Genomic DNA, 68,207 nt, shown 5'->3' with positions numbered 1-68,207 from the left:
TCGTGCTTCTGTTTCTGACCGCCTTGCCCGAGAGCACAGAAGGGAATGCTTCCTTCAGGTGCTGCACGGCCGGCCCCATGGTTTGCTGCAGGCAGAGCGGAGCAGCCCCTTGCTGGCTGAGTGCCCTCTCCTCTCGTGCACAGGAGAGCAATGGCTTTCATCCAGACTGAGTTGGTGGAACATCCCGAAAGGGCAGCTTAGGGCAACCTGTTCGCAGGGCTGCTCAGTCTCTCGTGTCAGGGCACTGAAAACAAGCTCACATGTGCCTCCCAGCCAGGCCAGGGATGCTAGTTTCTGTGCTGGCCTTTTTGTTTTGTGAGTGTTGCATCATTCTTGTTCTGCAGGGGCAAGGCCCGTGAGGGTCTTGGTCCTCACTCGAACACTTTGTCTGCACTGCAAAGCCAGGCACCGTTTGTGGAGTTGCCTGGGGCTGCTGAGTTGTGGCAGAGTCTTTGTGGGGAAGGGGAGTTGGAAGAACATCTGCGGGTGTGCTCTCCAAAACACTGCCACTGACCCCGCCACCAAAGCATAGGAACGGCGACCAACCCCAGGCCGCTCAGGCCATCAGCTCACGGACACCAATGTGGTGGACGGCAAATGGCGTTTCTTGGCGAGTAACACGGCGTTATATAGCCTGGGTTTACAACGTCACGTCCGTCTGCTTACGACCTAGGCTAGGCCCTATTGGCTACTCGGAGGGGGGTCTTATCTTTCCGTACAGTGCGACATCTTCCGACCGCCAGACCCTAACTACCTACATTTCCCCCCTCCCTATGTTTAATTAAATAGGCTAATGTAAAAAGTAAAAAAGTAGAAAAGTAGAAAAGGGTACACATATACATATAAAAAATGTTACAGCATGAGGCACTTCAGGTTAGTGGTTAATGGCTTCGGGTAAGTGGTTAGTGAGGGGTAATTAAGGGGACGGGTTGTAAGTTGGGGCAAGTTGGGATAAGTGGCGGTAATACTGAGTAGATACATTCTTAAAGTAGTTGGTGGCTTTCTACAAACATGATGTTAACCTGTTCTAGCCGGCTGTTCACAAATGACACAAAGCGATTCAATATACAGGGTCCAAAGAGTAATACCAGCACGATCATTCTACTTGCCCTATAGTAACAAACCCCAAAATCAAAATCAGACAAAGGCATCGTAGCCCCCTCCCTTGGGGGCTATTTCGCTGTTGCCCAGGGTCCGCTGGTGTGGAGCTCCTGGGTACAGCCGCAATGGTTAGTGACTTGTCGCCCTCTCTTGTCACCAGGGCGTACGAGTTACGAGGGCTCTCGGTGATCTAATCCTGTGAACAGAAACTCACAATTTTCATTAGTTTTATTCTGGAGGTCTGGTTTAATGGATTTAAGTGGGCACCACCTAACTCTGCCGTTTTTTCTAACAGCGGCATACCCTCGCCCTGTAAGGGCTAGCCTCTATCGTTGTTCCCATCCCCACCTCCATTCCCGTTTTATATCGAACGGGAGCATATCGTCTCTTCCGAAAACACCATCTGTGAGGGTGAAGACCATGGCAGAATTAAGCCCTTTATCTGCAATTGCCTTAACAATTGCTTGTACATCCTTAGGGTTTATTGGCGAGCGCACCCTCTGTCCCCCCGTCTGTCACCCGACCGGGAATGCTAGTTTGACTGATGGGGCCCAGTCGGCACACGAAATCTTTATTTCCTTCCAGTCCGTGAGAGGGACTTCTTCCCCTCGCCGTTCCTCTTTAGTCCCGATGGGAATACTTTGGCTCTTGACTTTGTTTACCACCATTTCCTCCTCCTCTGAGTTTGAATCGGTTGCGAGCCACTCGCCCCAGGCAGTGTCTGACTCACAGTCGGAAGCCGACTGACCGGTTACTTCAGGTTTCCCGCGCCTTTTCGCTGGGCTCCGGCCCCGCCCGCTTTTCTTGTGGGCGGGCCGTTCCCTCCCTCTGGGCTCTCCCCGCCCTCCTGGTTCGCCCCGCCCCCTGCTCCCCGGGGTGCTTGCCCTACAATGGCATTTCTCCAGACGGCCGCTCTGATTGGCTTTCCGCCCCTCGCTCGCGCGCCCCTCCCCCTTTCGGTTCTCCTTCTCATTCTCCTCCCTCCCCCCCCCCCCTTACGCGCACTTGTCAGTTCTAGCACTTCCCCCCTGTTCCCGCCGGGAGCATCTTCGCCCCGCCTCCTTCTCTCCGCTCGGCTCCATTTTGGGGCGCACAGGGCGGCGGGCTAACCCCAACTGCCTCGGACTCCTCCGCGGCGCCCCTGGCCTCCTCGACCAACCCACCCCAAAAGGATTTTGCTCGTTCCTGTCCCTCCGTAGGCGGGTCGGGATTCAGGGACTGGGGAGGCGTGTCGCCTTTCTGCGTATCTTTAGGCTCAGTAGCGCCGTCACCGTCTGGGGGGTGCAGAGTTTGTGTAGCTGCCCCGACTCCCAGTTTCGGGGTAGCCCACAAACAGTTCTTTGCTGCCTTCCAGGTCTCCTGCTCTTGCATGGCCTTGCACAGGGCCTGTACGACTTTCCCCCACAACTTAAGGTATTTCCCACAACCCGAGGACATCGTCTCCTCGGCTAACACTTCAGTGCATTTATCCCACACCTCAGGGTGGAGAATATCCACTGGCTGGTCAATGACCCCAGTTTGTAAAAGCCTCGCGACTGCGAGAGTAAAATCTTTGGGCTTACAATCAATACCCCACTGCTTATGTAACTGAGATACGACCTTCACAAGGGTTTCCATCCTCCTTGTTGGTCCGGGAGCGTCCTCCCCGCCGAGCTGGTCCAGCCGCTCCGGCCGCCGTTCACCTGTCCATACGATTCCCGGGTTTCAGCACCACTTGTTGCCTTCGTTGGCGTGGCGACCTGGTTCAGGAACGGCACGGCGACCAACCCCAGGCCGCTCGGGCCATCAGCTCACGGACACCAATGTGGTGGATGGCAAATGGCGTTTCTTGGCGAGTAACACGGCGTTATATAGCCTGGGTTTACAACGTCACGTCCGTCTGCTTACGACCTAGGCTAGGCCCTATTGGCTACTCGGAGGGGGGTCTTATCTTTTCGTACAGTGCGACATCTTCCGATCGCCAGACCCCAACTACCTACAGGAAGAGAAAAACAAACGATGGCCAAACATCACCTGGGGGCAATGTGGAGGCAGTGTTCTCACAGGAGAAGGGATAATTGGTACATAAATCCTGAAAGATACAGCAAGGCCATGAGAGGCCCAAGGAAGCCCAAACAAGCAAGATAAGAAGAAGCTGGAATTAACAAAGTTAAAGAGAACTGTGGTCTGTTGGCAAGCTTTCGAGGTCAAGTTCTCACACCTGTGCTTACCTGATTATATGGTAGTCACTAAGGGTCTTCAAGACATGTATCCAATCATAATATGCCAAACCACTGTAAGTGCATGTAAGAAATAGTATAGAAGGAGTTAAGGCTTTGTAATAAATGGCTTTGGTCTGATCATATTGATCTCTGACTGAGTCCATATATTTTCTGTGGCAACATGGCATCTGCCTGGCCTGACACAGCGTGGGCCTTGGTTGCCACCCTGTCAGCACTGAACCTCAGTGCTTTCTCTTCTGCCCCAAGGTCCTTCCCTTGCGGCTGCTGTCTGACTGTGCTGGGGTGGCCCCGTTCTGGTTTAGGGCTCTTGCAGCTTCTGCCAGCCCTGAGGGCTGTCTAGAAAGCACGACTACTCCCTGGGGGTGTCTGTGGAGCTCCTGAGCCTAAAGCTCTGCCAGTTCCTGAAGTGAAGGCGTAGGATCCGTCAGAAGAGGGTGAGCTTCCTGCCCCGCTGCATCTTGCCCCCATCTCTTCATGCCTACTCCCTCTTGGACTTCAGTCCTCCCGGCTTGGAGAAGAAGACTGCACAGAGCAGATCCCAGTATCGCAGTATCACAGTATGTTAGAGTCCAATCCCCCTGCCGGTGCAGGAACACCTAGATAAGGTTACACGGGAACGTGTCCAGGCGGGTTTTGAATGTCTCCAGAGAAGGAGACTCCACAACCTCCCTGGGCAGCCTGTTCCAGTGTTCCGTCACCCCAACTGAGAAGAATTTTCTCCTCAAGTTTAAGTGGAACCTCTTGTGTTCCAGTTTGTACCCATTGCCCCTTGTCCTATCATTGTTTGCCACTGAGAAGAGCTTGGCTCCATCCTCGTGACACTCCCCCTTTATATATTTATATACACTAATAAGGTCACCCCTCAGTCTCCTCTTCTCCAAACTATAGAGACCCAGCTCCCTCAGTCTTTCCTCATAAGGGAGATGCTCCACTCCCTTAATCATCTTAGTTGCCCCGCGCTGGACTCTCTCCAGCAGGTCCCTGCCCTTCTTGAACTGAGGGGCCCAGAACGGGACACAATATTCCAGATGAGGTCTCACCAGGGCAGAGTAGAGGGGAAGGAGGACCTCTCTCGACCTACTAACCACCCCCCTTCTAATACACCCCAGGATGCCATTGGCCTTCTTGGCCACAACGGCACAGTGTCGGCTCATGGTCACCCTGTCATCCACTAGGACCCCCAGGTCCCTCTCTCCTACACTGCTCTCTAACAGGTCGTTCCCCAACCTATACTGGAACCTGGGGTTGTTCCTGCCCAGATGCAGGACTCTACACTTTCCCGAGCGGGGCAGGGCAAGGAGCCCGGCCGCGGGGCAGCAGCTGCAGCAGCCGGGTGAGCAGCTGCCTGCGAAGGACCCGCTGCAGGACAAGGACACCACCGGCGGCTCCGAAGCTGCTGTGGCTGCCGACGTGGGGCAGCTGGTGGACAGGGTGCAAACCGACGAGAGCGGCAGCTCTGAGGTAGAGACTCTCCCCAGTCCCCTGGGTGCTCCCCCGCTGACGCGCCTCCTCCTCCAGGGGTGGCTCTTTGCCCTTGGCATCAGCTTCAGCGCTCCTGCACAGAGCTCAGCACGGGCAGGCAGGGCTGGATGCAGCCCTGCTGACATGGGTTTGTGTCATGGCTTCCACTGGGGCAGGGTGGGGACCAAGTTCCTGGTCTGTAGGGACCCTCCCGTGGGGCTCATGCCTGCCACCCTCCTCTCCTAGGACACGTCTGCCTACCAGGATGTCCTTGAGGAGATTAGCCAGACGAAGGAGGCGCAGTCTCGCATGCAAGGAGAAATCCGCATGATCCAGGAGGCGCTTGGCTTGGTGAGCTGCTGCTGCTGGAGGAAGCTGGCCTCTTGCTCCCCTCCCTGCATCACCCCGCATCTCCCTGCGGACCCTGTCCTCCGGCCTCGGCTGTCACCCAGTATCAAGGGCACTGGGAGGGAAGAGTGGGAAGGGTGCCCCGGGAGGGAAGAGTGGGAAGGGTGCATCAAAAGGGAAGCATGGGAGCTCAGCCCACCCTACCTGGAGCCCCGGGGAGGGCAGGAACGGGCAGCACTGCCTGCGGCTCAAGCTGCTGGCAGAGGTAACTGTGTGTGTCCACCCAAGTGGCGCTAAGGCGCTTCCTAACTAAACACCCATGAAAGTACCATGGGTGCTGGGAAGGAGGGTCAAGATCTACTGGTACAATACAGCAGCAGCCCCCCCGGCACAAGCCTGCCCAGCATCCATCTGTCTAGCGCCCAAGTTAATTTGCAGATGCTTCTGTCCAGTCCTGCTCCTGTGTCCTGACTGCCGTCCTTCTCCTTGCCCCACTTTAGGGGAACCTCCAGGTTGCTGCCGGCCGGCTGCCACGCCTTGGCAACCTAAGGACTCTGGCCAGTGATGTGGTATGGTTACAAGCACGCCAGATCCTGCTGCAGGACAGGAGATGGCTGCATCCCTGGGGGACCAGTGCAGGCGGTCCCTCTGCACTAGGGCATGGTCCCCAGCAGTGCTGGGTGTGAGGGTGGGCTGGGCCCACCATGCCCCAGGCTACATGGGTGGAGTAAACCCTTGATCCCTTCCTTCCCCAGCAAATGCTGAAGGAAAGACTGGGCCTGTACCCAAACCCGGAGGAGGTCAACAACATGGTGCACTGGGATGTGCTGGAGGATTGCCTGGTGGGAGGCAAAGGAGAACGAGGTAGAGATGGAGGAAGACCCAGAAGAGAACAAGAAGGAGACCGCTCTGCCACCACCAAGTCTCCCACTCCAGACGTGGACACGCCACATGGAGCAAGCTCAGTGCTGGCATTTAGAGAGAGCTCAGTGGGGCTGAAGGATCCAAGGACAGCTGTAAGGGTCCCTAAGCAGCAGGCAGGCATTCCCTCAGATCAGAGGAGGGATGCTAGCACCAGAGCGATGACGCAGACAGCGTCTCAGGACGTTCAGACCACCAGCCCGGGGACACAGCAAACACACCCGGAGTCCATGGGCACCCAGACCACCAGCCCGGGGACACAGCCAACAGAGCTGGTGTCCACGGGCACGCAGACCACCAGCCTGGAGACACAGCCAACAGAGCTGGTGTCCACGGACATGCAGACCATCAGCCTGGGGACACAGCCAACAGAGCTGGAGTCCACGGACATGCAGACCATCAGCCTGGGGACACAGCCAACAGAGCTGGAGTCCATGGGCACGCAGACCACCAGGCCGGGGACACAGCCAACAGAGCTGGTGTCCACAGACAGGCAGACCACCAGCCTGGGGACACAGCCAACACAGCCGGAGACCACAGGCACCGAGACCACCAGCCTGGGGACACAGCCGGAGTGTACCGTCCCTCAGACCACCATCTCAGGGGAGCAGCTCAGCACAGAGCTTCACCGGGCTGGCCCCCTTGCAGCAGGGACTCTCTTGCTGACAGCCCAGGGATTCGAGATCCCACTCGACGCTGATCCCAGCGCCACGTCCCACGTGCAAGAGCTGGCCTTGCCCTCGGGCTCCAGCAGTGCCTACCACAATGCCTACAAGTGCTACGTGGAGACGGTGGAGGCTCTCAAGCAGATTGGGCAGCTCAGACACCTCTATGCTGCCCTGAAGGAGCAGGTGGCCCAGCTAGAAGCCACCAGGTTGGAGCGGACTGAACTGGAGAAGCTGCGCCTGCTCCTCCAGGAGGGAGGTGGGAGCTCTGGGAGCCTTGTGGGGGGCGTTTGAAATGTTGGCTCTTGAGCTGGCTGTGCTCAGAGCCTTGCCCGCAGGGTGAGACCCCTTCACTGACAGTGTGTCCCCTCGGACCGTGTTGTTGTAGGCCAGGAGAGCATTGCCAACATGCTGGGTGACCTCCAGGCCCAGGTGTCACCCCTGCAGGGCGTGGCCAGGGACCTGCAGGAGGAGAAGGGGAAGGTAAGAAGTCCCCGAGGGAGATGCAGGGATGCTGGGAGAGTTGGGCACGGAGGAGGCAGCTGAAGAGCCCCTGTGCTGGGATGGCACAGGGGCCATGCCCTGACTCTGCCCCCACTGCCGTTCCCAGATCAGGAAGCTGGAGAGTGCCCTTGGCAAACTGGAGGCGGCCAGAGCCAGCTGGCAAACAGATCTCGACGAGCAACTCAGCCTGCCATTGGGGTAAAAGGACAGGGACAGGAGGGGGTTTCGTTCCCTGTGGGGCTGCGAGGGAGCCCAGGAGGGCTGGGAGCATCCCATGCTGGGGGGGTGAGGGATGCCCCCTGAGCAACTAAGCTTGTGAAGACTAAGCCTGCCTGTGCCCCCATCTCGCTGTCCAGGTCCACACCGCAGCAGGTCAAGCGGGACATGAAGGACCTGGCAGAGCATCAGCAAATAAGCAAGGCTGCACTGGATCAGTTGGTGACCCAGATGGCCGAGGAGGGGCAGGAGCAGGTGAGGCGTGGGGGGAGCTCCCACCACCCGCTGGCTCTTCGAGGTGCTCCTGGTGGGATTCCCAGCCACATCCTGTGGCTGGCTGGGACCACGGAACCTCCATGGCCCCTGGGATTGTTGGCTGCATCTGTCCCGTCTCAGAGGTGATTCCTCTTCCCCTTCTGCAGCTCAAAGAGGTGAGAGTGATGGAGAACACGGGGCAGGAGGAGGCGGTATGCCCCACGTGCAGCAGCGACACCAGCATGCGTTTGGGGAAGCTTCTGCGGTGCTATGAGAAGCTGCAGGGGCTGGTGGACTCCCTCATGTCGACGAAGGAGACGGGCAAGGTGATGCGGCAGCTGCCAGGGAAGAGCCAGGTCGGGAGATGGCAGCATGGGGGACCTGGGAGGGGGCTGCCAGAGCCATGCCCGGCTGTTTGTGCTTCGGTCTGATGTGGGGGAGGTCCTTGCTGCCCCCCGTATTGTCTTGTGAAGTCTGCAGCATAGAGGGAGATTCAAACCGTGCTGCAAATGTCCTGCCGGCACTGGGAGCCTATGGCCACTGGCCCAGTAAGCCAGGTCTGTCCCCATGGGGCAGCCTCCCCACCTTGCCTGGCACTACCTTGTTATTTTCCTCCCTGGAGCAGGACCAGGAGGAGCTGAAGCGCATCCAGGCTGCCGTGCTGCAGATGCAAGGGGAGTATGAAAAGCTCAACTCTGTCATGGGGAGCCTCCTGGAAGACAGTCGCCAGCAGCAGAAAGATATGGAGGTAGATGGCTGAAATCCCCATGGGTTAGAGAGCCTCCTGGAGGCAGAGCCCAGGCTGGGGACCGTAATTTGCCCTGTGGAGATGAAGAGTACCTTTCCCAGAGGCTTCTGCGTGGGGGGAGAAGCAGGGGTGCTCCTGCCACAATGTCATAGGATGCTTTCTGTGTTGGAAGGGTCTGTTGCAGTCCGTGGAGAGGCTGGAGAAGGAGAAGGCAGACAAGGACGACCTGGAGCTGGGAATGGATGAGGTACGGCCTCAAGGGGCCTAGAAGCACCAGCCAAGGGGGTCCTGGGCAGGGAGACAAACGCCCCTTCTTCCCTGGGAGCTTGGTGGGAGAGCTGGCCGGGGGGAGGGAGGATTTCTAGCCCAGCTGCAGGTCCCTCTGTCTCCCCCCATGTCCCTTGGGCTGGTGGGACCGACCCCATGGGGGTGATGGGGCGAGTGGGACCACGGAGCCGTGGGAGGAACACAGTGGTCCTGCAGGAGTGCTTTTGCCTCTGCCCCTGCAATGAGCTGACCCTGGCTGTTGCACCTCCATCCTTTCTCCACCGTTCTCCTGCCTTTCCCTGTTGCTAGAAAGCAGACAAAGACACCTTGGAAAGCAAAGTCAGCCGCGCCCAGTTTGAGGCGAGCCTGGAGCTGCTGAACGAGAGAAACCAGGAGGTGCTGAGCCGGCTGGCAGGCCAGGAGCAGGGGCTGCACGAGGTCCAGCAGCAGCTGCGGGAGGAGATGGCCTCCAAGGTGAGGGGCGGCTCATCACCGCTGCGCAAAAAATGGCACCTTCGGGGCTTGGTGGCCCAAGGTAGCATCCTCCTGAGGATTCCTGCTCCTGGCTTTTCCGTGGGGATGCAGTGTCCCATCCCGGAGCCGCTGGCTGAGGGAGTGTGTCTGTCTGCAGCTGGATCGCCTGGAGCTGGGGCCATTCCAGCAGGAGCTGGAGGAACGCTGGAAGAGCAGCCTCGAGCAGCTCAAGGAAAGGGCACCACCAATGGAAGCTGACGATGCAGCTGGGATTAGGAAGTGAGTGCGATAGGGACAGCACTCACCTTGTTCCCGCTTTGTCCTTGCCTGCATCCCCTGTTCCCACGGTGCTCTGGGTGCCTGTGGCAGTGGTTGCCACGGCTTTGGGGGTTCTTGGGTGCTGGCTCCCCTCTGCGGATTCTCCTGTGCCTAAGACGAGGTGCAGCTTTTTCCCAGGCGGGAGCCCTCAACCAAGCGCTTTCCCTCATCCTATCTCCTTTCTTCTGTAACCAGCCAGCAGGTTGGGACCTCGTTGGTGTTGGGGGGGGTGGGGGCATAAACCAGGCTGAAACCCAGGTTTCTGAACTCACCCAGCCCTTTCTCCCCTCCCCAGGCAGCTGCTGGTGGATTTCCAGTGCCTGTCTTGTGACAGCCAACTCAGCATGCGGGTGCCTGGCTCGTGAGTACCACCCAGCACAGGCGCATCAGGAGTCTGCATGGGTGGGATGGGGGGAGATGGGTGCTGGTGGTGCTGCAGACCAGGCATGGGGTTCGGGGTGTCCGCCTGCGAGGGTGCGATTGTGCCCAGCACCCTCCACAGGCCTGCCCGTCAGTGGGAGGATTAGGACCCCTCCCTGAGGGCAGCGGGTAGGGGATGTAGTGAGGTACAAGCCTGTGGGGTTTGGAGTGCTGCCACGAGCCCGGGTGGCTCATTTGTCCCCTGTCACCCACTGATGGCTCTTTCCCTCCCCAGGCCTATCCCGCCCATCCCATCCTTTCCACCGCTGGCCCTTCACGGCACTGGACAATCCCACCCTGTTCTAAAGATGGAGCAAATCCAGAGGTAGGGGACACGGGCCCCATCCCCACCCCTGGCGTGCGTGATGGCCCTGCCCCAGCAAGGGAGAGTCCTTCCCTGCGTCGGGGTAAAGTGCTCTGCTCCCTGGGCAGGGCAGGGGAGCAGAGATGTGCCACAGAGGCTCAGCTGTGCTTGCCCCAGTCTGGGGGGTTTTATAGCCTTGCCGCTGTGCTGCCCCGTCTCTCTCTCAGGGGCACTGAAGCCACATGTGCTGAGTTGTGTGCTGGGTGCTGAGTGTTCCCATACCCTATCCTGCAGGGAGCGGATGGCTGCATGCAGGTACCCCACCGTGCCACGGCAGTGTGGGGGCCAGCGTACCCTCACACCCCCAGTGCAGCGCAGCCTGCACGTCCAGCCGGTCCAGCCCAGCGCCCCACAGACACTCCAACCATCCACCCTGCTCCCCAGCAAGGTAGGGATGAAGAAAGAAGGGATCTGGTGGGGGTGACTGAGGTTGGGAGGGTGATGCTGAGCATCTGGGGGGAATCCATGCCTCAGTTTCCCCAAGAGAGACGGGTATAGAGGGTTGCTTGGGGATGCTGAATTCAGCCCCGTGCTTTAGCCAGCCCATTCTCTCCTCTCCAGCAGGACAAGATAGAGCTGCCGGGGCAGGACATCCAGGGCTGGCCCCTGCCCCTCAGCCCCAGGCACCACTGGCCCACTGGAACACAGGTCAGCCCCATCCCAGAGCCACCTTCTCCAAGGTACACCTGCCACCCACCCCTCCTGCCCCGCAGGATGGATGCAGCAACCCGGCAGCCGGGCAGGACTGCGGTCACCGGCTGAATCCCAGTGCCCTGGCACCCCAGCAGGCGAGGAAGTAGCTCCCAGCAGCAGCAATAAATGGTGATGCTCAGCAAAGCGCCTGTGTGGCCTGAAGTGGGGGAACCCTGGCTTGGGATCTGCCCTTGGCCTTTGGCCACGTGTCACTGAAGGACCTGAAAACAGCCCCTGGCCACCCCCCTGCTCCTCATCCCCAGGGGCTGAGCAGCCTGAGCTGCTGCACTCCCCCTGGCACCTCCATGAGCCCTGTGTGGGTCCGATGGCCCCTGCTAGGGGAGCCTGTGGCCCCAGAGTGGGGCTGGGGGAGCTGAGCAGTGCAGCAGCAGCAGCAACAGGAGGAGGATGCTCGGTTGCTGCTGAAGGTGACAGCAAATTGGCACCTGGGTGGGGAAGGGTGGTGGCGGCAGCACACGGTGAGGGACAGCTCTCAACTCCCTGCTAAAAGCAGGGAATTTGCCCGTATTGTTGCCCTTGCTTTCTGATTGTGACTATTGCAGTGCTATTGGTAAAGAGCACAGCGCAGGAAGGGGCTTCAGGGCTTCATGCTGGAGTTAGCTTCCTTGGTGTTTACGTCAAGGAAGGCAACACGTGTGGCTGTACCGCTTCTGGCATCCAATTTAGATCATACCTAGCCCTTAATTCATCAATAAGCCATGACATCAGCTAGCTGGGGCCAGCCAAGACTGTGGACATTTGGTGCCTCAAATTGCATAGGAGAGCTAACTCCCACCACAGATAGGGTGTGTGGACTTCTGAGGCTAGGGTTCAAGTCCACTGGCTTCAGAAGTCTACAGAATAAAAGCTTAACACTGCCCCGTTGAAGCCAAAGGGCTGTAGTCATCCGCCCATATGTGGCTGTTAAGAGACTGTGCTGTTGACTTCACTGTCTGTGTGGACCGTGCAACCAACAGTCTTCAATCCGAGACTGTAGACCCTTGAACTGTCCTGGAAGCCCTGCTATCAAGCTTAGATGTAGAAACATACACAGCAGTTACCTATAGTTAGGTGAGAGGAATGGCAGTACAGGTGTCTATGGGACTGTAAGACGGCTGTGATGAAGTGAGCATCAAGAGATGAGACAGAGGTTTGTGCTGAATGCACCAGGCTGCGTTAACCAAATGCCACAGTGCTGGGCCAGTGGCTGTGACAGGCACAGCCTTCACGATAACCTGTAAGTGTGAGGTATATAGGAATGATTCGTGTCAGCAACTTAGGTGCTCTTGTCGTCATTGTACTTTGGGTGGAATCCAAAATCCGTGAAATCATTGCATCGTGTGTAGAATGTATAAGAATGATCAGATTATGAGATGTTCCTGTCAATACAATGATGAAAGAGAAGAAGAAACAAAGAAATAATCCTTCCTAATCAAACGCTTTGTTACTTTAAGGGGTACTTTAACTACTCGAATGTCTCAAAGTAACTGTACGAGAAATGGAATTTAGGGGGCTGAGATGGTGGTTAAGCTTGTGACAGACATCCCCCGTTAACGTATTGCCAAGGAATTCAATAACTTTTCAAGAAGTTTCTTCACCCGAAGATAAGACTTGTTGCGTTCCCGTCTGGGAGGGTTTTGACCCCAGCTGCTTGTGTCGTGAGCAGTCTGGGGGCTGTGTTTCTGGTCCATGTTAACGGAGTTGGGCTATGGGAGCGCTGAACCAGGGGCTGGCGCGTTGTTTGAGAAGGGAATCGAGACCGCTCCTTGGCGCGGGTGGGCAGCAAGAGGAGACAAACTTCGTGCTTCTGTTTCTGACCGCCTTGCCCGAGAGCACAGAAGGGAATGCTTCCTTCAGGTGCTGCACGGCCGGCCCCATGGTTTGCTGCAGGCAGAGCGGAGCAGCCCCTTGCTGGCTGAGTGCCCTCTCCTCTCGTGCACAGGAGAGCAATGGCTTTCATCCAGACTGAGTTGGTGGAACATCCCGAAAGGGCAGCTTAGGGCAACCTGTTCGCAGGGCTGCTCAGTCTCTCGTGTCAGGGCACTGAAAACAAGCTCACATGTGCCTCCCAGCCAGGCCAGGGATGCTAGTTTCTGTGCTGGCCTTTTTGTTTTGTGAGTGTTGCATCATTCTTGTTCTGCAGGGGCAAGGCCCGTGAGGGTCTTGGTCCTCACTCGAACACTTTGTCTGCACTGCAAAGCCAGGCACCGTTTGTGGAGTTGCCTGGGGCTGCTGAGTTGTGGCAGAGTCTTTGTGGGGAAGGGGAGTTGGAAGAACATCTGCGGGTGTGCTCTCCAAAACACTGCCACTGACCCCGCCACCAAAGCATAGGAACGGCGACCAACCCCAGGCCGCTCAGGCCATCAGCTCACGGACACCAATGTGGTGTACGGCAAATGGCGTTTCTTGGCGAGTAACACGGCGTTATATAGCCTGGGTTTACAACGTCACGTCCGTCTGCTTACGACCTAGGCTAGGCCCTATTGGCTACTCGGAGGGGGGTCTTATCTTTCCGTACAGTGCGACATCTTCCGACCGCCAGACCCTAACTACCTACATTTCCCCCCTCCCTATGTTTAATTAAATAGGCTAATGTAAAAAGTAAAAAAGTAGAAAAGTAGAAAAGGGTACACATATACATATAAAAAATGTTACAGCATGAGGCACTTCAGGTTAGTGGTTAATGGCTTCGGGTAAGTGGTTAGTGAGGGGTAATTAAGGGGACGGGTTGTAAGTTGGGGCAAGTTGGGATAAGTGGCGGTAATACTGAGTAGATACATTCTTAAAGTAGTTGGTGGCTTTCTACAAACATGATGTTAACCTGTTCTAGCCGGCTGTTCACAAATGACACAAAGCGATTCAATATACAGGGTCCAAAGAGTAATACCAGCACGATCATTCTACTTGCCCTATAGTAACAAACCCCAAAATCAAAATCAGACAAAGGCATCGTAGCCCCCTCCCTTGGGGGCTATTTCGCTGTTGCCCAGGGTCCGCTGGTGTGGAGCTCCTGGGTACAGCCGCAATGGTTAGTGACTTGTCGCCCTCTCTTGTCACCAGGGCGTACGAGTTACGAGGGCTCTCGGTGAGCTAATCCTGTGAACAGAAACTCACAATTTTCATTAGTTTTATTCTGGAGGTCTGGTTTAATGGATTTAAGTGGGCACCACCTAACTCTGCCGTTTTTTCTAACAGCGGCATACCCTCGCCCTGTAAGGGCTAGCCTCTATCGTTGTTCCCATCCCCACCTCCATTCCCGTTTTATATCGAACGGGAGCATATCGTCTCTTCCGAAAACACCATCTGTGAGGGTGAAGACCATGGCAGAATTAAGCCCTTTATCTGCAATTGCCTTAACAATTGCTTGTACATCCTTAGGGTTTATTGGCGAGCGCACCCTCTGTCCCCCCGTCTGTCACCCGACCGGGAATGCTAGTTTGACTGATGGGGCCCAGTCGGCACACGAAATCTTTATTTCCTTCCAGTCCGTGAGAGGGACTTCTTCCCCTCGCCGTTCCTCTTTAGTCCCGATGGGAATACTTTGGCTCTTGACTTTGTTTACCACCATTTCCTCCTCCTCTGAGTTTGAATCGGCTGCGAGCCACTCGCCCCAGGCAGTGTCTGACTCACAGTCGGAAGCCGACTGACCGGTTACTTCAGGTTTCCCGCGCCTTTTCGCTGGGCTCCGGCCCCGCCCGCTTTTCTTGTGGGCGGGCCGTTCCCTCCCTCTGGGCTCTCCCCGCCCTCCTGGTTCGCCCCGCCCCCTGCTCCCCGGGGTGTTTGCCCTACAATGGCATTTCTCCAGACGGCCGCTCTGATTGGCTTTCCGCCCCTCGCTCGCGCGCCCCTCCCCCTTTCGGTTCTCCTTCTCATTCTCCTCCCTCCCCCCCCCCTTACGCGCACTTGTCAGTTCTAGCACTTCCCCCCTGTTCCCGCCGGGAGCATCTTCGCCCCGCCTCCTTCTCTCCGCTCGGCTCCATTTTGGGGCGCACAGGGCGGCGGGCTAACCCCAACTGCCTCGGACTCCTCCGCGGCGCCCCTGGCCTCCTCGACCAACCCACCCCAAAAGGATTTTGCTGATTCCTGTCCCTCCGTAGGCGGGTCGGGATTCAGGGACTGGGGAGGCGTGTCGCCTTTCTGCGTATCTTTAGGCTCAGTAGCGCCGTCACCGTCTGGGGGGTGCAGAGTTTGTGTAGCTGCCCCGACTCCCAGTTTCGGGGTAGCCCACAAACAGTTCTTTGCTGCCTTCCAGGTCTCCTGCTCTTGCATGGCCTTGCACAGGGCCTGTACGACTTTCCCCCACAACTTAAGGTATTTCCCACAACCCGAGGACATCGTCTCCTCGGCTAACACTTCAGTGCATTTATCCCACACCTCAGGGTGGAGAATATCCACTGGCTGGTCAATGACCCCAGTTTGTAAAAGCCTCGCGACTGCGAGAGTAAAATCTTTGGGCTTACAATCAATACCCCACTGCTTATGTAACTGAGATACGACCTTCACAAGGGTTTCCATCCTCCTTGTTGGTCTGGGAGCGTCCTCCCCGCCGAGCTGGTCCAGCCGCTCCGGCCGCCGTTCACCTGTCCATACGATTCCCGGGTTTCAGCACCACTTGTTGCCTTCGTTGGCGTGGCGACCTGGTTCAGGAACGGCACGGCGACCAACCCCAGGCCGCTCGGGCCATCAGCTCACGGACACCAATGTGGTGGATGGCAAATGGCGTTTCTTGGCGAGTAACACGGCGTTATATAGCCTGGGTTTACAACGTCACGTCCGTCTGCTTACGACCTAGGCTAGGCCCTATTGGCTACTCGGAGGGGGGTCTTACCTTTTCGTACAGTGCGACATCTTCCGATCGCCAGACCCCAACTACCTACAGGAAGAGAAAAACAAACGATGGCCAAACATCACCTGGGGGCAATGTGGAGACAGTGTTCTCACAGGAGAAGGGATAATTGGTACATAAATCCTGAAAGATACAGCAAGGCCATGAGAGGCCCAAGGAAGCCCAAACAAGCAAGATAAGAAGAAGCTCTCATTAACAAAGTTAAAGAGAACTGTGGTCTGTTGGCAAGCTTTCGAGGTCAAGTTCTCACACCTGTGCTTACCTGATTATATGGTAGTCACTAAGGGTCTTCAAGACATGTATCCAATCATAATATGCCAAACCACTGTAAGTGCATGTAAGAAATAGTATAGAAGGAGTTAAGGCTTTGTAATAAATGGCTTTGGTCTGATCATATTGATCTCTGACTGAGTCCATATATTTTCTGTGGCAACATGGCATCTGCCTGGCCTGACACAGCGTGGGCCTTGGTTGCCACCCTGTCAGCACTGAACCTCAGTGCTTTCTCTTCTGCCCCAAGGTCCTTCCCTTGCGGCTGCTGTCTGACTGTGCTGGGGTGGCCCCGTTCTGGTTTAGGGCTCTTGCAGCTTCTGCCAGCCCTGAGGGCTGTCTAGAAAGCACGACTACTCCCTGGGGGTGTCTGTGGAGCTCCTGAGCCTAAAGCTCTGCCAGTTCCTGAAGTGAAGGCGTAGGATCCGTCAGAAGAGGGTGAGCTTCCTGCCCCGCTGCATCTTGCCCCCATCTCTTCATGCCTACTCCCTCTTGGACTTCAGTCCTCCCGGCTTGGAGAAGAAGACTGCACAGAGCAGATCACAGTATCGCAGTATCACAGTATGTTAGAGATTGGAAGGGACCTCAAAAGATCATCTAGTCCAATCCCCCTGCCTGAGCAGGAACACCTAGATAAGGTTACACAGGAATGTTTTGAGTGGTCCTACCGCACAAGATCCTGAATTCCACCATCTCGTGGTCGCTGCAACCAAGGCAGCCCTCAACCTTCACTGCTTCGACCAGACCCTCCTTGTTAGTGAGGATGAGATCCAGCAGCGCTCCTCTCCTGGCTGGCTCATCCACCATTTGCATGAGGAAGTTATCATCCATACACTGGAGGAACCTCCTGGGCTGCGGCTGGGTTGCTGAGCAGTCCTCCCAGGAAACATCAGGGAAGTTAAAACCCCCACAACGACTACGGCCTGTGACTGTGAGGCCGCTCTCAGCCGCCTGTAGAAGGCCTCGTCAACTTCCTCACCCTGATCCGGTGGCCTGTAACAGACCCCCACAACAGTATCGTCCCTGCCAGCCTGTCCCTTAATTCTCATCCACAGACTCTCAACTCGCTCGTCATCTGTCCCCAGACAGAACTCAACGCACTGTAGCTGCTCTCGCGCATAAAGAGCAACCCCATCACCCCGCCTTGCTGGCCTGTCTTTCCTGAAGAGGACACAGCCCTCCATGACTATATTCCAGTCATGTGAGCTGTCCCACCACGTCTCTGTAGTTGCCACCAGGTCATAATCTCCTGACTTAACACAGGTTTCTAGCTCCTCCTGCTTATTTCCCATGCTGCGCGCATTGGCGTACAGACATTTCAGGGAGCGAGCTGAGCACACCGATTTCACCCTAGGATTATAGGAGGCCTCCCAGTCTTCATCAATTCCGGAGCGCTGTCCCACTGAGGCAAGCCCAGCTACAACCCCATCCCCCTTCGAATCTAGTTTAAAGCTCTCCAAATGAGCCCTGATAATTCGTGCCCCAGCATCCTTTTGCCTCTGTGCGATAAACCTTTCCCACGTGCCATTGTCCAGACTGGTGCCCTATAAAACCAGCCGTTATCAAAGAATCCAAAGCCCTGCCTGCAGCACCAGCCTCGAAGCCAATCGTTTATGGACTGAATTTTCCCATTCAGTCCCACATCATCAATGGAAGATGGAAGGAGTGAGGAGATCATTTGAGCCCCAGACTCTTTCACCATATGCCCCAAGGCCCTGTAGTCTTTCTTCATCCCCCTCAGACTGTGGGAAGCAGCTTCCCCCTCACCTGTCTGGAAGACCAGCAGCGGGTAGTAGTCTGTTGGGTGCACCAGGCTGGGGAGTGCCCTGGTGATATCCCTGATCCGGGCTCCAGGCAGACTACACACTTCCCTATGATGAGGGTCAACTCTGTTTCTCTCAGAAGGGAATCACCTACTACAGTGACCCTTCTTTCTTTCTTTCTTACCAGAGGCAGTCTTGAGGTGCGAAGTCGACTGCCTTTTCCTATGTGGACTTGTAGGCGGGCCTTGCACCACATCCTCACCTACCTCTCCTTCAAGATCCAGGGCCTCAAACCTATTACGGGGGGTCACCTGGGGAAGCGGGGCAGGAAGGGAGGAGGGCTGCCCACAACACTGAACCAGAACTTGCTTCCAACCCTCATCATCTTTTTGGTCCCCTACCTCTGGGTGACAGCTACAGGGCAGGGACTGTCTCGGGCCATCCCCCTCTGTGTGAGAGGGCAGGGGGTCCATCCCCTTTTGGGGGGTATCTCCCTGGAACTGCTCCAACTGGTCAGCCAGGGAGTTACTCCACCAGTCGATCTCTCTTTCACACTCCCTGATGATCCTCAGCGTCTCAACCTCCTCCTTAAGTTTAGCCATCAAGCTAAGCAGATCTTCTACCTGCTCACATCTCACACAGGTGGAATGCTGTCCTCCCTCCCCCGGCAGTAGCAGGCTCTGGCTACAAGCTCCGTTACCAGAACGTGTAGCTTTCATAAGCAGAGTGATTTATGTGGAGATGTTTCTCTAGGGATTGCAATCCATCCAGCATTGACAAGAAGCAAAAGAAATGGGGTCTACTCAGTTACCAATCTTCTCTACAAGAACACAAGCATATGGAGGACAAATCAAGGACAATGGTATAGTTCCTAATACTACCATTTTCTGTCACAAGAAATTGCTGTGCAGTGTAGCTGAGAAGCCTTAATCTGCCCTTCCTTTGAAGACTGTTGCATTTGGTTCAGATGAAACCTGCCACAGACATGTGTTGTGCAGGTTTTGTGGCCAGGGGCAGGGGACAGAGTAAGCGGATTGTGGTTTTTGTGCTGCTGCTGTTGTGATACACTGGATATTTCAGACATGCTGGTGGAAAAATACGGTTTTCATGCATGGAACAAGAAGATCTCGTCAATGCTTCTGGAGTAGGCTTTAGGATGATGAAATTCTTTGTATCAATCACAGTTCACTACAATAATGCCATAATTTAGAAATTCAGGAGTTAAACTGCATACTTTAGATGACACACTGGTTTTAAGGAAGTGACTGGAAAAAGATTAATTGCCTCAGAGCCAAGATTTCAGAGTAAATGAGCGTAAGTATGTAAATGCTAAGCGGCATATCATCTCAGTATTGTTCCTGAAAAGACTGTTTTCTACTAATAAAGCCAAAAGTGACAATAATGATGATTAGAAGCCAAGAGGCATCAGCATCATTAGGAGCCTGAAACCAGAAACCGTCAGTAAGAGAGGCCTGTAATTGGTGTTTCTGAGCAGGCCAGTACAAACGCTGATTTAAATAGTTCCCTGAAATGCCTGAGGTAGTAAGCAGTATTTTGACGGCGTATGTTAGAAACGCTGCTTGAATGTAGCACCATCTACTGGCTACAGGGAGTTTCGCTGGGGTTTTTTGGTATTGTTTTTAAGAAACGTAATGTAAATTACCGCAATAATAGAATCATAGAATTATGTTTTAAGTGAGTTTAAAGGTGAATTTTATAGCAGTTATTTTAAGGTAGAACAATCTCAGAATGTATTATTAATGATAGTTCAGGTACCCAAATTACTGTTTACACAGTTCTACAAATATTTACTGTAAGAGCTGTTGCTATTCCTTGTCTTTTGTTTCCCACTCACATAATAGTTACGGCATGTAATTTTTGGAGCTGGATGTGTCTTGCTGTGAGAAGCTGGTTACGCATGCAACTCAAAGGTAAAAAAAAACAATACAGAACTGATTACCTCATTTATTAGAGCTAACCACAACACCTTAGACAAATGCTCTGATTTTCACTAAAAACGACTGGGAAAATTGTAGGGCATGGGCTGAGTTGTTGATATCCTGTCTTTCTAGAGTGTGCGTGGAAAGCTGAGGAGTTTCTTCTTTCTAATTTATTTACATGCACATTTTACCATTTATATTTTCTCTTCTACCCTAAGTGGCTGTCTTGAGAATCGAGTTACTTGGTTTATCTGTAAAATATCCTTCATTGTCTAAACTGAGCTGTGTAGTTGAGTAAAATGACCTGACATTACCATGTGAGACCTTTATACAAGAGAAACAGCATGAATATCTGCATCATTGGTAACACTTTCTATGCACCATGTTTGATTTTGTGTATGTACCCAGGTGTTATGTTTTATTGAAAATTTAAACTTCAGATTGTCCTATTTGGTCAAGTAATGAGGTGGATATAGCAAACTTTTCAAGTAGTTTAAGCTGTTACACTGATTTACATTAGGGTTTGTGCAGATTCATGGGTTTGCTTTTGGTATGAGAATGCATAATTGTGTAAACAAAAAACAGCCTTTCACACGGGGCCCACTTTTTTATTACGAGTAGGAAACTGAGGCCTTGCTAAGACCTTCTGTGTCTAACACCTATTTTCCATGGTTACGAGTCCTTCCTTCAGAAAACAGATTATACCGCTCTTTTTTAAAACCTTAAAGGTCCTTTTACAGGCAAAAGGCAATTTGCACTTGGAAGAATTTCTACTGGCGTGCAGAGCAACTTTTAGCACAATCAGGTAACAGATGGATGATGTACCTATGTACCTTCCAGCACTGTTTAGGATTTGCAGAAGTCATGCAAGAAAATTCAGTGAAGATACCTGCACCCTGTAAAAGGTGCACAGAATCACTGTAAGATCTTCTTAATGGCACAAGTTACCTTTCATTCTATGAGAGTGGAACCGTGGCAGCTCCTGCAGTATGCAGCCCCCCTCTCCAACTCTTTCAGGCCTCATTTCAGATTGCATTATGCAGTTTTAGAACAACTTTGTTAGCCTGTGGACACAAGCCCTAAATACGCTTCTACCTCTTCTTAAACTGAGCAATTCTGTTGCATTGTTGCAACGTGTTTTCTGATTACAATCAATTCAGTTTCATGTGTCCATGGACAGTCTAGTAACAAAATAATTTCAACTAACCACATAATTACTGGCCAGTTCTGAAGTGGCCAGTACATGTCTTCAGGCATGTACTCGTAATTTTTCTGCATCATGTGCTGGCTGGAAAATAGCACAGCTTAGCACTGAGAGTTTTTAACTACTGCAGCAAAACTCTGGCTGTGCTTTTGTTCACGCAGCTTGCATTTGGAAAAATATAAAAGAAATAATTTCTCCCTTTAGAACCATTCAAAATAAATGGGAAATACTAAAAATTATGATTAAACACCCCCGTTTATTCAGCCTGAAACCCTAGAAAGGCACATACACATTGGTTCAGCTTTGTGACTAGAGAGCTGCATAAGCTCATTAACCAAAGTACTATTAACAGTGTTGCTGGCAGATGTTATCTCTCTCTTTAGCATGACACCTCTCTAACTGGCACATGGAACAGGGGTTATTACAGTATGAAATTATGCCACAGTGGTGTGTTTGCATTTTAAAAACATTTTCAGAACCTTGTGTATTCAAAGCACCATCCTGAGGCATCATTTCCAAGAGCTAGTCAGGTTCTGTTCAGAGATCTTTGTGAGTTGTGTGAAAGAGAATGGTTCAGGTGGAGTAGGTTTTAAATAACAGAACAGTTCCCAGAAGATCAGGCTATCAGCCACTCGGATGCTAGATTGAAAGAAACTATGGAAACACTGAAACTTAGAATGCAAGTGGAAAATTGAAAACATTTTTAAGTACACCAGTCAGGCTTTTGGAAATCCATCAGGTACTATCCTGGAATAATGCCGAGCTCTCAAAATGCCAGCTTACTTTGCAGAATGACTTAAGAGGACTATCAAAAGGTGAGGAGAAATATAGGCAGAGAGCTGGTAACAGCTATGATTTGGCAGTCAGCATCCCACAGTGGCAATAAATGGCAAAATGAGCTCTGTGTTCTTCGCATTCAGAATTGGTGTATGTAAACTGAATATTGCTCAGAAGAACAGTAAGTTGTGATGTTTATGTCTGGTTTAAAGAAAACAAAGTAAAACAGTAGAGTTCAATGGCTTAGCTAAATGCACATTTGCATCTATTACAAGAGCTGGTTGTGGCAGGAACTGAAAATGTCTTACACAGCTGTAAGGGAAGATGATGGTGGTCCTCTGTAGGAAACACTGAGGAAAATCAGAGTTTTATTTGCTCAAAACCCACCTGGCAGCTGGTATGTTCTAACAGTTCATTCTTCTATGATGTTTTTACAAATACTTTCTGATTTGATGCATATGGATAGCACGATGGAGGAGGAATTTTCTGTACTAGTTCAGATTTTAAGATTTGGCATGGACGAAAGTGTTGTCCCAAGTTCTTTTAAGAGATTCAGAGACAAAATTACTGGAAGCCATCCCAAAACAGTTTACAAAGGCTTGCTAAAATAAATCAATCAGAATTATTTGGCATCTGGTTAACAAGACATGTGGCCTTGCCTCTGTTATTAGTAGCCTGTTCGTTCCCCTTTCTTCCTCACTAGCTGCTAGTCATTACAGCAGACTGATGCAAATATAACACACACAAAAAATATAGTTCTGCTTTTTCTTCTGTACACAGCCAATAATACGTATGTAACCACTGCTTAAAAGCAGAAGGTACCATTCACAAGTGATGATGTGCTGCCTCCCTTCCTACAGACATTTGGCAGCTGTTAGTCTTGTTCCCACAAGGACAATCTCATAGCCCCACTGACTACATCAACAAACTGAAGAATTTTGTGTTTGAATCATTCATCAAATCTGTGAGCCCAGAGAATAATCAGAGGCTTTGGGGTTTCTGCATGAGGTAGCAAAAAATTGTAGAAATACACATATGTTTTAACGACTGCGACATCGTTGTTTTGAAGCTAACCATATGAATCATCTAAAATAATGCTTCTGGATATTCATTTAAATAAATGCTGCAATTGCCTTCAACCCTTTTGCTATTTTCAAGTCTCATACATGCAGCATTGCAACTGATGATACACTTCTTTTTCTTCAACCATGATGTCTTTGTACCTTGGAGAGAAAAACAAATAAATATAAAAAGAAACTTTAATAACGCAGCACTGTTTTACGATAAAGTTTAAGAAACAATCTCAATAAATTCCTGCTTCCCTGCTATGCAAAAATACCGCATTAGGTTAAACTTGTGCATAGAGCTTGTTTATTCCTTTAAGAAATTATGCCATTTTGGTCAGTGTATGACACAGCTTTGTCTGATCAGCAGTGTATTTTCTAGGTTAAAAATGTACTAGTGCTTTGGATGATAATAAAAACTATTTCCTTTTTTTTAGGCCACATTTTGGAAATATATATTGTAAACGTTACAGTCTTCGCATTATAGGATGTGTAGTTTTATATTTTCATGACGTGTATGAACAAGTGGTACTGGCATCATATATTTGACTTGAAGTAGAAAAACAATCTGAACTCCCTGTAGACTTAATTGGGAGGAGCTGAGGCTGGGTGAAAGTTAAACCATTGCTCTCTTCCCTGTTCTACCCATTTCTCACTAAAAATGCTTGCACATTTAGCAGCCACAGTATAGGTTTTACATTACAAGACATAATGTGACAAAGTACTTAAGAGAATGAAAGATGGGAAGGATAGAATATGCTGGAGACCAAATAACTGAATTGTTTTTAAAAACAAACACAGTACAGGTTTGAATAGTGGCATAGAATTAAGGATGAATATAAAGGAACAGTGCCAGCATACAGGGCTTGTATCAAGCCAGGCTATGTCCCAGCTCCACCAAATGAATCCTGCTGGCACCAGAAAGTGTCTAAGTATGTTGAAATTAAGAGAACAGAAACATTACAGATGATTCGAGAAGAGCAGAACGCTTTCTACCCCAGACATCCAAAAGATTTAACTGTAATGAAATGTTTCATTAAATTACTTCTGTGAGTGGCTGTCAGCACTCAAGCAAAGGAATACAACAGATTACATGACAAAGCCCAGAAATGGTCATCATTCACTCTAATGCAGAAAAGTAATGCTATTCTCAAGGTTACACTTGGGGATGAGGAAAGTTTGTATAAAGCAGGGATGAACTGAGTGACATTGTAGTCAAGATCAGAGCTTGACTCAACACAAGCTAAGACAATCAGTGGTGAGATAGTCTTCCCTAGAAGGGGGCCAGATACTAGAAAAGATTATTGACTGTACGAGGGTAGTTATCAACTCCTGCTGCAGCCACTTAGAGAAGGACAAGAGATGATTAGCTTAGTTTGAAACAAATGGAATTTACATTAAGTGTTGAGAACAGTTCTGTGAGTATTACCGCCAGTAAGTTACTGGAATAGCTCTTAGGAATTTTATGAATTTACTCTCACTGGAGACTGAAATGAAATTGGACAAGAACATCTGGTGTATTCTGTGCTGTTTCACTGGACAAGAGTGGACTAGATAATGATTGCCAAATAGCTGTATTTGTGATGGTGTTTTGACTTTACACGTACCTGAATTTTCTTGCCACAGATGACTCCAGTATAACCAGGACGACACAAGCATACATTGGGCAATACACACCTGCCTCCGAACAGACACTTCTGGTTGCACACAGCTAAAACAGGAGAGGTACATATTTGGCTTTATTCTTGAAAACAACTTGGTGAAGGAAAAGTGGCTACTATCTCTATACGCTTATTCTGCTTGTTTATAGGAGCTGAGAATATGGTAGGTATTTTCATTGGGAAACATGCCTCAGTGTGAGAAGATTTCAGAGTCATGTAGAGCCAACAATGTTCTTATACCTACCCCATCCCCATTATGCTTTGATGCAGATTTAATATGGGAACATGCTGAGGGCATGCACACAACTGGGCAAGAGAGGTGAGTAAGGTGGGGTTTAATGAATCTTCAAGCTATTGCAATGGCCTCTCAGGCTGTCGCAGCAGCATACTGTGTTACAGCAAGCCACCACATATTGCCATGGCCCCAGATTACCATCACAGTCCGGAGTCTTCAGAACTGGTAGAGGAATCGCTACTTTTTATCCTGCCTTTGACACCGATTTGGGTTAAAATACAACCAGGATATAGGACTCCTAGTTACTATGTGTGGATGAAGCATTCGTAACTGTGTTGAAGCAAAAGGTTTCAGGTCACATCGGTCTTACGTGTTTGACACCGGATTCCTTCCCACTGCGGAGGACAATGACACGTACTTGGCCCAATACACTCTCCACCGTTCCCACACTCCTGAAGACAGATCGCTGCACAAACATCATCACAAAGTTTGGTTATACCCCAAGTGATTACTTTTACTTATTATTTGCATTTCAGGATGCCCACAAGAGATTAAGTGCCTTCCATACAAAAGAGTCGCATCATCTTCACTGAAAAGCCACCTAAGTTCAGGAGGATATTAAAGAAGACAAGCAACTATGAGCAAAAAGCCCTGCATCCAGAGCATGCACTGAGATGTTTTGATGAATCACAGATTGCTACAAAAGCCTGAAATAGTGACAGCACCACTAAATAGCTTCATTTTTTTCCAAATTGCCTTATCTAAACCCCACACCTTAGTGAGAGATCTTTTCTCAGTTATGCATCTTAACACATCAACTCATGAACATTTGATCCAAAATTATTTTCTAAGACTCATTTTTCTGCACGTTCATCTCTGCTTATAAAGCCATAATCTAAACCACTATCATTTCTCATTGGTTAACTATCTGATAATCAAATCTCTCTTACACAGCACCCAAGAATATCTCACCCCTGTTAATATGGGTAGTTTTGTGGGTTTTTTTTTGTAAAACGTTCCATTAATTACAGAAAGTAATACAGGGAAAATTGTTTTCCCTCCATGCCATTAGAGCTTATTGGCCATATCAGTATCGGAGCCTCAAGTGGATGCTGTGACAGACACTAACACTTTAGCTATTGGATTTTTACTACTCATCCTCATGCTGACTTTCAGGCAGACTGGTTTTATCCATGCTGCCACATTTTATTTATGCACTGTCAATATCTTCATTAATATACAGTGTGACCCACAGCTGTGCTACCATCATAGTCCTATTTCTAAAGAGGGTCTAAAGATGCTCATTGCATCTTCCATTCCAATCATCACCCCCTGTTTTCACAGTTTCCCAATCTTCCACTGCAGTTCTTTTTCTATTATATCTGCTTTCATGTCCTACAGCACAAACTGAAATTCTTTCACTTCACTGACTGAGCTCTTTGCAGAAATACAGATGTTTCTTATTTGGACAAGAGTTAAAAAGAAGCGAACATTATCTGATATACAAGAATTTAAAAGATACTTTGGTCTCATGATTCAGCCTAAGAACTGGATGGTATTAGTGCTCCATCCTAAATTTTCCTGCCAAGTTATAGACTATAATCTTTCATTCTTGAGTTCTTTGGTGCTAACTTTGCATTAACTGTGTGAACAGAGTTGTCCTTCAGTCATATTACTTCTAAGGTACAGTTCTCCATACCTCACTGCAAGGCACTTACGAGTGTTACATCTTTTTCCTCTCCAACCTGAAGGACAAGAGCAAACATTTGGTCCTACGCACCTTCCTCCATTCATGCACCTTGGCTCACAGACACCTTAAAATCAAAACAATCTGCTGGTTAATACATTTATCTGATTACAGAATAATATATTGGTTACTTTTGGATCCTGGAAGGATTTTAACACTGCCTTACTTTTTTCACATCTTCTGCCCATGTACCCCTCAGGACAAGTACAGATGTTGTTTCTCATGCAATGACCACCATTCTTACAAGGTGGGCTGCAGACAGCTAAAAGATACAAACAGGAGGGAAAGGCTGGAGTTTGCGTTTTGTTTGGTTTACCAATACACTTCTAGGAAATAACAGTGCAACACTAAAATTCTGACTGTTTGTAGAGACATTCAGCACTATCAGGCCTATCTCATCAAAATTCTATTAATATGAATTAGTGCCTATGTCAACAGTAAACACAAAATCAGGTAATAATGGGTCAAGTTTGGTAACTGTATGTATGTACACGAGTAACCAGAGTACTTAATATGCAATGGAACTGGCTGAATATTGCTCAAAAGTTGAGTAGAAGACAAGACAATTTTTGAGCCTCCGTTCTCTTTGGACATTCACTGAATCAGCCAGAAAATCTAAAAGAATAATCTAATCTTTGCTTTGCACCACTTCTCAGATACATGACCTGATTGTGAATTTTGTGTTAAGATAACTATGTTTTCTCACAAACTTCCTCATAATGGCAGCTAAGAGGGGAGGGGGAAGAAAAAAAAGATTACCATTCTGACACTGGGCACCAAAGAATCCATGTGGACATAGGCAAACATCTGGCTTAGTACAGGAACCACCATTAAGACACACGGGGTCACACATTGCTGCAGAAACAGGGTCAGGAACAGTGGGAAGCACGATATCCTAGTAAAGTCTATAACATACATGCTTCTGTTGCAATGACAGGAATTAAAACACTTAAGTGCATGTAACACCATTCAGATAAAACCTTTACTCAGAATTTTAGAATCAGTATGAGACATTCTAGAGGTGCTGCTGGCAGCAACTAACACACAGAGATATTGCTGCTGTCTGAGCCATGCGGTTCCAAATTTCAAACTATGGGAGGTCCTAGAGATGCCCTCTGAGGAATACGAAAGCTGTAGGAGTGGTACCTGTACTGCATGTAGGTCCGTACCACCCACGTTTACACTGGCAGGTGTCTGGAGTAAGGCATTTACCACCATTTTCACAGTGCCTGTTGCAAACCACTTCCATCCAAGAAGTTAGGCAAGAACAAAGGCAGCAGGTGGGGAGAAGAAAGAAAGAGATATGTTACAAACTACACTTAATTTTTTAGTTCTTTCCCAGACATTAACAATGGAAATAGCATACAATTCCAGTAACTGAAGATGGAATCCTGAATAGATTAATTCAGTCTCAAAGCCACAAAAAGCTAGCACTAGAATATAAAGATAAATAAATGTCTTTCCATGCAATTATCCATGGTCTGGTTATGTTCAGTGTTAAAAATCTAGAAAATTTGAAATACATTGCAAGAAAAAAAAATAAAATTCAATACTAAGACACATGATGGATTTGATGGACTCCAAGAAAATTCACACATGTCCTCCATCATTTCAGCAAGTACAGTTGCATGCTTGGAGTGACATGACACTAACAACCAGAGACATTAAAATATCATGGCTGTGGAAAACAATGAATCACTTCTTCAGGACAACATTTCACTTATCTCATTTTCTGTAGTACAGCTTAGTAAAGAGAAGCTTTTTTTTTTCTTGGTCACAATTGAAACTAGAACAAGAAAAACTGAGAATAAAGAATCCTGGGATTTGAGAAGTAGCTGAACAAAGGACTTTCTCAATTTGGGGTCAAAAATGCAGTGGCACATTACGGGAATGATAAACAGCATGTCTAAATTTGGACTCTCTGAATAATAAAAATTACCAGTACAAAATCTATCCAAAATCTGGAGCTGCCAAATTGCAGCATGTAGAATTCAGTGTGCAAAAGACAACTTATGTGAGACTAACCACAATTTTTCAGCAAATTTTCCAGTCTTCTTGACAGGTAAAAAAAAAAAAAAAGGAGAAGACTCCATAATATCATTCTGAATTCAGTTTTAATGTATCCCAACTTTTTTGAACTGCCATTCCCTGATACCAACTTTTGAATGTACACCAGCATCTAACCAATTTAAGATGGTAGAAGTCAAAAAGCTGTAAGGACATATTAAACATCTATGTTTCTTCTGAAGGTAACATCATAATGCACAACATATTCAACGGTTCCACATTCATAAATCATAAATAATGAACTATTTGCAATTTTCACAGCACATAGTATTTTCAAAGTTATGTGCAAATACTACCTAACTAATGTTGGAAAGGCCCAAGCATGGGAACCTTCTAAGTGTATTGGGTTTTATGTCAATTACCAGCATTAGACAGAGTGCATAAAAAATGTAAACCATAATTTGTTTTTTTCTCCTGAAAAACATAAGAAATGTTCTTTGTTCTTCCCTTATGCTTTTTTTCTTACTCGTATCACATCTTGGTCCCACAAAACCATATGGACAGGTGCAGAGATTTCTGGCCAAGCACGTGCCTCCATTTTGACAGGGTGGTTTACAATGTGCTGTAAATAGAGAATTATGTTGTTCAATCTAAAAAGATGCATGGACTGGTTATGCTTTAGAAAAAGGGAAATGTTAATAACTGACTGTGAGCAAAGAACTGACAATAAAATAAGAAGACATATACAATGCCTTGTGACAGGAAAATGTTAACAACAACTAATTAATGCCAACAGAGTACAGGGAGTCCCAACAATGGTGGACACCCTGAAGAAATCCAAGACAACTTCCAGACAGGACTTCCCACTTTTTGAAAGTGTTTATGTTAGAGGCATCTACATTCACTGGTTAACTCCTCTACTTACTTGGAAAGCTAAATTTAGGACTATTCAGTCACAAGCAACACTTAGAGTGGATATAAAAGAAGTACGTTACATAGCTATACTCACAGAGTTACTTAAGAATTCTATTAGAGTAAAATTAACACATTTTTGCTGTCATGGAAGTTATCTATAGCATTCTTTAGGCATTTATGGATTCAAAAATGAGAAACATTCCATTTACCTTCCTCACAAGCAGAGCCACTATATCCTGGACGACATTCACAGACATTGGGCTTAATGCACTTCCCGTGGTTTTTGCAATCAGGCCTGCAGAGAGCTGTGCAAAAAAATTAACTGTGGATATTCAAATCATTAATTCATAGGTATGAGTTACCACAGGCCAAATCAAAATGCCATACTCACCAGCCTGACAGTTATAACCACTATAACCAGGCTTGCACTTGCAAGTATTAGGTGCCACACACTCCATGTTTTTGCCACATGTTTGTCTACATCTGGCTGAAAGGCAATGAAGAAAACAAAGAAAGGAATAAGGAAAATGAAAGTGGCGTTTCAGCACAACTGTCTTTTCTAACATAACGAACAGATCACATAACATACATCCGGTCCCTTCCCATAAGAGGGGACCCTGAGACACATCAGAAAAGTATTTTTAAGTGCATACATACAACTAAAAACCTATAGGCTATGCCAATATTAATAATGAAAATGAGAAAATTCAATACTTTATGCATTTCACTGATCACAAAGTTATAAAGATGTCAAAAGATTCTTTTCTGCAAAGCATTTAGTACAGTTATCTGTAATACCTCTGCAAGTGAAGCCATCTCCATAATAACCATAAGGACAACGACCACACTTGACACCTCCATCCTGACGTGGCTCACAAGGTACGCCAGGAAAACAGGGTAAATCAGTACAGGTTACTGCTTTAGGAATCACTATTTCGCTCAGCTCTTCAGGAAGCATTTTTGGAGGGGCAGTGACTTCAACAAGGCCAAAAGGTAAAGGACTCGCCTTATGCTTGTCTAACAGTTGTTGAACTCTGTAAGCATTTCCACCTTTGAGAACTTTGCTTTGCAAAGACAGCCCTTTGCTTATATTTTTTGTGCTGCTAGAAGTCTTCCTGCTGGTCTCAAAATAGCTGTAGGCCTCAACTTGTGCCCTTATTTTCTTCTCAGGTGATGCAACACGGCTCTGTGAAGATGCAGGCTTCACAGCATATACTGAAGAACTCTCTTCCATGTTAGCAAGGTGATCACTGATGCTGCTGAGAGCATGAGCAATGTTTCCAATAACAGCAGGCTGTACAGAAGCACTTCTCTGAGAATGAAGTGACTTCCAAGCAGTGATGGCTTTTACTGTGGAAGATGGTGGAGCACTGCTACTGACTACTTCTGTAGAAATAAATCTCTCGGGGACACCTGTAGTGCTTGAAATATAGCTCAAGATGCTTAAATCCTTTTCAAACGACGACTGCTGAAAACCTACAGCATGTTGGAAAGAAGGGGGGGAAGTACAGGAATATTATGAGACTTTTTTTTCCCTTCTGAGAATGGGGAATGTCTTTTGAACAGAAAAACATACAGCCCACTCAGTTTGCTTCACAGTCTCTCCATGTGCTACATTAGAAAGCATGTATGGAGTAGAACTAACTGGCAGAACTGGAGAAGATCAAGGTATTCTGGCTACGTTCTTTCCCACTCTCACCATGTCTTTTCTTGGCTGGAAGATAAGGAGAATGCACCATATCTATGAGGCTGACAGCAGAGATTTTTCCATACTTGGTCAATAATCAGCTTTACTGTCAGAGCAAATTATCAGCTCCATCTACTTGCAAGTAGATAACTGAAACAAAGTTTAAAGAAAAGATAATGCTTATGGTTCACCACTGTGCCTGAGCACTAATAATAAGCCTGGAACCTGGAAGCAGATATTCAATCATGTACCTGCTTATACATATTGACAGACAGTATTTTAGGTGAATAACCCACCACCTGGTAGCAAAAGAACTGTCGTATTTTGTTCTCCAAATTTTTCTCAATGTCCTTGAAGCTTCTATACGGGTTTTATTAGTTGGATGTTTTGTAAGTAACAGAGACTGACTCTGCCTCGTTTTGGAAAAGAATGCCAAATGAAGGAAATATTCTTCCTATTCTGCCCAGGAAAAGCAGGTGGCCTGCTGTGTTGTGGCACTGTAATCCTGGCATGGCAGAATGCTGTATACGGGGCTTTTAGCATTACGGGACAGAGAACGGAATGAAACAGGAGAAGATTATCCAACCTTACTTAAGTTCAGTCCCTAATCCCATTTACTACAGTAATACAGAATGGTCTACAAAAGGTTAAACTTTACTAAATTGTATCAATGAGTGCTGTCTCCCACTGTGGAAAAGCAAACCATTTTACAGCTACTGAAGAATGAACCAACACTGGCAGCAGAGTAAAAGAGTTTTCCTCCTCCCCCACTAGCAACTCAGAGATAAAGGCAAAAGACACATGAGAATTTCCTGCAAAGAAAGCCTCAGCAGGCACGAAACTGGAAATGCCAGCAACAGCGCTTACTGAGTTCTGAAATTAAGACATTCGCTTGCCATATCCTTCACCTTTCCTTTGAATTAAAGTAGGAAAATGTCATTCAACATAATGCCACAAACTTTTGCTTATCCCGTACAACAGATGTCCCTATCCCCATGCTGCCTATTTTATGTCAGTGGTTAGTCACAAAAACAAAAGGCAACTGTAAGAGTGTCATACATCACACTGTCAATAAAATTATTTGACTAACCTAAGGGATTTGTTGATATTGACATTTCAGACTAATTTTTCAGACTAGAATAAACCACCAATAACGAATTAGAGTCAAACTGAAAAATTAAAGCGAGTAACGTAAAACTGACTAGAACCTTTATTTGCCAGCTATATGCTTATCAGTATGTGAATCAGAAACTCCATTTTCTTCATGAAAAACATCACCTTTATTCCCTCCAATTTCTCCTGTGGAATGCTTTCTTTCAACATTAGTGGTTTCAAAGCTTTCTAAAAGAAAAGATGTGAAGGAACATTAGCTGTTACTTTTGCTTCAGCTGCAAATAAATTACAGTTGAAGTTTTAGTACCTAAAAATTACTCAAAATTCAGAAAGCTGTGAGAGTAAAAATTGTTTTCTTTAGAGTATTTTAAAAACACAAGTTATTCAGTAATTGCATTCTGAATAAATTTTTGGGCACTGTTTTTGGCAAGTGCCTTTATTTGGATAAATAGTTACACAATGTTAAGCTATGCTAAAGCAATCAAATAGAAAAATATTTTAGCAGTAACTGCTTACATTATGAAAATAATGCAGAAAAAATATTACATTTCATTGCATCCTAATCTGATGTAAAAAAAACCAGGGTATTTTGTACCTATTTTTTCTAGTCACCTGGAGAAGTGTTTTAGAACTAAGTGAGAGTGCAGTCTGATGCTGTCATCAGCTGAGATTTTGTCCCAGCCACCAACAGTCAGAGACACAGTCCTCGTTTGCTCACTATTGAAAAGAGTTCTAAATTTCTGTAAGAAACATGAAGCACAACCAAAAGGTATTTTATCTGAAGGACAGTAAGTTAACAGCATTCTTCTGTAAAACAAGTAATTTTACCGTAACATAACTTCCCATTTCCTTGCAGATTATCTGGGCATGGACCACAATAGTAAGAACCAAAAGTATTGAAGCAAAACACTCCAGGGAAGCAAGGACTGGATATACATTCGTCTACATCATCTTGACAATTTTTACCTGCATTGAAATACAGATTTTTTAATAATATTGTGTCGCTAGGCTTTGACAGCATGTTTTTAAAAGATAAAAGTAGAATACAATTCTAATATATGCAGGTGCTGAAATATAAAAAGGGGATCTATCAATTGCAACACATCACTTCCGTGTAATAAGTACAGCTGACTAGGTTTGCTATTCACATTTTTTCATCTTATATAAGTATCTTGCTTATTATGGAATATGGAGAAGATGGGCTGTGGGGCTACATGTTTGTTGCGGGCATAGGAGGAATCACACTGTAACAAAACTCATCACTCCTATGTTTCACCATGTTGCTGAGTCCATCTGTGTGGAGGAAAAAAATGTAAATTTGTTTTCACAAAATAAACAACCATTGTATTCATGCAAGAAAAACCTTGAAGTAGGTCCTATAACTTTATCACAAGACCATAAAATTTCTTCATACTCTATCAGTAACCCTTTTACAATAAAAAATTTAAAAAACCACCAAAACACCAAAACAAAACCAACAAAACACCAAGCAATATAGACATAAAATTTGAAATTCCTATTTATCACTAAATGTGATAGTAAAGTATCAATTTACCTTGAAGTTCAGGTGGACATTCACAGTAATAGCTGTTTATTCCATCCACACATCTGCCAATACCACACGGGTTAAGTTTACAGTCATCAGTATTCACTTGACAGAGATCACCTTCAAATCCAGCCACACACACACAAAGATATCTTCCACTTCCAGGTGGGAAATTAATGTTTGTCACACATGAGCCATTATTTAGGCAATCACATGATTTTACACTGACCTACAAGACATGCCCAATAAGACAATTTTTTTTTAATGAACTAGTACTGAGTTTTGTAATTAGATATCTTAAACATCTTACTGGTGGGTGTCACTTTACTGTAATATGCATTACCTTTATTTCTACCTTAGTCTTTGCACTGCAGTCATCTGTCAAAGAAAATGTTAATTTATGGGGATTCATTGACACAGCTTTCCACAAAAGGAGACCTGATGGGGAAAGACTGGCACCTTCTGGACCAGAATCCAATGTGAAATGAATAGCAGAGCCCTCTGGATCTGAAGCCAAAAACTGATACACAAAATCTTCTCCATAAAAAGTCTGTAGCATACCCCGAAAATTTTCAAGCACTGGAGGCTGGTTGTCTGTAACAAAGGAGATATGTCCCTGTTTTAAGCAAAGTGGCAATATACTTATAAAAATTAAAAGGAGCATATCTTCCTATTATAGAAGTCACATGTAATTATTTCTCTTACATTCTAATGTAATTTAATAGCACAAGGAAAACACTAGGTATTTTTGTTAAAACTGTAACAACATAACCAAGAAATTACTTATTCAGTACAAGAGCTTGTAAAGATGCAGTGCCTCTAGGCATAAAAAGAATTCAGAATTTATCAAATTTTAATGCTGTATTTTAACTACGCAGAGACAGTTTGCAGATGGAAGTACAGGAAGCCATAAAAAAAAAGGTGGTGATTGCTATTTCCATTAACAAATGAACAGACATTGTTAAGCAGTACTTGGGAATGGGCTGCAGTGACTACCTTGGCAAAACTGAGATGAGGTGATGGAATAGGTAATTCACTCACTGTTCCTAGGAATGATTTGAACTGTACAACAGATTACTGGTAATCTTAGTCTATTTAAGATGCCTCCACTGTTGAGCTCTAACCTATTTGGCAGGAATAACTAGATTTCTAGGAACACCAGGTGAAAACAAATAAATAAAACCCCAAGACCAGGACAAGATCTGTGAAAGAGAGAAGCAGATGCCCTGGGGAGGGTTTAAGTTTTGAAGCTGGAACATTGGAAGGTGATTAAGATTGCTAAATTTTGGGTTACAGTGAAATGACTGCTCCATGCAGGAAACCATGAAGGGAGAAGAAGCTGTAATCTGTGTTTCAGCAGTTTGATTCTGACACCCTGTTCCAAATGTCAGCCACTCTGGAGAAAAGGCTGTGGTCCTTGGCTCTTCCATTTCTGACTTTGGCAATATTGAATTACAGTCCATGGCTGTACGATGGAAATCCCTTGACTTCCTGACTGTTGGATGAGTTTAATTTCATTCATTTAATTCAGGTTTCATTATTTTGGAATCGTTATAGCTACCTAGGCTTTTAGCACAAGTTTGGACTAGGAAAAGATTCAGCAAGACAGGCACCTGTCTTGCTGACAAGAAGTTCTACTCACACAGGACCCTTTCCAACTCAGGCAGAGTCTTGCCAGCGCATTTACCCATGAAAACACTGATGAAATACTTGTATTTAGAATCACAGAATCGATATGGATTATGTCCAAATATTAAGTGGCTAATAAATAATGACACAACATTTAATTGTGTTCTCCTCTTGTTTGGTACCAGAATAATTTGTTGGAAAATAGCTTTTATTCCTAAATGTTGAGGACAAACATTTGTGGATGTAGCTGTGCCAAATATCAAACCACTTCAGTCAATTAGGCTGAGAGCGGTAAATTTTCATTAGTTATTTTTAAAGGCTACTGGGAGAGATGAAGAGGATGCCAATTTCTACATGTATGGTCTGGAAAACAAAATATCACCAGCAGAAATTAGGAGAAACACCAGATGAAAAACCAAGATCAAATTACAAGTTAAAGTTGTGTGTACTAGATTTTAAATGAAGAACTTAACTAGTTAGAACTTTACTATTTCCACATATATAAAAACTTAGTATATTTACAACTTCTTGCTATTAAAAAAAAGCCAACAACAAAACAAAAACAAATCCACAAAACTATTTAGAACTTACTTTCAACAACTGACCAAGTTAACTTTGATATGTCAGGTCTGCAGAGTAAACAAGGGCTGGTTGGATTTGTGTCACCTTCACCATAACAGAGACCATCTATGTTGCATGTTTTCTCCTTTTAGAGAAATGACAATGTGATTCATTAATTTTTGGTTATTAAACGGTAAAACTGGATACATTTGTAAAGTGTCAAATAAAACCTAATCTATCTGCACTTCCACTAAATAAGTTGTTTTTAAATCTAAACAACTGACAGCATGCTTGGTTTTATTTGGTAATTATATGAAGTACTTTATTTCATCCCAGCTTCCCTTTCTGTCCTTAGCATTTCTGTGCATGGGAACTCCCTGTTGGAAACCATAACAGCATACATCTGCTCTTTTTTCTAGGGTTTTTTTCTGACTGAAATGATGCCTACTTTCATAATAAACAGAGAGAATAATGAAATACATACCTTTAATGTACATAAGCCAGGTTCTTGTGGTTCACATGTCTGACAGGCTCCATCATACAGTACCATTGTTTTAGAGTTGCTATAAATGAATCCATCATTAGAAATCTGCAAGATGTACAGTAAAAATGGATTAACCCATACAGGTATCAGCGTATCACCAGCATGGAGTGCTAACATGAGCTTCAAGTCATTGATAGATACCTACACTTAGCTGTTTAAACTCTTAACAGTCATCAGAAATCTAATCAATACTGCCAATAAGTCTAAACAGATATTTGACTGACCACATGTAGGTGTCTACTTTAGAGTACATTGAATAGCATGCAGGCTCTATTGACCTCACACAAGGATTCATTCAAGTAGACTGGGCTCAAATCAATTTTCTCATAAATATGTCTAATGCAATTTGAAATGCTCTAGGGTAACTATGTGGGCTTTAACTTCTATCCTTGAAAAACATGCGCCTTTTTAGGTCCTAGGGCACATCTTGGGGCCCCCATGGAGGAGAACACTCTCAAATGGCACTCAACTCATAAGCTTGGGTGATGAAACTGAGCCAAGCAAGCCTTTAGTACCATTTTAAAAAGGGTAATATCTATGGCAGGATATTTTCATTTCAATAGGAACACCTGTAAGTGAATACTTGAAATTTCTGCAAGTACCTTTATTTGCCACCTGGCAATGGGTTTATCATCAACCACATCCATGACATCAGACTGCTGGCCATCACTTGGTAACTGACAGTCGACAGTCCTGGAATTCTGGAAGGCAGCTGGCATAGACAGAGGCTCTCCAGGAATCCATTGTCCATCGCTATACTAGATGTTAAGACAGAAAATCCGTTTTTCAGTGAAATACAGTAAGAAAATATTTTTATCAGAGTAAAACACCCATGTATTGCATAGTTTGGACAAATCTAATGTCTCTGGATTAGAATACAGTAGGCGATACTAAATGCCATTATTTGCACACATAGATTTCTGCATAAGCCTGCTCCCATGGAAGAAAAAGCAGAGAAGTCTTTCCTGCCACATGGCTCTTTGGCACTGCATTGCCAAGGACAAGCAATTCTTCCAGCTGGAGAGTAATGGTAGGTTTAAGCAGTGGGTGATCCTCTAACAGCAGTGATCTGACGTATAAGTGCCTCTATCCCTCTCCATCTCTGCTCCCATGAGAGGACAAGCTTTAGTTGAAGGAACAGATGACGTTTTTGGCACGGCTCAGGTATCATTCTGAGTGCTGGGGGAATACTGGCAGCTAGCCATTAAGCCCTCTGCACAAACCAACAGATTATACCATTAACCCCGAAGATGTTTCTTCTAAACTGCAGTGAGTACAAGTCATCCAAGGATCTATCCTGAGAGTTCAAGGTAACAGAATAGGTATGAGAATACTACTTCACTGAAGTGTTGATGTGGAAGCCGGGATAAGGATACTGAAAATAAAGTTAGATGGAAGTAAGAATCCAGACAAAGAATCAACAGCAAGATCAAATAATTTTAAGCTTGAATAGGTTTTACTGAGCTGGTGCATTTTTTCAGTTACTGAAGGCAGTCACGATATTTATGCAATCCCAATCCTGACAAGGGGAGTCATCTGCTGGTAAGGCTTGGCATTTTATTTTTGTTTTGTTTTGCTTTTCTTGCAAACAGAAAAATAAAAGAAAAATAAAAGCTTTTTCTGGAAAAACATATGACTTAGTTTTGTTCCAACCAACCATTTTGTTTTTCTTTCATCCTATACTCAGTTAAGGAATTCACAGCAACAGTGAGTAAAAATGTAACAGCTAAATACTTCCAAATATGTAATTTTGAGCGCATTTAGTACTATAACCTTTGAAATGTGATGCAGTCTATTTCTCCAGAAACCTTTTGTTAGGAGCTGGAGGCAAGTTCAGATAATTTTTTCAGAAACAGATTAACCTTTCAAAACACAATAAAAAAACTTTCAGATCTACTATTTTCTAGCACATTTGGTTCACCAAAAAACTTATTTCTTCAATTTAACTTAAGAAAGAAGGAACTAAAACTGTGTTAACTGAGGTTAAAACACACTCTCATCCTTCACAAAAATCTTGGTAAATTCTAGGTCTGTCTAATTATAGCTTCCTTGGTGACATCCTACACAAACCTCTATCAAGAGCTGTGCAGTAACCATCCATCTGTGAGGTACTTCAATATAGAATTTTTTAAAACATTTCTTCTAGCATCAAGTATGAGACCTACATCCTCCTTAACATGGTGGGACACCCATGGACAATGGATTTAACCTTTCAGAAATTAAAATATAAAAAAATATGAAATTCAGTGTATTAGCTCTAAATTCTGCCAAAATGCCTCTTCTATGAAATTTTGATCATTTAGGTTTAATCTTAAAATATATGGAGTTCTCTACTGTTGCAAGTCCATTGACATTTGTATAAAGTCACTATTACTCCAGCCTGAAAATTAAACAAACAAAACTAAATAAAACAAAACAAATAAATGCAAATATCCATCTTTGGTATTTTCAAGGAAAAAATTCCCAGCTTTCTCCTCAACTGCAGATAGTAACAGTAGTGTTCATTTTCTAACCTGGCTCTTGTCAGACAGAAGACCATCAATAAAATAGGAAGTATTTGCAGTTGGGAGCCAAATACATTACCACAAACACTGTTATATCAGAATAGCTTGCCATGAGTTAAATCCGAGACATTTCAAACTGTGATAACTGAACTCCAAATAATTGTTTCACTGTGAGATTGGTCTAACAGTCTCTTAACCTAATGGAGTGTAAACTTTCGATTTTATCATTTCAAGCCAGCTTGCAGATGAGTGGATACATGTTGTGTTTAAGACAAATCTATAGCCAGCATTGCTTTATCTGTCAAGATCATTTCAGCATCTGCTGGAATTAGCTGAGGAAAACTTTTGTCTCAAGAACAAAATTTTCTCATTGAATGGGTTCCCCTTTCACCAACTACCCCCAGCATCATTACATCAATGAAACCCAGTTTTACTGTGAAGTTTGTTTCTATTCTCACGTCTAACGTGACATAAAACCTTGTAATTGCCAACTGCTTATTCCAGGCTAACACTTGTAAACCTCTTGTAAATTTGCCTTGAGCAAATTCTAGATCTGAATAACAAGAGTCTCTCTGTGCAGTGCGACATTTTTAATCTGTTCAAACCTGGGGTATACAACTGACACATATCATTAAATAGCTGTGGCTTCTACCCCAGGGAAATGGACAACACATCAAAAATGCCTTTCTCTTTTCATAACAGATTTATTATGTTTATAAAAGGGCTATTTCAAGCATTAGATTTGAGACAGAAATCTAATAATGTCTTTAACCTTGCCATCCTTTTTCAAAGAAGTGGTACTTCACTTCCTCTCCATAAGCACTTAAAAATCTGAACAACTATGTACTGGTTGTTACTAATAGGGCTGCCCTTGCCCTTTTCTGATGGATAGCTGCTATATGCAGTTATCTCCCTCTCGGCTGCTAAACATTCCTGTTGTTTTGTATTTCTCTAATCATGGAGGAAATGGCAGTCTTGCAAAGACTTGAGCGTTTGCTGCAAAGTGCAGACTGCCTTTGCTTTTACCTCCTACTAAAGCATTGGGTCGTACCCACAACAACGAGTAGTATGTTAGACTTTTTTCCCTCATTCTCCAAGAAGTTTACAAAGTGATTGTTACTACTCAGGGAGACCTACCTGTAGTTTGACAATTTCACATTTCAGACTCAGTGACTCCCTGAAGCCATGTCCAAAAGCTCTCACTGATGTGCAGTCATATTGTCGAATATCGCACAGCCCAGCATTCTCCAGCGCTGTAATTTCTGGAGCCTGGGCTTCAAAGAGAAGAGATTAGACAATGAATGTCAGTATATTCACTCATTCTTATGCATTTACATTAAGCAGCATGTGTTATTTCTTTATCCAGCTAAGAAAACTACAAACAGTGAAATCTGGACTTATCTGAAGAAACTCATAAAGAGAAACATATTTTATTGTTAAAATGAATCTTAATTTTAAAGCTGAGCTTCTGTCTTCTCTTGGAACTTGAGTAGTATGAAGAAGAGAAAAAATTCATGTAATAACAAACACTTTTGAATATGTGTTTTGCTTGGTCATCTTGCATAATAAAATCTAAATGAGACTCAGGCCCTAGTAGTAGATACTGGAGATGCTACAGTTATGCAATAATTTGTAATGGGAATTTTTTGTTTAACAAAAAAAAACCACCACATCTCAGGTGACATTATTTCAGCAAATAAACTGGCTAAGATTAGAACACTCAAAAATAGTTTTCATGAGCAAAGCCTTTTTATTTGACTTCAAAAGGAACAAAATATTTCATCATTCTCTTATCTCTTTCTCTATTTGCTTTTAAATAGGTCACTAAAAGAAAAACACCACTGTGAAACAAAATATTAACAGGTTTTGTTTCAAAATAGTTTTGACTTTTGTAGTACTTTTCCTCTTTTTCCAGGATACCAGCTTACTGAATTTTTACTGTCTTATTTGGTGGAAAAAAAAACAAACCCAAAACAAAACCAACATGCCCAGCTCTCTTGGTTGTACTTTTTTCTTCAACATCACTTGTGCTCCCACCATATCTAGGAGTTAGCTTACAGAGATGTAACATCATCAGAGAGAAAAACATCCCACTTACAGTAAATAAATAATCACATACACTATAAAAAATCAGGGAACGGTTGGACATGGCAGATCTTCCCTGAAGAAGACAGCATGTGGAAACATTGCTGATTTCTTGGGGCAATACTCTGGATTGCAAACCCACTGAGTGGTAAATCTTTAAAATCTGACACACTAGAAACTAAGCCTGTGTTTTGCCCTTTGGAAACAAGAACGCTGAACAGAAAACAATTGTGGCTGTATTAAAATGGAACTTGCTGGATAATGAACAGGGCCACTGCAGGGAACCCTTGTTGGCATACAAAAGCAGGAGAGAAAGGCAGTAAAATAAAAGCATGTTGCAGACACACTAAGAGCATTATTAAATAAATCTAATTTTTCTACCCCACTTACCAGACAGTATGCTGCAGTCATATGAGCTGTAGCCTTGAAAACATGCACAGCCCCATTCTGTACATTCCCCATTACCCCTGCAGAGACTGGGACATTTTAATGCTGTAAGCAGGCTCTCAACTGACCCTTCAAGTTCCTGCTGGTTGTAATTTATTTCTTCTAAAACTCTTTTCTCACATTCATTCTCTAGAAGAGCTAAGGAAGCTTCTGCCCAAGTGAGGTCATCTTTCAGCAGCAAATCTTTAACGCACATATCGATTGCATCCTCTATTCGCCGGCCAAGAAGGCCACTGCAAGATCTTCCTATACTGGAATTAGCTATTGCCTGCTGGCATAGTAACAAAGCGCTAGGCTCTGTGAGGCCAGAGGGTGTGGGCCAAGAAGGGAGAAACTTCTGATCTGTGTCAGTGGCATAGTCCTCTGGAAAAAAGTAACTATATCCCTCTAAGTCTGTTTGGCTAAGACTTTGGAATAGAAATACCGAATGGTATTCGTAATAGTTTTGGCGCTTCCCCCTACTTGTAACAGGTTGAGTTTTGTCAAGATGACTACTGTAACGGTGAGAATTTCTTCTAATGCCTGAATTTGAAGTTCCTTCTCTTTCTACACCAGTATTTCCCACTGAGGTTGCAGAGACACGTGTGTTTCCTAGTGATGTTTTACGAAGATTGGTTTGATTATCCTCCCTCTGCAGAAGTGAAGATGAATCCATTTCATGTGCAGACAAACGTTTCTTTAAGCCTTTCACAAGACTGACGGGCCCAAGATACTCAGCAGTGACATCCAGTCCTGGTATCAAAGAAAGAAATCTACCATTTTCACTTTCTTTACAAGACAGAGAAAATTCTGACTGTGAAACTGTCTCTAGTTTATTCACTGATGTATATAGTCCAGTATCTTCAAGTGCACAGTCACAAAAGACCATTTTTCTAGAAGATGTTAAAGAAGCAGGTGTCTTGTCAAACAAGCTGTCTCCTGGTGAAATTCTAGAGAAGAAAGAAAAAGATGAAACTGTATCTGAACTATTTTCACTGTTTTAGTAAACCAGTGATATTTGTTTTGCTTTTTGTTATTTCATATTTCATAGATCACAGAATCTGCAGCATACAGCTATATTTAAAGACCAGCCAAATCACAAAACTGTGACAGTAACTTATAACTGAAGAACTAAGAATGGATATTTTCTTTATACCTTGATACTTTGTTCAAAATCTACTCAAACTAATCTTACCTCTACTATTTAAATACCATTTTGGCACTTCAGTTTCAATCTTCAATTCATTATGGAAAGTAACAACAGCATTCTAGCATTAACTTAAAAACTTTTTTTTTTTTTTTTAGGTTCTTAAGAGCTTGAAGGAAAGGTTGAATCAAAAATGATGACATCTGATTGAAGCAGAAGTATTTTGTTACCTCCATTCCTTAATAAAAGAGGAAGGAACATCAGCGTGGTTTGGGATTTCTACCCCACTTGTGGTGTGATAGTCATTCTCTGCACTTCCATCAAAGGTGCCACAGAGTCCCACTGTATGTCTGTAATCCGAACTGGGTGCCCTCAGTGTTATGCTCATTCCCCATTCACTGACATCAGCACGAACAAAAGCTCCGGAAGAAAACAAAACCTAAAATGAGATTCATGGTATCATCACAAGAAACATTTTTATTTTACCTAACAGAACGAGGTATGTTTGCTGGCAAGAAGCAATTGGAAAACAACAGGCATACGAAGACATCCCATCAAATTCCTGATCTAGCTATTCTGGATCTGACAAATTTCATTATTTCTTCTCATGAAGCCCTGGAAATAAAACCCCTATACCTCTCAACCTTAGCAGGCAGCTAGGTGGTGCGTTATAGGTCCATAAACTTCTTCCACCATTAGCAGGTATACTCTGAAAGGTCAGTGACTGCAAAACCACAGTGAATCAAAGATCAGCTGGGGTGCTCACACTTCACATGTTAACATATGGAAAAGAATGATTCTAATAATATGGATAGATTTTGTCAGCATCTTTCCCAACTTTCTTTTCAACTACATGATCCCCTGTGTTAGTAGCTTAATATAGAATCACTTTCTACCTGCAAAGCTGATTCTAAATGTTTAACAAAGCTCAGAATAGTCTCAAATATTTACTATTTAATTTCAGGCAACTTTACAATATCTTGAAAGAAATACTAGAAGCCTCAATGACAAAATCAACTGCAAGCTTAAATACTATTTATAGTATTAATTTGCTGTAGAAATCCAACTAAGTAATTTAATTTTTCTTGTTCCTAATATCCTTTTAATTTCTCAGTTGCTTAATGTCATCTTACTTATTTCATATCTGAAGTCTTCAGATTAAGTGCTTCAGATAAAAGTTAAATATTTAAAATAGTTTCATAGCAATAGCCAAACCCAAGTTGTAAAGTACATCTGTTTTTATGGCTTGCCTTCCAGACCAACAGTGACTAAAGAGCAGTTGAGGGCTTCATTTTAACATTCTGCTTCATTTGAAGTTCAGTGGAGTCATACAGCAATTCTATCTACAAAAGAAAAGCTACAGGAAATTATAAAAGTAAATGTGAACGTTTTAACTGAGGACTGCATTATCTAGGAAGACCATTTACACTTCTAATTCTGTGGATGTCATTTGGCATAATTCATTATCTGCATGCACAGCCTTCCTAGGTGACATTAGCATGAGTGAAACAGAGTAAACAGATACCATTTTGGAACATCAGGGTTTCTAAATAAGCGCATATTGCATCTGAAAACTCCACTTTCACCACAGGGTTGTATTCTGTGGTTGACAACATGGTTCCAGAAAGGTATGCATGTCAACACATCCTAGCTTTTGAGAACATCATCTTTCACTTACAAGCAAAAAACACTAGCCAAAGGACTATGATTGTAAAATAAACATTATGCTATTGCTTAGTTGCAGAAAATGAAAAATGTTCTAGTTCTGAAGTTGGTGTGAATTGGTAAAAATAACTGTAGAGATAACCACTACATCCACAAGCAATTATTTACTACTTACTGTTACTTTTCTTCCTAGGTAGGATTCAGTGATTCTAACATTGCTTCCTGTTGTGTCTCTAGTTATTACAGATAAGCGCGGCTGTGTCTCGTGTAGCTGACCACTGCACATGTCAAATGCAATTATATCACTTCCTTCTTTGGCAACAAAGCCACAGTTGCAGGATGCTGGGTAGTGAAGACTTCCGCAGTCCCACTGGCGAACATGAACTTCAAAATCTCGAGACGTACTCTTGTAAAGAACAAATGTTCCCTTTTTAAAATTGTCATAGGGCCTGGAATCAAAAGAAGAGCATGTGATATCAGTTTGGTTATGAAATAGTGGTATAACATGTCAGCAATTTCATCTTATAACAGACTTCTAATATTTGGTGAACTTTGATAGTGCAACTTATTTTGCTGCATCAGAAAACCCAAACAGTTCAGCCAACAAACCAATACATTACTTTGTTCTGAACAAACACCATCATGACTTCCTCTGTGGAGATCTAAATCAAAAAATTGAAACCTGTTTATAGCAGAAAAATAAGGAATAAAAGAATGATAATGAGTATATGTAGACAATGGTTGTGAATGGAAACACAACCATGAAGCCACTGCCATTCTGTTTAGGGTTTTTTTAACAGTGCTTATGAAAGGGAACTTGAGGGTACTTCTCAACCTTTGTGTTTCTACAGCTGTGCACCTAGGCAGCAAGAGCAATAAGATACAGAGCAGTGTGCGGGGGGGAGGGGGGGAAGGCAGCTCCTGAAAACCATGTAAATACCCTTTACAAAATGATTCAGAAAGTCACATACTTTTAAAAAGGTCTGTTTTAATAAGACGGAGATAGGGAGTGCTTCTTCACAAAGATTTGAAAATTATTTAAGATGAAAACCATGGATAGAATCCCATAAATAAGGACTTAATTTTTTTCCTTAGGGTTAGGCACCTGTTCCCTGTAGCAAGGTTAAAATGGCCAATTTAATGATTCAGTGGTGAGAAGGAGGGGGAGGAAATAAAGAAAAAAATCCCAGCTTTTGCTACAAGTTAACAGCCTTTTAGCTATAAACAGCATTTGACAGTTAATTGCAGAATGGCGATTCACTGCAGATGGCTACCCTACTGGGACTGCGTAGGATTACTCGAGACTCAACAAGGGCAGTTCCTTTAATATATGTTTCCTCAATTTGTGAAATTAAATAGCAACAGACTTCATCCTTTAAAAGAAAGTTCTTTCCCCTCAGCATTATGCTTCCAGCTGGAGCACATCACAGAAAAATCATTTCTTCCTAAGAAAGCTTGATCATAATGGTTAAAATGCTCAGTCAGGCCATCCCTAGAATTTCCACTGAAGGAGGAACCACAAGATCATGATAATAATAACAAAGTTACTGGGGTTATTACTAGTCACAGCACTATCAGAGAAGCAATTACAACTTGTTTTTTCCCTTCTGTTATGAATTTCACAGAAGAATGGAGTTGTGGGCTGAACATTCTTATTTTGAGGCCACATATCCTGCTCTTCACCCTGGCACTTGAAGAATTACATTCTCTGCTCAGCAGAAGTACTTAAGTCCCAAGCATGTGTTTGTTTTGACACCTTCCATGAATTAGAAACACTCTGAAAGACAGAAGCATACCAAAAACATGCCAGCTTTGGCCAAGGAAGCTGTCTTCACTTTGTGAATGTCAGTGATGTGCAAGTAATGGCAGTGAATAGGTCGCTTTCAGTGCTATTAATGAACTCAGCACAATGTTAAACAGACAGCAGATAACTTCTAGCAACTTGATCCTTGCAAGTATTCAGATACTGACACCCAGGAATAGGGAAACTATGCTGTAGATTGGAAGCACTTTTGCACTAAAACAGTTTTGTCTAATCAATCATTTTATCATTGTTCATATTTAAGAACATTTCTTTCATAGTCAACGGACTGTACAGCAACCACTACTCTCTCAGCATACTCCTCTAAATAATCCATTTGATTCACCCTGTTGTCACAAACCCAAAACTTGCATTTAGAAATACAAATATTTCAAACATCATCATAACTGGCATAGCTATTCTTATCATCCAAGAAAGAATGTAAAATACAGAGTGCAATTAACTTGAATCACCAATACAGATAAATAAGCAGATAGATAATACATCAAACCCCCCCCCCAAACCACCTGCAAAAAAAATGCCAACACACTTAAAATTAACAGCAGCAATCTAGTGATTACCTTCCATCAAATGTAATTATATGAGGGTCAGTAAATGAGTAGCAGTAGGCAGTGGGTAGATCCTTTACTCTAATCTTCAAAACAAGAAGCACATAGTAAGCAATGTCAGATTAGGAACTAGACAGACTCAGGCATTTTATTTTATGATACTAGTTTACACTCTAATAAATATTATAATCAATCTGAGCTGTTGTGTCAACATTAAAATGTAAATAATAATAATAATTCAAACGAAAATGCAGCAGTTCAATTAAAACAAAACAATGGAAAATTGACCACTTAGAAATCTTGATGTGAGTCAGCAAGTTGTAACTGGAATAGAAGCTTCATTAACATCAGCCACATGTCTGGGCAGTTTACAGAGCTTAGCATGAAGATTTTCAACCTGTGTGCTGTCTGGAACATAGCCATTCCACAGGAAATTCTCACTGGATATAGGTTCGACTGCAATTCTGGTAATTCTGTCTCCATCCTGCATAAAGTCTGTCACAGCAGTGAAATAAATTACAGCTTGACTACAAATTCCGTTATTGCAGGGCTTCTGGAGAAGATCCACATGACAGGAGGAAAGAGCCAAGTTTAAACCTAACTGCTCTTTACCTGTTTTAATAAAAACACATCATTAGTGAGTTTTCTGCTAAGTAAGTCACATTTTGTATACTAGTTAATATAGTTACTAACTTGTTTACAAATATTTTAATAAATTAAAATAATTATGCATTTTTCTTGTGTCTGGTCATGCAAACTCCCCTCTCTACATCTTCATACACACACACCCAAGAAAATGGTTCTGAATTTTACATTTTGCTAGACAAACGGAAATCATGATAGGCTTGCTAATGTGACATAAAAACGGTTGTCTGCATAGGCAAAGCTCCTCCTGGGATTCACAGGACTTGGGCTTGAGAAAGTACAACAGAAAATAGTAGTAATAGTAAAAATGAGGACTTACTGACTGCAGCATATACAACATTTGCAACACAACAGGTTAACAAAATGAACCAAATTATAAAGTTTGCAAGCATTTGGGCATTCTGTCTACTCAAAGAGTATAGGTCCAATATTCATAGGTGCCAAAACCACCTGCTCACAAGTAATGGATTATGGACACATTCTCCCATACTTGCATCAGCAGTACATATAGCCTGTGAATATTTTGTTTTAACATTTTTTTAAGTATTTACAATGTAACAGCTTCTCCAAAGAACAAAACTGGTAGGAATAATCAGAAAAATACATTAAATATACAAAATGCAAGAAAAATCAGTATAATACTTACCTTCATCAACAGTATGCAATGCTAAAGAGATTTTGCAGTCACCTTCAAGCTGGCTAAACTCAGGACAAGGAATAGGAATGCTACTTTCTATTGCCAGTCTGTATTCCTTCCCATTTTCTGATATATCATATGTTTCTGGATGTATCTAGCACAGAAAAAAATGTACTTAAAACGCAAGCTTTGATAGTAAACTACAGCACTACAGCACTGCTGCAGGAATACAGTATAAAAACCTAAAGAGATGGAATGGCATGATGCATGGCTTGCTCCATTTCATCAGGCTTATTTAGATGGTCTGAAGCACAGCGGCATACTGGGGAAAAGATGAGGACACATTACAGAAAATACAAGAATATTGAAGAGGTGGGAATAAGGGACATGGATAAGGAAAAGGCAAGAGTAAAGGCTAGCTAGGAAGGTAAGGAGCACCACAGAAATGTATTCTCTGTGTAACTTCTGAAAGCTAAAATACAATACAATAAGTTGTATTGTCTGAGAGGAAGGGAATCGGAAGCTACCTCCAGGCAGCAATGTCCCAAAAGAATTTGGAAGTACCATATTTCTCTTGCTGTTCCTCTCCATAAACTTACAACACAGCTCACTATAGATGTATAATCAAAAATGCACTAGAAATCAGTCACAAAGGCCTACAACTGAGTGTTGTACACTGGGTGAAATCCTGAGCACAGCTTCACAGGACAACAAAAATAATGCATTCACACATTTCACTGTACACTACATATTCACACTTACATGAGATAAATCTGGGCCATAATCCTGCAGAAACATAAGCTCGGGCTTAATTTTATGAAGGGCAAATCCTTAAGTCAACAGGTTTATTCCAAACATGTAATGACATGCAGTATATCTTTCTGGGATTTGGGTGCCATTCCTAGCCAGCAAATGGGTCCCTACAGCTATATCCACAGCAGGAATTAAAGTAAGTTTGGAGCTTGGCCTCTGACTAAGTGGCATGTCACAGCTCATGTCCCAGTTTCCATCTTCAAGCCCAGACCAGGTCAGCCTCATCCTTCCCTTACTCCTATGGCCAGCTGGAAGGGGCCCTGGCCTGGGCTATATTGTGAACCATGTGCTGGGAGAGCCTGCTGGCATAATCCAAAATCATGCCAGAAAAAGCAGGAGCAGTTAAACATAATGGATAACAGTGTATCAGGGCTCAGATCTGATTTCTGCTGGAAACCAAGTCTTTCACTACGTGTGTGAGCTGCCAATTCAGCTTTCCTGCACCTTGATAAGCACAGAGACAACTCTGACTCTTATGCTTTTTGACAAATTTAGGTTCACTATAACCAACAACATATGCTATTAATTTACAATTAATACATACTGAGTGCCTTCTACTCAGAGGACTGACTGCTGTAGCAACACTCAGATTCCCACTAACTAAAACATTTTCTTTCAAAATTACCTTAATGCCAGCAAAAAATTCCTTGCTCTCAACAGAAGAACTTTGAATATCTGGCTTCTCCACAAAAAAAGCAGAACTGCTACAGTACACCTGTAGGGCAAAACCAGCAAAACAGAATACATTTTTTATATGAAGTGATCATGTGAAGACAAAACCCAGCCATCATGGGTCAGGTTGATAGCTTCATGAGGCCCAGTCATCTGTTTCCACCAAAAGTTACCAACAGTGTACCTTAAGGAAAACAGAGAAACAAATCAAGACCTTTTCCTCGCATGCTTATGACTGCGCCTTTACTTTTGAATGCCACTGAACTAACACTGTCAGGCAGCTATTCAAGTAGCCTCCAAAGGATTTTTGAGGATTAGCAATTGCTATTGTTGTCCGTAGGCCATGCAAGCAGTCTGGCTTTGGTTTGAACATACATGCATGCCACCATGTGCTTTTCTGTGTTTTTATTTGGCCAAGAAAAAATAACCTATATTTTGGTATATACAGGTAGAGAGCTTATAGATTTTTCAATGCTTAAGCTTCTCAAGCCCAGGTCTTGATTCTGCTATCACACAAGGTTATGCAGGTACTCCTATGCCTTTTGGTGGCAGAGATAAAACCATTTAAATCCAATCCTAGAGACAAAACCATCAAGCAGCAGTGCATTATTGAGTCAGAGTAAAGAAATCTATCTAATTAATCAACAACACAGCTTCTCACAACCTCTGGCTCTTACAGCCTCTCACTTAGATGCAGTTGCATGCAAAGATCCTCTTTAAAGTATCAAAGAAAAACACAATACAGAATGAAGGAGATGCAACTCAAATAAACATTTATCCCCTAGATGCACACTATACTGTCCTGAGACAGTCAGTCTCAAAACATTAATGGCAATAATAGTTACTGATATATTCCATGGTATTTCCACATTCATATGGGCACTGTTGGTATAAGCAACAACTAGAGGCATTACGCGCCTGTCAAGAAAAATTATCCAGCAAGGTGCTGGAACTCTGCCTCTAGCAACTGTTAGCGTCTACTGAGACATATTCACAAAGATATAAAGAGATAATAATTTCATTTTAACATACTCTGTCTCCCAGTCTGATGCTTATCCCATCTAACTCTAGAAGTGAGAAGCCATGAAATGCTGTTTCATGTTTCAGTTCTTCTTTGATACCTTCAGGAGAAAGTCTTGACCAAGTTATAGTGAATCCAACTGAGCTGTTTGCAGAAGGAATGCCAAAGGTACACCTTAGATAAATGCTGCCTTTGATCAGCTCTGCTATAACTTCAGGAATGGCTGGTAGTGGTGGTGACACAGCTGGAGACAATGAAGAAGCCATGTTACCTAGTCAAACAGAAGTGTGGTTTGTGCTTTTTATTATTTGCAAAACCAGTACTGGATGAAATGACACTGACATATATTTTGCCATATTTACCAAATAATATTTAAATATTTATTTGCCAAATAATATTTACCTTTTTTTCATATAGGGAAATATTACATAGTTTCTCAGAGAATCAGAAAATTGGTATATTCCTTGTATTAATTATTAAAAGCAGAAAAAACTCTTCATCAGTCTTTGATTACATTCTAGCCAACAGGGAGGTGCTGAATAGCAGGGATACAAAAAACACCAAACCAAATCAACCAAGAACAACCACGCAAATAAAAAGTCCCGCCAAGAGAATAAAATACAATTCATTATTTTACCTAACAGGAGAGAGTAGCCTGCAGCGGAATTTGTCTGAAAGAAGGATATCTTCTCTACTTACGAAGAAAGGAAGGGGGAGGAAGAAGGAGGAAACAGGAAAACCAAAAAGCAACAGTATGATCTGTAGATTCATCTTATACCTGACTCCCAAAGAATCAAGGTAATCTGTAAATCAGCATTTTTTTAAATTACTTTTTAACACTCTGGTATTTATTCTGCACATCATGCTGAGAAAGTACTTTTGTAAACCAAGGTCTGAAATTACCTCCAAACTGCTCATTTTGCAGCAGACTGAGCAATACTGTTGAGAACATGAACATGGTCTTATTCAAAACAAAATATGACAAAGTGTTGACATTATTGTGTCACAGATGCATAGAAAATCTTGAAAATCAAAACAAAATACTCACTGCTACAGGCGCCTTGAATTTCCCTTCCCTCAGGATCACAGGTCTGTGCCTTTGCATCTGAAACAACTATAAATTGCTCTTAAAATGTATATTCACATGCATACAGAGTATGTACACCAATCCTCTTAAATTACTGCCCTGTGTTAAAAATACACCAAGTATCACAAGGCACTAATTGAAGTTTAAACTAGCAGAACAGAAGCAATCTTGTAATCGGATCCATACACAATTATCACAGCAGTCAGTACAAAGCCTTGTGTTGGTAACCACAAGTAGATTAGCTACACCTGGGAGGAAGGGTACCGAATATTCCACCACCTCCACAACTTTTACTGCAGATGTACCCAGCTAATATTTAGAGACGTTGTTAGTGAATAAAAAGGAATTAAATTATTCTGTTGAATATATATTTTGTCTCCCCAAATCCACAATCTGAATGCTCATTCATTAACTGTAGCTCCTGACAGCCAAGTACAGTATAAACCTTCCTTGAAAAAAATCACCTTTCTCACATGGGCCTAAAAAAAGAAAGTGCTTTCGCATTCCTATTGTTTGGTACTTTCAATATTATAAAACAAACAAAAAAGAAGTCAAGTGGAACTTTTATTAAACATTAAAATACCAATGCATTTGTACCAGGAGTAGAAAGAGGTTAGCCACTCCACCCAAATTAAGTCCAAAGGGCATCAGCAATACTGAAAAGCCCATTTACCACAAAGAATGAAGAGCAGATTTTTGATGTTCCACTGAAGCGTTACAATGCTTGGATTCCTTAGCGTATAGAGATTGAAAATTTGCATCAGGTGTTTACAGCTACTGAGTGTTAAAGAGAAAACACAGTACACATGGTAATCTATATGTAAAAAGCAGAACAGTACATGTAAAAATGTACTATATGTTAAAAAACAGTACAATGCACTTCTTATGAAAACATCATTCTAAAAGAGGGCTTTTAAACTCAAAATGCGTTTCAGATTTACAGTATTCAGTAGAGCCAAACCAGTTATGTTTCTTACCTCCTTTGTTTTGAGGCAGTAAAAACTTGCTAGATCACTGCTTATGTTTTTTATATCCTCTTTCTCTTCATGAGCTATCATCCAAAGCAAATGCAAAGTCCTACAGCGCAGAATTTCTCCACTGCCTCAGTCACTTGCGTGCTGAAATGTCCCATTTCTGGCATTTTTTTTTACTGTCAATAACCTTGCAGAATGCCTTAGCAACAGGATCTAAAGGTCTACTGACGGATCGATAAAGCACCAGAAAACCCACTGAGAGTTTTGTTATTAAGCTTTTGAAAGCAGTTGGTAATACAGAATATGACTTAAGAGCAATACAGTATATGATGCATAGAAATATTGTTAGTATTTTCACAAGGGTATGTTATACACGCTGATAAGAATTTCCTAATCCACTTATTTGTCACTGCTTCACAGTATTTATAACTGTGAGGATTTAACCATGCCATCCTTTAGTTATCTAAAACATGTGACATGGATAATGAAATACAGAACTTTTGAGCTGTGAACACCAACACACTTTTGCAGCACAAGGGTCCAAGACAAAGCAAGAAATTGCAAAAGGACTCAAGCTCTTTCTCATAGTACTAATAAAGTGTGTATCAGTAGAGCATTTCTGTGTTGAATTTTCTTCTAGCAACAATCTATATGCTCTCCAGAAAAATTAAAGTTACAGTAAAAAAAATACTTCTAATAGTGCTAAACAATAATTGATATAAATAGAGTTTGATTACTAAACAAAATTTACCCTGACACGCAATTGTACACATATTCAGTAACGGGTATTTGCAAAGTATAAGTGCCATTGTTAAGTACTCTGAATTTCAACTTCTAGATGCATCTTATATCCCCACCTTGTATGGAAAATTTCAAAGGTTAAGTGTGTAGGCTTTGAACAATACCAGAATACTAAATGTAAGTTAGAAAGGGGTGGTGTAAACCCACCTAACCATACTGAATATTTTTTCTTTTATATCAGTATTATAAATAAGGATTGCAAGGAATTTTAACATATCTAAGTATTTCCAGATGTTTCTGTTCAGCCAAATACCAGAGAAACACACCTACACATAAACACACACACTTTACTGAGTTAGAGCACGCATTTTCTCACCTTCTGCACAATACCCCATGCATCCTTGGGTGGGCTGCAGTAAGTAAACAAAGAAATCTCCACAGTTCCTCACACTGACAGGGATTCGGAAAAGACAGCAGTCTTTTGAAGTGCTGAAGAAAAACTGCCATGTAGCGCAAGCTGTTAAGTGTTTGATCTCACCAGGTCGAGGCATGGATTCTGACTCCCTCAGAGACAACCAGACAGGGGCTTGAGTACCGCAGTGATTCATCTTCAGCACCAGAGAAAAACATCAGAAAATGGTTAATGCTTTATCAAACTGTAGCTGTGCTTTAATGAGAGATGCATATATATCCATTTAATTTCCTGAATGAGCTTTTAGCAAAGTTTAGACAGTATAACTGAGGGCTTGACTACTTTCAAGGTTAAATACAAATACACACAAAAGAAACTTAAGTCCTTCTCTGAGTCCAATGAATTTGCGTTTTTAAAGACAGGCTATAATTCACTATCTGAAGAACTTAACCAGGAGCCACACCTGAGTATCTTGCCCCAAAAACCTAACAGTTGTGTTACGGCTTAGTGAATTACTCTACAACCATTAACCCACAGAAACTGTGTGAATGCTACCAGAGCACAGCAAATACGGGGTAGATCAACTAAAGGTGCTAAAGCTGACATATTTCATTTGCCCTTTGCCACAGACTGAAGGCTAAAGTAACCTGCTGGATTTCTTCTAAGAGATGTGGCCAGCTGATGCAAGGTTACTGACTTTCAGGCCTCACCAAAAATGTGAGACACCTGATAAGCCCTGTCTGTCTTTCAATTCCCCACCTTTAGAAACAGATATGCTTGTAGCACCCCCCTGTAGCAACCACAGTGGCTCTGTAGCAACCCTAAATCCTTTGCTGTTTACAAAGCAATAGGCTCCACAAGGTCTGTGGTTCAGATGCTGATTGAACAGGTGATTTAAGATGGCTGCTGTTCCCCCTCTTGAGAACAAAAGCCTTGTTCAATGTTTTTCCTCATGGAATGAGAAGCCTGCTGTGGAATAGTCTCCTTCACCCCTCACCACTGCAGGTGGCTATGTGAGGTCTTCAGGTCAAGTCAGCTGCCATGCTGGTCACAACAGTAGTACCACTTGGGGTAACTGTAGTGTAAATCTGATTTAGCAGATAGAAGAGTTTACCAGTGAAATAGAGAAAAATGAATCCTGAGAAAAGGAGACAACGGAGGAATCTGGTTAATGGGTTATCAGAATGAGTTAAAGATCACCTCCTGTCTTTCACGTGCTTCAGAAACCAAACAGAAGAGAAACACCTAGAAGGACACAGTGTTAAAGCCAGCATCTGGCAAATATTTACATGAAAACTAATCTGAAATTGTGAGATTTAGAGAACCTTCATACATTGCTTCAAGTATTCCTTTCTTTAACCTGATAATAAAGTCTTGGATACTCTTGTGTTTAGATCTCATGGTCTAAAGAGTAACTGCAGAATCATTAAGCAATTACTCATCTCAAAAGAATACTTTTCTTTCTTAATCCTAGAATATCTGAGCCCACCATCAATCCAGCAGATAGAATTAATGAGAAATAGACAGAAATATGATGGATTGTTTAAGAGAGTCTAAATCTCTGACAAGGATTAAATACAGCTACAATAAAAGTTCTCCTAAAAGGAAAGAAAGGAGGAAAATTCCAAAACAAGACATCCATTTTAGTTTGGTTTTAACGTTTTGACTCTGAGATTTCAAAACAGATGCCTTGTTTCTGTCAACAGATGCAAAGCAGATGCCAATGCATAAATTTCATTTGCTAAGTAAGTTTTGAATTAATCTCTTTCCAACTGTAATTATATGGGCACCTCTATGTCAGCATGGTAGCCTATTTTAACAAATACTTACTACGGACTGATTGAGAACTTTGGTCAGATTTCTGTAACTTTCCTGGATGATCTGAGGTAGTTTTTGCTAGTCTAACCTCTGTTCTGCAAAACACACTGGTTCTTCCCCTGGTTTATCATGCTCATTTTTTGCATAAAAGTATCCTTTTTGAGAAAATACAATGATTTAATGCCCTGGGTTCAGCAGTAGCAGTCATTTTTTTCTCCTTCTTAGTAGCTGGTGCAGTGATGTGGTTTTGACTTTTGGCCTGGGAACAGAGCTGATAACACCAATGTTTTTAGTTACTGCTCAAATGTTTAGACTGGCCATAGGACTTTGTGAGTTTCATGCTCTTCCAGGGAGGAGGGGAAGCCAGGAGGAAGCAGAGACAGGACACCTGACCCAAACTAACCAAAGAGGTATTCCATACCACAACACGTCATGCCCAGGAGGTAACTGGGAGTTACTTGGAAGGGCACTCTCTTCTCGGTCGGGCTCATTTCGGTGGGTGATATCGTATTCTCTTCCCTTGTTATTTCCCTTATCATTATTATTATTGGTGGTAGCAGCAGTGGTTTGTGTTATACCTTAGCTACTGGGCTGTTCTTATCTCGACCCGTGGGAGTTATGTTCTTTTGATTCTCCTCCCCATCCCTCCGGAAGTGGGGGGGGAGGGAACAAAAGAAAGGGTAGGGGGAGTAGAAACTGTGCGGGTGACTGGGTTTAAACCACAATATTAATTACTCTGCTCATATTAAATCTAAGTGAAAGAAATTCTTTCAGGAATCATACTTTTTGCTAGGTTTTTGCAGTATAAAAGCCTGGATAACAGTAGCCTCTGTAACACGTCCTTCTGAGTCCTTTGGTCAGCTGCACATTAAAGGTACTTATGGCTTTATACTAATGTAAAGATTTAATAAAATACATAATTTAAAAAAAGAAGGGCTGCTATAAACTCAATTTAATTTTATTAATATGTTTTAACTGGTTGGTATTCCTTTTAAAGCCTTTAATTGTTGAGCTTTTCTTTTTTTTTTTTTTTTTTTTTTTAAAGAAACTGTGACCAGGCAATTTCAATTAATGAGAAGAATCATGGGTAAAATACTCTAATGACATTTTTATCTTTTTTTTGAAGAAGGAAATGTTTTAAAATAGGAAACTACAAAGATGTATCTTCTTATAATATAACCATACAGAGATGTTGGTATGCTCCAAAATAAAGCACTACAAGACTGCAATTCTAAGGTATTAAATATTCCAAGTAATTTTTGAATCTTAGGGGACTTGCAGAAGACAAGACAACTAATCTTCAGTTAGCTCTGTTAGTCCAAGTCATTTTAGAAATAATCTCTTCTAATATGATCACTTTAAAAGCTCCACAATTACTGGAGTCATGCATGCAGCTGCAGGTGTTTACACAGCTTTTGCATGGCCTTCTTAACAGACTGACCATCACACAGTTGCAGCTTTAGAACGTGATATGGCTGCTACGCTACCACTGAGAACATCTTTAGCAAGGACTACAAATGACAGGTTTTGAGTGTCTAAAAGGGATGTAATTTATCATCCTCTGCTGTTGCCCTTTCAATATAAAATTTTCAGTGCTAAGACTTAATTGGCCAGTTAATACACTTTATTATACGCAACTATTTAGAGATAACAGGTACTCTGTATTCCTCTACATAAGTCTCCACAACCATCTTCTTTATTTGTATGCACCCTACTGGAAAATTCTTACAAATAAATATATATTTTCATAATCAAATTAGTTGTAACAATACCTCCACACACTTGGTTGGCATCTCAGCAGGCTTATCAAATATCATAAAGCGGTACCATCCTGGTGTTAGGTAATGGTCACATATTAAATCCTGAATAGCTGATTGCTGGAGGTGGGATGAATCAAAATCAATGCTTCGGTAAGGGCTCTGCAGAATCTGATGCCCACCAGGAGAGCATTCAAGAACTGTGGAGCAAGAGTAATTGAAGTATCAAGGTGGAATGCCTAACAAGTGTGTTAGAAAAGATAAGCATTTGTAATGGATATTTGTAAGGATATATTGCAACATGAAGCTACTTTTACCGAAAAACACATTGAAGCCATAGTAACAAATAGGTATGTTGGGACTTTAAAAATGTAACAGAATTCATCATGTGATAACTCTCCTTTTTTTAACTTGACAATAAATGCAAACTAATAATCACATTAGCCATTTACCCTAGATGTAAAAACGGTGGAAGGGAATATGTTTACACTTTCTCTCTGGATTTTGACTTTCTAGTTCCACTGATGTTTATGAAATCTAACAACCTGAATAAAAATGGGGTGTCAGATATTATGATAGAATCAGAATCTTACCTCAAGAGGAGTAAGGATTATCAAAAGGTCTTTTGGAAACAGGCTACTATTTTACAGGGTTTCTATGCATGAAATGAAGAATTCCTTCAAATGGATGAGAGGTAGTTCATACAGTTTGCATGTATACATGTGCATCACAGCAGAACTGTGTACTGAAATGGGCAGATACTTAGGTATACCTTTTAAGTCAATTTGCATAACTGGCATGCTAAATTTTAATGAGGCAAATACAACTGACAAACATATTTTTGGACATCTAAGAGACTTTGTGGGCTCAAAAAAAACCTTAAAAGTTATTGATAGATACAATGAAGGATGAGAATCTGAAAAGCTCTTTATAACAGTTTGTTTTAAATGCAAACTCATTCAAAAATAAAGCAGAATGCCAGAATTTCTGAGCCTGATCTGGCAGCTGAGTTGATTCCTGTCAAAGCCAGGGACAATAAGGGTTTTGGCTAATGGCATATTTGCATGCAACATACTGAATAGCCATTCTTGCCGAGGAATGTGTTTGGAAAATTAAAGTAGGGGAAAATAATGTAAGAGAATGTTTATAAATCAATGATGTTTTAAAATACACCTATCTGTTGACCTTGGTTTTAAAAATGGATACCAACTGATGCTGACTGCAAGAGGAACTTCAGGTTACGTTTAATGACAGTTAATTCTTGCCTCTACTGTGGTATTAATGATTTTTTTAAAAATGCAGATATAAAAAAAGCTCTATAATTTTACATTTTTAATATTAACATTCAGATCTTCAATTTTCAGTCCCAAGTTTTTCTGTTGTTTTTTTTTCTGTATTTGTCCCATATTTTACATGGTGTAATTGTGTCACTGATTACAAACATATTTTGGTTCTAAGGATGCAATAATGCACTCTTCCACATTTTTAATGTCATTGTCCACGACTATATCACATGATAACCACAATTACACAACAGTTTCAGAATCAGGTAATTCCCTTCCTTTAAATGGAGAAGATGCTCTAGTGAAAGAATGAACTTAATCTCTTTCAAGCACAGTATGAGAATCCTATAGTCTTTCAAAAACTGAAGAGTTAATCTGATATGGCTTTAGGCTACCCAGGCAGGTAACAATAGCTCTATCTTCTATCCTCTAAGGGCCCAGGGAAGTCAATGTGATTGACTGTGCCACCACTGTGCTTCTAAGATGCTGGCATTAGCCTGTAGGCTATTTGTGTCCACACAATTTGACCTTATCAAGAGTTTATCCTTCATCGGAATTTGAAGAAAAGCCCTTGAAGAATCACAGGTCAGTCATGTGTGTTATTGTAATGTTTTCCAAGCAAGCTACAGCACAAGCAGTTTATGAACCATGGTGAAAGTTTCTTCCTGTCTTCTGTGTTTTATTGGAATTCTCCCTTTCATACAGCACTCTCATAAGTTTTCTTTCCTGTAACTGAATCATTCCTGATACAATTAATATCCGTTACCTTTTCCATTAATAAATCAAGCTAAACATGAGACAAGTCTTTATTTTCTTTTCTTCCACAGTTTAATTAGATCATTGTTTGATAGATCTTTAAAACAGCTGACTGTACTCACTTGTAATAGGGTCATAAATCCTACTAAAGATCAAATTATATGTTTCTTATTATTATGCCCATCACTTTAAAATGTCACCCAGCTCTTTGTGTATTCTTTCTTCCTTTTTAGCTGTATGCTAATATTTCCATAGTTAATGCTTGGAAGTCTCATGTTGCTTAACACTGGTTGATTTTTTTCGTTCTTTCCTTTTCTTTCCCATTCTGCAAAAAAACTGAAAACTGTCATCATAAATAATAAAAATTAAATTATTTTATTACACATCTGAGTGTAACTGATGTGCTGTCTAGCAACAGCAGAAACAAAACTATCATAAGCATCATTAAGGACACATAGACAAGAAATTAGTGCTGTGTTCTGTGTGGAAAAAGTTGCCCCCGCAGATCCCTACTCAAATCAAAGGCATTTAAGAGGAATGTTGGCTACATTTTCCACTCACATCATGATTTCCTTATTCAGGATGTATAAAAAAATAATTTTTGACATAAGCATTCTTTCAAACTTCATTCTCAGAATTACAAAAACTGATTTTGCTGCAGTGCTCCAGCAAAGCTTCACCTGTGTCTAACACCCAGCAATGTTCAGCCCAATGAGTCAAGGCTGATAAAATAAGGAACTGAAAACACGGTTTGGTGACTTGATAGCACTAAGGAAGCTTACCCACAGGACAAGCTTACCTGCCAGCTCTGCATAGTGTGGAAGGAACATTAAAGAATAGCAAGATGTATGTGCTACTGTTGACTCGACTTCACCCACAATCACAAAATGTTCTAACATTTTCTGACACAAAATGGAAAAGTCATGTTAGTTGTAACTGAATTTATCATTTAAGTATGATTATTCTTAAAGAAATCTTTCCATATTTATGGGAATATTCTTTTTAATGATTTCAGACCTTTAAATGTATTAGTGATTTAATAGCTTTAATTTTAAATATTTCCTTTAGAATAATGGAGTTCTAATTACAAAATACACAAATGAGTACTTAAGAATTAAGGCCATGACATTCAGGCTCCGTTGTAGATTGTGCACCATTGGTTTAACTTATCCTAGAGACAACACGTGCAATAGGGTCTGAGGAGACTTATTTCTAGAAAGCCAAACTGTCCCATTTTGTTTGGAGGTCCAGATGCTGCATTATGTCTGCTGAACAAGCAATCTGTCTTGGGAAAATCGCAGCTGTTTCCCTAGAATTTGAGTTTACTTATCACATTCTGTGCTTTCCACAAACACTCTGTGTACTGCATATGGCTCTCTACTGTTCTTTAACTGAGGTCTCTGCATGCCAAGAAGAATTTCATTCCATATTTGCTTTTTCCTGGCTGTCTTCAGGATTAATACAGTGCGCTTTGTCTGGATCCATCCCAGACCTACTTGGTCCTGCCAGATACTGAGAAATGTGACCCTAAGCTGGAAAAGAATTCAACTTTCGCAACATCTTAAATACAAGGATAGCATTGTGCTGGTGGATGAGCCTTTTGGGACAGATATGCTGAAAACTGCCAACACATTGGGGTTTGTACCATTACTGCCACAAGCTGAGTCAGGTAATAGGCACCCTGAACACCACACATTAACCAAAAGAGGTTCCTGAAATCAACACAGGAGCTCACTTTCCGCAAAGAGATAATTAAGTGGCTCCTGATGTTTGCCTCTGAGGCACTCGCGTGGAAAATGAGTTCTGCAAAGGAAGGACTTTTCAATTCCCTGTTCGCATGTCTATTCCAATCTGTATGTAGAGAGGGGCTGATGATTTTCCACCTGTCCATAATGTTTCCAGCATTATGGAGCAGTCAGGTACTAAGGACTGCTGAGTGCCAACCAGAGCAGAGGCACAAAAAGGAGCCACTCACAGAGTGAAAACATTGGCACAGGCAGAGTGGCAGGACTGGCAACTCAGTTCCTCAGGCACAAATAGCTTATTGGTTTCTATCTCCTGCTCCCCAAAGGTAAGGGTCTGGCAAATGGCTATAGACAAACAAATAGTGCCACTAGTAAGTGCCCACTTAGACCTTGAAGATGCTTTTTCTTGCATCTATTGATTGCAAAGGATGCATTGTATCAGTATCCCAAGACAGAAATCATAACAAGGATTGCATTTAACAAAAGGGCTTAGATGTGTTTGTGGATTTAAATGCTTCCAAAACACTAGAATAGATAGTTCACTTTTTGGAAGAAGTTATCCCGCAATAATTACTTCGGGTAACACTTTTTAGAGCAAAATGTAAAAATGACTGTAACGAGTTACCCAAAAGATACAGTTTGCTTGGACAAGACATACAAGAGAATGATCACAAATGTAGCAATGACAGCACTGCAATGCAATGAATGAGGTATATGAATACTCCTGCACACAGAACAACGAAGAAAATAGAACCAAAATAACCTTACTTGAACGGGTGTTAAAACACTTTTGAACCACCCACGTCCACCCACAGCCACAGGTAGTAAATAAGTTGTGCAGCTTTTGAAATAAAGTAAAATCTATGCTCGCAGCTGTCAATGTAATACACTACAGTACCTACCCTTTATGAGGGTTTTCTCTCAGAAACCTGAAGCAACACAGACACGGATTTTGCACAGGTTGTGCACAGCGCTTCGCTGAGGTCCCAGGTACGGCTGCGTGTGCTCCAGCACAGGGGGAACGGCCAGCAAGCACGAGAGTGGGAGCATTCACAGTCCTGCCCTTTTTTCTCTGATAGGTTTCCCTGCAGGTGCACTGTGACAATGGCAATTCCTACTCTGTCAGTTCATAATGTTAAGCAAGCCTCCTCCCGTGAAACTCGTTACACGTTACCACGGACCCGGGACACAAGCAATGTGCAGGCGCCGGGTAGGGCCTGACCCGGCCGCTGCCCGGGACTGTCTCAGGACCGGCGGGGCTACGGGCGGGCGCTGTCCTTCCCGAGCCCGCCGTCCATCCCTTCGGGGCCCTCCCGCGCCCGCTGCCCCGTTCGATGCCTGGTGCCGCTTACCTCTGTGGCGGGGCCGCGCCGCCGCCAGGCACCCCAGCACTACCGCGCACAGCCACAGGCTGCGGGCTGCGGCGGACACCCCCGGCATGGCCCCGCCGCGCCGGGCGGACCGACGGTAGCTCCCTTGCCCGCGGCGACTCCGCGCTCCTGTGTAGGCTCCGTGCGCCCACCCTGCGCCTCAGTGCAGCCCCTCCCGCGGGGTCGCGGCGGGCTCGGCCCTGGGCCCGGCCCTGCTCCCGCCTCCCCGCCGGCCCGGCCCGGCCCCGCCGAGGGTCGTGGTGGGGTGTCTACGGCCGCGCACGGAGTGGGGAGTGTGGGTCCTGTGCGCCGGGGCGGCCTCTGCCCGGGTGCACACCGGAGAAGGTTTTCAGCAAGAAAAGAGACAAAACACTAGGTGGTTGTTGTTGGAGGGGTGCTTTCCTATATTCCTGACAGACCCAGAGCTGGTCGGCGTCATGAAGCATCAATCTCTTTCTGTCCTCCGACCCCTAGCTGTGTTTATTTTCTAATGTGCACAAAAATGTTGGAAAAGAGCCTGTTTAAAATTTTTGGTCAGGCACAGGTTGCCCAGAGAAGCTGTTGATGTCCCATCCCTGGCAGTGTTCCAGGCCAGGTTGGATGGGGTTTGGAGCAACCTGGTCTAGTGGAAGGTGTCCCTGCCCACAGCAGAGGGTTGGAACTGGATGAGCTTTAAGGCCCCTTCCCACCCAAACCACTCTATGATTCTATACACCTTTGGTCATTTACATAGATCACCAAGAGTGTTTTATACTTCTGCTTTGGTAACAATCAGAGTTTGTCGTGTTTGACACTGTTAATGCAGAATGAGTTTAGCAAACATTGAGCAGTTTCAAGCACACAAGTTTCAAGGCTTGCTGGAGATGTTCTTTTGAAATGTCTAGGAGAGGACAAAGAGGACAAATCTCAGCATTTAAGATCTGGTAATGCTAGCATTTTTCTTTGTAGGCCTGAGATTGTGCAGACACTGACCTACTTTGCACACACCAAGGTGAACAGTAGTCCACAGAAATGTTTCAGGGTCTCTGTAGGGTATGTGGACCTAAATCAAGCAAATAAACGATGACACTAAAGCACAGCTTACTGCCGTCCACTGAAGACCTGCAAGGGTAAAACCTTCAGTGAGGACTGCTTCCAGGAAGTATTGCCCTGCATGGCTCTTTGCAGAGCAGCTTTCGCTGCAGAAGGAGGTACTAGGACATGGAGCGGAGGCAGAGGCGCAGCAGTGTCATGTGAGCAGCCTGTGTCCTCTTTTGCCCACATCCCCTGAGCCTCTATATTGCAAGAAGCAGTTCAGCTCCGTGATGGCAGTGAGTCTCTGAAAAGAGGCATTGACACAGCCTGAGAGTTCAATTCAGAGTCTTGAATTTCTGCTAGTTCCACAAGGCAGGTACTTTTCTCCTAAGAATTCAGGGAAATTTTAAGGATGAGTTTTCTTAATTGTTTATTCAACTATCAAGATTATTTGTTACCAGATATGACCAATTTTTATCCTGAAAAGATGCATGCAACTGAAATTAATTTAGAGTTTGTTTTATTTTTTCCCCAACTGCATGTTTATAAAGAGGACAGAAGGACAGAAAGAGGCATTTTACAAAACAAATTACAAACTAAGGACCTAGAGAGAAAGAGAGGTGAAAAGCTGTGACAAAATTTAAACACTGAGCTACTTCTTTGACCCCTGCTAGTCATGATGGAGTGGTATTTACAGGAGGATTAACACCTTTCATCATGGATCATGCAGGAGCCCCAGAGAGGTGGCAATAACGGCTGCTGGAGCAAAGACACCTTTCATCTTTTCTGCACTGGTTTTGCTCTACCAGCTCCCTCTGCTACTATCAGCCTTGTAGCCTCTTACAGCAACAGCCGAGCTGGAACATATTGTGGTTAAAAGAGCTGACAGCTTGCCAAAAGCAGTACTCGGTGCTCACAGCCAGAGTTGTGTCAGTGACAGTGAATTTGTGAAAAATGAAAGTAATTCTAGGGCAGCCTCATGCTTATGGAATATGGGCCAATCCAGAAGGTTGTGATTTCAGAAAGTTTTAAACAGTTTTACATAGAATCATAGAATCAACTAAGTTGGAGAAGACTTTTAAAATCAAAATAGTTTTGATTAAGTAAATCGTAGGTTATGTATATTTGGTTTTCACTACTGAAAACACCTCCATGGTGGAATATGAAGTCAAACTATAATTGTGTATGTGCATATTATTAAGTAGCAGGATATTTGGAAGGAAAACCCATGAAGAAAGAATTTAAGATTCGATAAATGATTCTGTAGTCCAAGTCATTACTGTTGTAAACAGTTTGAAGTTTGACTAAAAACACGACACAGGGAGCAATGGTATCAATGCTAGGGAGCATTTAGACATAGAAGCACAGTGCAGCATTTCCCAGAGCGGATTTTATGAATAATGGTGAATAAAGACAGCTCTAAGGTTGGTTTTAATTTTTTTTTTCCGAGGCTAATTTCCCGTTTAGTAATCTCAGTCTGTTCAGTAAAGCTTTCACATACATGTTCAATTTAAGGTGCACTCTTAAGTTTTGTCTATGAATGAACTAAATTATTTTTTAAATGAACTGAAGTGCAGAGTTGAAGTGCTTTTGCTGACTCAGGACTGACTTATTAGGGAGGGAAGAGCATAGTGATAAGTTGGAGAAAACAGATGTGTTGGATGACAAGAAGCAGGGACTTGAGCAATGCTGAAAATACTCACGGCACAAGTTTAACAATTCAGATAAAAAAAAGAAGGTGGCTGTGCTGATGCTAAGTCTTTGCTGGGTGCTGCAGCTAGATTGTTGTGGTTTAATGGTTATCTACATAAGTTCATGACTGTGGAGCTCAGATGTGTGTGCATGCATAGCAGGAATCCTAGCAAAAATGTGACAGAGAAAAAGGGAATCTTCTCATAAACGCAGCCAACATAGGAACTTCTTGCTTCATCTGTTACTTCTATCACCAGCATGCTAGTGTGATCGCTGTAACAGTGCACCATATATAATGAACTTAACATATATGAAATACTTGACTTATACAATATTTAACAAGATGATGTTATCTCAAATTGCATTTGGGGGATCAGTACAGAGTGGGCAGCAGGCAAGTGGATAGAAGGCTCTTTACAGATAAAGGACAAATAGCCTGAAGTATTTTTGGTAGTTAAGTCAGAAACAGCAACTAGCAGTTTACCAAAATATGTACACTCCAAATATGTGTGCATAGCTGCTCAGGTGTGAACTGGGAATGAGAAATCACCTGTGACTTTTAAAAGTGTTTGGCTACAGACAAAGCCTCACATGTTTTTTTGTAATTGTATCCAAGCCTTAAAGGTAAATAAGGGGATCACCTAGAACAAAGGCAGTGCTTGTGGGAGGCTACTTAGAATAACAAGTAATTAGTGTGAATGCTGGTGCAGGTGAAGGGGGAAGCAGAGGTTGAGAGCTGAGGGCAGCAGCTGGGTGGATGCTGTCCTGAACAATGAATCCCCAGCTCTGACACATAGAGGTTCTTAGCAGTATTTTGTAAACTAAGGCAAACAACTTGAGAAGAATCTGATTAAGCTAAAATTGCCCACTCTGATTTATTTATAAGCATTTTTTTTCAAACTGTGTAGCTGAGTACAAATGGAAGTCTTTATTAAAGGAATCCTGTGCTGTATCATTAAGCCTGTCTGTATAGTAGGCAGGGTAAATCTGAATAAGCTCTTTAAACCTATATTGCTGTATTTGTTATCTGTGCAAAGATAGAACATGGATGATAACTCCAAATAAAGCTGCAAGCAGAACTTGGAAGCTGGGAGAAATTTCCCTGCAAAGCTTCAAAGGATTATTGTAGTAATGCCAAGTGCTGAATGTTTGGAAAGAGTTGCCCTCAGCAGATAACACCCCTCCTGTAAGGAGCAGATGGTTGAGAAATAGCCCACAGCTCTGGGCAGATCCAAAAACATCAGAGAGGGATAAGTTGTCTTGCACTTGCCCTTTAATGTTTTTAGTTCTTTCTGTTTGTAAAAATAATTTATTTTCAATTGTGCCAGTTGGTGTCTGTGAATGGAAGTGAACTCTGAAACAATAAATCATTAACATTCTTTGTCTAATCTAATCAATTCTGCCCTTAAAGTAAAATTCCAGTCTTCCCTTAAATTGCAGGTCGTGTGAGTTTTAATTTAGCTAAGGTTCATTTGATTTAAAAACATGGTTTAACAGTTCTGAAACTAATGTCCCAAAACATTGCTAAGACACAGGAAGACACATTGTCAATTCCAGTTCAGAATGAGATATTTGATTCTATCCACTATCCCTAACTTTGAGACCAAATCAGTAGAAACAGAGAATCAGTAATGGTCATATGCATTTGTTTATTTTGGTCATTCTGTGGCTAACATTGCAGCATTACAAGAGGTGAAGTTTGCTCATGTTTATTCTGATGGCGGCTTTTTCTGAAAACTGCATGGCTTTTGAGTGATGTTTGTTTTCCAAAATGCTTTTAAAATTTGTGGAGGGTATTTTTTAAGCTGCCGTGTAAATGTACTCAGCATTGACAGTCTGTTTATCTTTTGGAAGTAATGACATCTTTAGTATGTTTTAGCTCCTAATTCTCTTTCATATTTGACCTCTTGTATATACTATATTTGACTTACGTAGTAAAGGACTTCAGTATAAAAATCTAATGTAATTTGCCTTGGAAAAGCAGTAGGAGGTTTAATATAAATTGTAGGAAATCTGTCTCTAGGGGTCATTAAGAGCCAAATAAAATCAGTCCTAGGCTTTCCATTAACTTCAGTTGTCTTTGGATTAGCCCCTTACTCTTTTATGGTTCTCAAGTATTTTTATACTCTTTATTACATAATGGCTTGAAACTCAACTCAAAGGTCTTTTAGCTGTATTTTTGCAGAATGTGCCAGAATATTTTGAAGTCTGGGAAGTCCCTTGGCTATGGGAATATTAATGGAATAATCTTTGTTTTACCCATGCTGAACTGTGGCACTGACCTGTAATTACACGGATCAGTTGCGTGTGATACAACACTCAACTGTTACTTCTTCACTTTCTGTCTCCTGTGCTTGTCTTCCTACTTAGTTGAATTATGAAAAAGTGGGAAACCAGAATTAAGTCTTTAGCCTATATAAAATAAATGCTACTTGGTATGTCTAAAATACTTAACTGTGTACTTCATACTCTTACTGACTTTAGCCTATTTGTATTTGCAGTACTATTTTTGATATTTGTGAAATAAAAGTTAACATTACTGGCTAAAAGTCTTGACTAAATTATGTTATTTTCTAAAATGCAGATAAAAAAATACCCTTAAAGCATATAATCTATTTGGTTGATGAACAAATAATGAAATATTTCTCTCAGATTCTTGGATTACCTTTATTAGCATCAAAGGCTTTGGTTGCGTAAAGACAAAACCGTGGTTTAGCAAAATCTGTCAAGAAGAAGAGGTTTTTAAAATCCTCCCACATCCTAGTGCTAAAAGCTGTGTTCTTTCTTTCCAGGTCTGTTGTTTCTCGTCCTAGCCTTTGCCTTAAATGTGGGACCACTTTACTAGGTTGTGATTCAGTAAGGCCACTGTGCAGCCAGCTTTGGCTGCGTCCCAATATAGACATGGCACCCTTGAGAAGAGAACATCCTATGCACATTCAGTGGCTGGCTGGTAACTCTGAATATACAATAAATAAACTGTGGCTAGCTCTGCAAGGAGAACATGAATTCAGCAAAGCAGAAAAAACACATTTTTTGGCTTTGTTTTATGAAAAGTTCTGGTCTCTGACTCAAAGAGAGAGCTGACAG

General features: G+C 43.2%; 2 protein-coding genes across 4 annotated transcripts; one reads left to right on the top strand and one right to left on the bottom strand.

The window, feature by feature from the left end:
* Window positions 1–2,608: 2,608 nt before the first annotated feature.
* On the top strand, window positions 2,609–10,781 carry LOC133213889 (uncharacterized). The gene is made up of 17 exons (XM_061356488.1): window positions 2,609–2,621; window positions 2,710–3,037; window positions 4,583–4,784; window positions 5,031–5,135; window positions 5,633–5,701; window positions 5,888–6,977; window positions 7,107–7,201; window positions 7,329–7,420; window positions 7,579–7,693; window positions 7,861–8,049; window positions 8,319–8,441; window positions 8,614–8,688; window positions 9,018–9,182; window positions 9,340–9,461; window positions 9,796–9,861; window positions 10,156–10,245; window positions 10,519–10,781. Exons 1-17 carry the CDS (start codon window positions 2,609–2,611, stop codon window positions 10,706–10,708), a joined length of 3,129 nt encoding a protein of 1,042 aa, XP_061212472.1. The 3' UTR covers window positions 10,709–10,781.
* Window positions 10,782–22,856: 12,075 nt separating this feature from the next.
* VWDE (von Willebrand factor D and EGF domains) lies at window positions 22,857–62,519 on the bottom strand. 3 transcript variants are annotated; one of them, XM_061356483.1, is made up of 31 exons: window positions 62,397–62,519; window positions 57,276–57,460; window positions 53,650–53,881; window positions 51,520–51,585; window positions 50,483–50,742; window positions 49,404–49,493; window positions 47,975–48,119; window positions 47,081–47,295; window positions 46,696–46,769; window positions 44,489–44,762; window positions 42,879–43,087; window positions 41,466–42,451; window positions 40,128–40,264; window positions 37,089–37,244; window positions 36,427–36,531; window positions 35,973–36,087; window positions 34,096–34,346; window positions 33,762–33,981; window positions 33,035–33,172; window positions 32,372–32,434; window positions 30,205–30,882; window positions 29,798–29,893; window positions 29,616–29,711; window positions 29,018–29,113; window positions 27,631–27,726; window positions 27,244–27,339; window positions 26,651–26,746; window positions 26,456–26,551; window positions 25,108–25,203; window positions 24,449–24,552; window positions 22,857–23,000 (listed from the first exon to the last, which is right to left on the bottom strand). In XM_061356483.1, the coding sequence occupies exons 1-31, from the start codon at window positions 62,482–62,484 to the stop codon at window positions 22,980–22,982; spliced, it is 5,580 nt and encodes a 1,859-aa protein (XP_061212467.1). In that variant the 5' UTR covers window positions 62,485–62,519; the 3' UTR covers window positions 22,857–22,979. The 3 variants fall into 3 exon arrangements, with proteins under 3 accessions (XP_061212467.1, XP_061212468.1, XP_061212469.1); XM_061356484.1 differs by having other exon boundaries at window positions 50,483–50,715; XM_061356485.1 differs by lacking the exons at window positions 22,857–23,000; window positions 24,449–24,552; window positions 25,108–25,203; window positions 26,456–26,551; window positions 26,651–26,746 and having other exon boundaries at window positions 27,273–27,406.
* Between the last annotated feature and the right edge of the window lie 5,688 nt (window positions 62,520–68,207).

This window comes from Neopsephotus bourkii, unplaced genomic scaffold, assembly GCF_033783945.1.
Source record: "Neopsephotus bourkii isolate Nb327-2 ecotype Australia unplaced genomic scaffold, CSIRO-AGI_Nbou_v1 NB_855, whole genome shotgun sequence".
NCBI classification, from domain to species: Eukaryota; Metazoa; Chordata; class Aves; order Psittaciformes; family Psittacidae; genus Neopsephotus; species Neopsephotus bourkii.
This window is presented reverse-complemented; position numbering and strand designations above follow the sequence as displayed.

Coding starts and splice junctions, on each gene's coding strand:
- LOC133213889 (XM_061356488.1), top strand. Junction 4,785..5,030: donor ACGAGAGCGGCAGCTCTGAG/GTAGAGACTCTC, acceptor CTCCTCTCCTAG/GACACGTCTGCCTACCAGGA. Junction 10,246..10,518: donor AAGATGGAGCAAATCCAGAG/GTAGGGGACACG, acceptor CCTATCCTGCAG/GGAGCGGATGGCTGCATGCA.
- VWDE (XM_061356483.1), bottom strand. CDS start 62,484: ATGCCGGGGGTGTCCGCCGCAGCCCGCAGCCTGTGGCTGTGCGCGGTA. Junction 49,494..50,482: donor GCATCAGACTGGGAGACAGA/GTATGTTAAAAT, acceptor TTTGCCCTACAG/GTGTACTGTAGCAGTTCTGC. Junction 29,712..29,797: donor TGGTTATAACTGTCAGGCTG/GTGAGTATGGCA, acceptor TTTTTTGCACAG/CTCTCTGCAGGCCTGATTGC.